Here is a 69531-nt window from a genome sequence, read left to right as displayed (position 1 = left end):
GGAAATTTATTTCCAGAATCAGCTCTACCATAGACTTTCTTAGTGACCTTGGACACTCCTTATCCTTGCTGTCATTCCTTTTCATCATCTTGGGGTTTGGACTAGCACAAGTGCTGCTTCAGGGTAGTTTTGTGGAGCTCGACTCATTATTCTTGGTAGAGGGTCAGATTCTCAGGTAGAATGTGCTGTGAAAGTGTGAAGTATTGTGCAATAGCATGCTGCAACAGAAGTGTTAAACACAAAGTAGTGTTATAAAATACTAATTATGGTACAATTGCATTAGAAGATAAGCCTTTAAAAATTGTTTACATGCTGTACAAGCTATCTTTATTAATATCACTATTTTGCCTTGGCCTGACCATAATGATTAGGTACCAAGGCCCTGATGGCTAGTAAAAAATATCCAGCATCACTGCCTGGCTTCAAAGCTGTATTACCCAGAATACCAAGTGAATATGTACAGGTTGCCTTTAACTGGGATGACTCAAAGTCCAAACAGAATTTCACAATAGTTTGATGTATTTAAGGTCTTGCTTATGGCCAGTTCTTTACCTTTTCCATTTACTGCTACAACCTTAGATTTATCAGCTCCATAGGAGTCTTGGCTACAGGAGCCTTGCCCCATGTATTTCCTTTTTCTATGAGACTCTAGTTGATAAATGTGTCTGTGTGATTGCCACCTGAGAGACTTTTGTGAGGACATTCACCTGGCTTTCCAAGTAAAGTTAATCAGTGCAAAATACCAATAAAGAATATTTAAACAGGATCAAGAATAAGCCAGATGGAGCATTTCAGACTTATCCATGGGGATTACTATCGAATGTGAGTATTTCTAATGGGGCTCTACATGGGATGCGTGGCTGTAGCATATGCAATGCTACAGATCTGTAATACTCCTGGTCTGCAGAGGACAAGGACTGGCAATATGATAATGACGAGGACTGGGCTATCCTACACGTTGATCTGAACTATTTAGTTACCTGCACCAAAACATATTTTAATATAGCCCAAAGTACTTTTATACATCTGGGAAAAAAGTACTCAAACTGTGTCTTTATCAGAGACGTATCCAAGAGAGAATGTAAGGACCACGGCAGACAAGCAGCTGGGAGAATCCAGCACTACACATGACACGCATAGATGGGTTGTAACCAGAAGTATAGAAAGATAATGCTGTAGGTGGAGCTAGTGAGATGGACATTGAAACACCACAGAGTCCTTTGATCATCTTCAGAATATAGGGGAGAATGCAGGCAAAAGGAACAGAAACAAGCTAATTTCTGGCAAAGGATCAGAAATTGTAGTTATTACTCAGAGTATATGTTAGAATTTTTAAAAGATATTAAATTACAGTAAATTGCCATTTTTCTGGGGAAAATATGAAAGGTGGGATAAGGCTCTTCAATTTGCAAAGAAAAACTATGAAAATATCAGTGCCTGGAATTTTAAACTGGGCAAGCTTAATAGGATAAAATGCAGGATTTTTTTTTTTGGTGGGCTGGTAACTAACCATGGGAACATGTCACCACCAGGGATGGTGGTGGATTTTCTGTCCTTTAGCAGTCACAGCTTGGATGCCATCTGGAGGATAGGCAGTAGTCCAACACAACATCAATATCAGTGATATACAGGATGATCTAATGATCCCTTTTGGCCTGATACTCAAGGCACTGAAGTTCACAGAAGTTCTGTCATTGACCTCAGCAAAGGTAGGATTTCATCTTCTGTTCCCAAGGTTTTAATAATGGAAGAGGTATTGGTTACCTCTGCTCAGATGAATGGAGGCAAAGTGATGTGCAATACCATGAAGGAAAGCTGCCAACAGAAAGCAGCAATAATGCAAGTTGAAACCAACTACTCTTTTTTTTTTTTTCAAGTGAGTATTTTCTGCATTTCAGCTGCATAATCTCTTGAAGCATATCTGTGTGGTCAGTTCTAATTATAGAACACTTCTGGGACATAACCCTGCATATAGTGGGAACCAGGACTGCATCGCAGGCTTTGAAAAGCAGCAGATGACAGGGGAGATCCTAGTGATCCAGATTTTGCAAAAAGAATGAATGCAATTTTGGTAATTGAAGGCGAAGGAAGTTGTCAAAGATGGGTCAAATTGGAGGTCAACTGCGTTCTCAGCGAAGGAAAGCAGGATTAACAGCAGTGGATAATTCTGGACTCTGGAGATGACTGCATCTCTGTCAATAAGCCAAGAGAAAAGATAGATTCTTCCACTTCAGCAGGGTTGACTATTGCTTCAACTTCAGAAACTGGCCTGTTTGTATAGCTGTATTTAGATAACTTGCCAGAAGTGAGGCTGCTGGCTCTGAACTACTTTCGTTCAATAAGACATGTTCAAATGTTACAAATCTGCAAATATTCTTTTTGTCTCTGCAGGGGGGAGTGAGGGGGGTGGGAAGCACCATAACAGCAGCATACTCTGCACATAAATGGTTGATCAGTTATTTGACCTCTTCCATGTTAAGAAGAGCTAAAACATTTTCTACAAAAAAAAATGTTCTGGCTTCAAAGGTCAAGTACAGGATATACTCTGATAATACTGAAGGCACTGGAAGCATACTTTTGATTTTCCTGTTTTCATTTAGATTTGCATTTTGAGGCAGCGGTTAATGATATGCAAGAGGTCCCTCTAAGGCACGAACACAATCCAGTAAAATATGGATGTATATCCAAGGTGAATGTACACCTACAGGCAAAACCACAAACACATAATTGATTTCAACAAAAGGATTTCAACATTAACTATTTTTGATAGTGAGCATGTGCAGTGAAGCCATCAAAATAGTCAAACAATAATGATTAATTCTGTGCTTTAGCTCTTTGAAAGTGGAGAGAAAACAAAAGCATAAATAAGTGGGTTCCAAGTTATCCACTTTCCCTAGTATATGCCTTTCTTATTCAGAAAACCCTTAAAATCCAAACTGAGTTTGTAAAAAAAGATTACGTAATGTCCTGTAACAAAGATTATGTGAATACCCTACTGATATACTTGCATTCACTATCATATTTGATTTGCATAAAGTTGCACTGGTTTTTTTCATGATAATTAGACCTAGGATATATGAATTTTGCACTGCTCTTTCTGACATGACCTATGATCTAAAGGATTCACTTAGTCTCAGTGCTTCTTCACCTCCTTATACAAAACCAAAAATGGTTTTTCTTCCTGTTGAAGTAAATGGACTTCTAATTGCCAAATATTACAGTTTTGTCATTTGAAGACCAAACTCATCATTGCAGGTGTACATTGCTCAGGCTGACTGCAGTATTACTACCTTAAAAATAATTGCATTTGTAAAGCTTAAAACAGTGTTTCTCTGACTATGTATTGATCAGTTTGGTTTTCAAAAGTCAGACATCTCTTTGAGATATCTATACACCATACTCAAATAATGCCAGTTGTGCCATACCAACAGTCACTTCAATGAAAATATGTCTTTTCAAAGTTTCCTACATCTTGCTTTTCCCTCTTCTGTTCTCCTTTAAGTGCTGCTGTAATATTACATCTACTCACCTTGATAAGAAAAGGTGCCAGTACTACAATATTTTTGTCATTTGACAGCTTCATCACATTAAATTCTCAGTGATCCTGCACCTACTTTTGTTATATTCATAGTTGGCTTTTTTTTCTCTTTAATATTCTTGTATATTTTGTGTTTTGAGGATATTAATTTATTTTCTTTCTTTTTTCCCCTACTCCCCAGCTACATTTATTGCTTTCTATTGCATATATATATATATATATTAAACTTCCATTTGGTTCCTATGGATCCTGGAATACTCGGAAGCCATAACTCTTTCTGAGTATCATAATTTTCAAAAATCCAGGGAAGTAATTTAGAGCTCATTGGCAAAGCAAACATCACAAATAGTGAGGGACTTTCAAATTCTGAACCTTGAAGACCCTGACTAGTAAAATTCTGGTCCACGTGTAGTCTAAAGCAGTGTTATTATCAATGCGAAACAGCTGAGCTTACTCAAAATACAGGAGCGCATCTCCCATCCTCTTTCTCTGTGTCACACATAAAACATGCAGATGCACAACACATTCACTTGAGTATTACATCCCAAACCTCACTGATGCTGTCAGGAGATGCACTGCATGAGTAAATATCAGATGACTGAAACTATACATACAGATCTCTAGACAATTTTCCAGTATTTTGGCCATTTAAATAATCACTTAAAATACTGTTCTTTCAAATTCAGGAGCAGTTCCCACGATCTAAACTGACTAACCATCATTGCAACCATTAATTAGAATCAGTAGAAATTATTGGTGTGATATTATGAGTAATACTCTGAAATCTGTTTTCTGTAGACTGCACCAGCTGTTTGTGGGCCGTGAGTAGCTCAGAGAAGAGAGCAATACTATCAGTGGAATCCAGCTCTGGGTCAATACACCTGAATTTAGGCACCTACTGTTGCCCACATACAGGCATCTAGAGCCTTTTGGACATCCCTTGGGCATCCTGCTGGGCCACTAGCTCTTGCTGAAGAAGGGTTTGGGTCTCCTTCAGGTCCCGCTGTTGCATGTGGCAGCTCTGTGTGGATAAGTGAGATACATAAGGGCGTCTTAATGACACAAGGTGCCTGTATGTGGCATCCCACTCCTGCCCTCTCTCAGTGGCTGTGGGAGTTTGGATGCTTGGCCTATATGTAGACCTAGACATGTAGTTCAGCCTGGAGAAGAGAAGGCTCAGGGGAGACCTCATCACTCTCTACAACTCCCTGAAAGGAGGTTGTAGCCAGGTGGGGGTTGGTCTCTTTTCCCAGGCAACTATCAGCAAGACAAGATGGCATGGCCTCAAGTTGTGCCAGGGGAGGTTTAGGTTAGATATTAGAAAGAATTTCTTTACAGAGAGGGTGATCAGACATTGGAATGGGCTGCCCAGGGAAGTGGTGGATTCTCCATCCCTGGAGATTTTTAAAAAGAGACTGGATGTGGCACTTAGTGCCATGGCCTAGTAACCATACCGATAGTGGATCAAGGGTTGGATTGATGATCTCGGAGCTCCCTTCCAACCCAGCTGATTCTATGATTCTATGATCTATGTGCAGGTGTTGGCATCCTTCCTCTTTTCCCTCTAGGAGAGAGACTCATTTCAAGAGGTTGTTTAGACATTCCCAGGGTTAGTCGTAGCTAACTTCTCCAGAAATACTGTGGGAGGCCTGACAGCTGTCCACAAATACAGTCAGACAGTGGAACTGAAACAAGACAGAGGAGAGAGAAGACACAGACCTCTGCCTTGAGATTGGCAAGCTCTCCAGGTAGTGTTGGGTTTGTGCACACGCCCTTGCCAGCACCACTGAATGTCCCCCAGAGAGAAGCTGCTGCTGGGGCAGGAGTCAATAGGCAGCACTGCTGACATTGCTTGCCAAGAGATGGACTCACAGACACATTGCAGCACGGCTGGGGATGTGCTTATGTACTCAGTGGTTTTTACATCTGAGAGTCATCTTTGCAAAGCCATGAGCATGGCCAGACAGCATCCCCAAAACCACACAATGACCTCTGGCTGTGGCACTGACTGCTGTCTGTCTTTGAGGATGCATGGGAGGAAAAAGGGGATGACACAGCAACTGACATCTGTTTTCTTCATTTGTATAGAAAAACATATACTACATCTTTTCTAGTACGGTACTTCCTTTCCTCCAGTAAAGTTTCCTAGCTCCATACCCCAAATTAATATTCTGTTCTTTGGATACAAAGGCTAATACTGAAAAGTATTAGCAACTCCAGAAGGTACTAACAGCCTTGAGGAGCTCACTGGTAGCATCCAACAGCTGACAGAGAAGCGATATGTGGATACCCATAGACAGATTTATGGGTGTATTGTATATCAGTGTCATTGCTGATTTCATTAAACCCACATGCATGCTTGTCTTCCTGGAATGATTCTGGGGTGTGTGAGCGAGTATTTGGCCATAGATGGCACCAAACAACCACGAGCGGAGCAATCCCTTCTTGCTGATGGAGCCGGCTGAGGCTGCTGGCTTGCGGCTCCACCCCGGGGCAGCCCCAGAAAATAGACTGCCTGCCATGTGACACCCGAAATGTAAGAACTTCTTCCAAGACGCGAATCTGCATATCCCCCTCAAATCAAATAGCCTTTCTGAGCGTCACAACTACTTTTTCTTGTTTAATTCCCTCCCTCTGCCCCGGGGTTATTTCCTTTTAAATGCGGCAGCACATGAAAAGCCCTACAACTGTCGTGGATAAACTATGTTGGCACTTTGAAAGAGCATGGGAAGGGACCAGTGCTGGTCTGAAGACTGAGCAGTCTAAATAGGCTGTTGCATAGGATTGTATGTCATGAAGCCTAATTTTTGCATTTTCAAGCCATTAGGTAAAGTAATGCTATTCATAAACCAATGAAGCTCTATTTTAAAATCTTATTACTGTGTTTTATTCCCACAAGAGTTACCTGAATGGTTTCTTCTCTGAAGCTTAGAAAGTGTTTAATTTCCAGCCTAGAATTATTTGTAGACATTTTTTTTTTCATTCCTGTACCAACTTTGTGGTTTAGGTTAAATACCTCTTCTCTCTACTCAGTATCCCCTGCTCAACAGAGTTTCCCATCATCAGACTGGCTCTGAGCCACATGATCACAGGCTTAGGAGAAAGAAATTTGATCTTCTGTCCTTCACCTCCACATCTTGAAAATATGCCCAGAGATTTTCCTTGTCTCCCAACAAAACACCCATCTGCCACTGGGGCTAGAGCATCATAGATTGGGTAAAGGGCTTGCAAAGACATCAGCTTGATGAGGGCCATCTGGAGGGCAAGAGTCAGGTGAGGTTAGGAGAGGAATGAGTAAGAAGTAAACAGCCAAGGAAAGAAGTGAGAGGATGGGATCTCTTAGGAAGAGGTGATGGGGTTGACCACTGGTGCAGATGGCTTACGGTAATGGTCTCTTCACTAGCTTTGAAGGCTTCTGTCATTGCCTGTTGTGAGCATACCAGGGAGACTAGAAAACAGGCATTTTTGGTCACATGTGAGGCCAAGGCCTTTCTCAATTCACTTTGTGCTATTACCTGTTGTCTTGGAATCTTGCCATTAAGGTCATCAGTCTCCCCCAGCTTGCTAGCCAGCTGCTCCCCTGACCAAATGGTGTCTTGCAGCCATGTGCACATCAGTGCACTCTCATTCCCCAAGCCTGAACATTAAACTGGATCCCAGTGATGATCCTCTATTATTTCTCAGAGTACACTCTCCAATAATTTGCTTACCTTCAAGCACAGAGTGCTGTTATTCTCCATCCCTCCTTCTCTCCTCTCCTCTCCTCGGTTATGGCCGTCTTGAAACTTCCCTCACCGTGCCTCCCTTGCACAGTTGAGCTAATAGTTTTTTCTATTTGGAAGGCTTATTAAAAACTTCGCAGGGGTCCAATTAGGCTTCTCTCCTCTCTGAAATAGGTAACTTATTTTGAAATGAGGAATGTTAGACTAAGTTAAAACAAGAACCTGATGAACTGACAACACTGGAGGTTCATTTGCAGTACTTACCCAGAACTGGGCAATTTGTCCCCAAGCATAGCTACTATATTTTCGTCCAGCCTTACTACTGTCTTTGCAAACTTAATTGCAACATTTAAGTGACATTTTGTGTATCCTTAGTTAAGAAGAGGGGCTAGGAAGTTTGCATATTGCTGGGTCAGAACGTCTGCTTTCATAATCCTCAACTCAGATGTGCAGTAATACATCTGAGAGGACTCCTTTCCTGTGATTACATATCCATTTCATTTTAGTCAATTAATATTGACTGATACTGAGGGATTGCTTCTGGAATGAAAAAGGGCAAAGTACTACGTGAATATGACAACATGAATAGTCAAATTTATTTTGCAAACACAAATTTGGATTTTTAAGACTTTATTCCGGTCTCTCATTAAACATAGATAATGAATTTCAGAGATCGAGGATTTCTTGTATATCCTGTAGAACATGTTAGCTATTAAATCAATTATAATTCATTTTGGAGTTTTGACTTGGGAAAGGTGGAACACAATGTGCAGAACTAGAATATTAAAAAGGCTCAATTGGTTCAGACCAAAGATTCATACAGGATCTCCATCCTAGGAAAAGGCAAAAGGACAGGGGAACATAAAGAGATACTTTACATCTGTACCTTTCAGGAATCTGGCACTTGTTTTGGTTCATGTTCTGCTTGTGCTCAACTCGTTTTAATGTTGTAGTGAAATGCACTTTGAGAAGTTACATCCTGTTAAATAAGTGAGGGTTAATAGGTCTTATTACTTAGACATTTCATGTCCTTGACATCTCTTTCTTTCCACCATGAGATGGTGGCAAAGCTAATGTAGTCTCAAGGCTTCTGACTAACACATTTATTTGAAGACATGCATAAATTGTATGTATAATTGACAAACTCATATCTAGGCTCAAACTTCACAGCTCCTTCTCTCATTTAGCACAAAGTAAAATATCTTAATCATCCCTTTTCTAACATATTTGCTACTAGTCATACATGATCATTGTGATATGTCCAAAGAACAGCTGTATTCCATGCTCACAAGTTTTCTGAATTTGTATTGGTACATTTTCTCCATTAAAGTATGTTTCTCCATTATTGTCCAACAGAATGAAATGTTGATTAGTATCAGCTCACTACAGTAAAGTGGAAAAGAAAGGTGAGATAGCTAAACTGATCACTATCCTTATCTGAGCCTGCTGGAATTAAACAACTTTTTTCTATCCTTCTTTCAATTTGTTTAATAATGTAATAGCAATTTTGAGTTATACCTTTCCCTGAACATCATCTATCCTTCCATTCCCTTTAGCTATTCAGTCCTTTTTTCTTCAGATTTGCTTTTCTGTATTAAGAATGACTCTCTGAATTAAGAAAAAAAGAGAATATTTTCAGCTTCAATTTGGAATTTATTTTCTATACTCTCACAGAAATTAAGTCAAAATCAGAGTAGCAGATAAATTCACCCATAGATCCCAGGACACTTGGTATCATGCTGATGCCTTTTAGATACACTAAATATTACCTGTTTTCCAAAACCTAGGAGCAGGTTTTGTATGACCTCAGGCAGTAAAACCATCTCCACATGCACAGGCAGATAGAAAGTTCCCAGGGTCCTCAGCATGCCTGAGCTCATGGAAAATGAAAAGACTCTCCTGTTGGGCCCCAGAGGGATTTGGAGCATGTATTGATGGTGGCATGAAGGGTGTTATTTTTTCCTGACCCTGAACCCTTGAAGCATGAGATTTGATTATAATCATTGTCCTGTTGCAGAGCTGCAAAGTTTATGAGTATTAAGAGCACAGCAGAAAGTTTCCTTCTCTCTGTAGAAGACCACCAGTGGGTACACAGGGTGAGCCCTGGATTTCAAATGCACGCACACACAGAGACACATACAGAGCTTTCCCTATCACACCCAGAGGCAGAAGAGAGACAGCTAGTTCACCTGAAAGCATGTGAGCAGCATCTCTTTCTTTCTGGATAAAGTGTTCAGTCATTCACTACTCTCTCTGTTCAGCTAAGCTCAGAGGACAATCTCTGGACCACATCTTGTTCCTATTTTCCAGGGTGAAACCACTGCAGCTTCTCTATATGAGATATGGTTTTAGAATCACCTCCCTTTCATTTTGGGAAAGGTTTTTCTAATCTCTGAATTACTTGTGGATCTCTTCTCAAGGCCGGCACAGTGTAGGCACTCTCCCATCTGCATTGCACAGGGAGCAGGTTTGCCCCCTCACTTACAGGCCACCTTCCTCCTTACAGCTGCAGAAGCAGTGGTACACCATGATTTGTCTTCTCTTTTTTTTTCATTTCATTCTCCCCGCAGTTGCTAATTTTCAGCATATCCTCTTACACTGAAAATGTGTAGAAATATGCTTTTTCCCCCAATAACTGGGTCTTTTGTAGACATTAGAACAAACCCTATTGTATCAGGACCATGAACATAGCAGCTGATTCCTAGTACATGTCACCAATGCAATTTTCTGAGATCCAAAATCTTGCCAGCAAAGAATTTGTGACTCATTCTGTGAACAACCAACATAAATGCTGAGTAGCTTTGGACCAGAATCTGAATGCTGGGAGATCCATCAAAACCTGCCTGATTCACTGGAGATCAACATTCACATCTACCTTGAGACCAGTCTGTAAATGACTGGATTTAGAATTTGCCTTCTTTCACCAGATAAAAGCTTTCAGATAAAAATACATAAATAAATAATATAAACTAAGTATATTAATATATCTTTATATATTAATATATCTTTACATATTAATATTTTTATAGCTATATGTCACTATTGCCCAAACTGTAGCCAAGTCAAAGATAGTGAAATTTGATTTGAGAAGATCTACCTGCCATGAAACCATGGCATCGATTACTTGCCATAGAATCTTTAAGGTTGGAAGAGACCTTCAAGGTCATCCAGTCCAACCATCCACCTGGCACTACCACTGTAACCCCTAAACCATATCACATAGTGCCAGATCCAGATACCTTTGAACACATTTTTAGCCTCACCTCTTGGCTGCTACATTCTTATAGTAACCATTTCCGTGTTTTGCCTATTACCTTCCATATATTTTCCCCCCTTTTTAATACTGAAAATGAATATATTGAAATATTTTATACATTTAAATATTATTGCCAGTAATTACAAAATCTCTTCATTTATTTCCCCTAAAATTCTAGGTGTAAAATTTGTAGGACTACATATTTGAAAATGCTGAAGTTTAGTACGCACCACTTTGAATTTTCCCATGTTAATTTTATGAAAATAAAAAAAGAAAACTTCTGTGCTAGCTGAAAATTTGTTGCTGTAGTTTGTATTTTTCTTTTTCCCAGTACAGGCTGAGCACAGAGCTGGTCCTTTCATACCCTTAAAGTCTACAGAGAAAATATGAGCTTCATTTGAGAGCTTCATCCAAAGGCTTTTAGGAAGCAGCTTTGGGGAGTCCTCTCTGTCTCTGCGGTGGTGGGTGCTTGGGGCCACACACTGTACTGCACATTCCTCAGTGCCTGCCACACTCACCAGTGCCCACAGCACACTCTTGGCTATTTCATCCTTAGCTTCCTCTTGAGAAACAACCATAAATTGAATACATTTCAGCTACATGGGTTGAAAGTTTTAGGTTTGTATCCTGATCACATGTTACTCAACAGATTGTTTTGCTAAGCATTTAGGGAGCTGCAAAGAAAGAAACCTTTCTGGTCTTAGTACTTTAACAACTATTTAATGATGCACTGTGGCTTTACTGCCACCTTGCTCTATGGTTTTTCTTTCCTCAGCACTTAATTCTGATCTTCAGGGTGTATTTCAGCCCTACAAAATTTAGCAAAATTCAGATTGCAAAGCAGTTACTGTGTGTTTTGGCAGAATTGCATTACCTGTCCTGTTTTTTCTCCACAATTATTACTTATGATACCTGTATCAGGCCTTCCCCTAGAGATCCTAATTGATATTGATGATATAGATGACTGTGGCTTGGGAATTCTTTCGTCTGTTGCTGTAGGGCTGTAGCTGCTCTCAGACTGCACCAAATACTAATTATCTTTTTTAGTGTATTGAATTTTAAATTACATAAATGGCAGTGGATTGTTTAAATCACTTTCCCTTCAGTGTCGAAATAGGCTTCCTCCAGCTAGCTTAAATTGATCACTTGAGTGGATTTTGAGGAGATATCACAGTGTGGCCACAGTAACCCTGAGAAGACTGTTGGGGGGTTCAGAATTGCTCTGTGTAGTCCAGCACTTACCACATGAGCTACAACCATCTTTGGTTGTTTCTTGTCAGATGGTATGATGACAACCAGTAGTTTTTTTTTCTCTGGACTATCTTTACTAATGAAAAAATCCACAACCAAAACCTTGCTTCTTCATAGAATTAGAGAACAACCTGGGTTGGAAGGGATCTTTAGAGGTCATCTAGTCTAAAACCTCTGCAATGACCAGGGACATCTTCAACTAGATGAGATTTCTCAGAACCCCATCCAACTTGACCTTGAATGTTTCCAGGGATGAAGTGTTGTTGTGGTGTGAAGAAAATTAACACTAACCCAGCTGAAACCAGCACATGTGTCTACCACCTCTTTGAGCAACCTGTTCCAGAAGCTTGAGAACACCTGAAGAACAGAATTCATGGCATGATATGAAAGTTCCCAGAATTGGTTTGGTTTGGTTCTCTATAGATGTGAATTTAAGCACCAACTGCCTTACCTGAAATATTAAAATAAATCCTAAAGACTTTCTGTGGTCAGTTGTTTTTGTAAAACACTTCTGATGCTTTAACCAAATTGTCCACAAGAGTTAACCATGTAGACAAATTCTTGTCCAGCTGAGAGAAGCTCAGATATACTTAAATATTATATTATATTATTTTGGACTTAAATTACTTGACAACACCTTTCTGAGTTAACAGATGTGTAAGCTTAACTCACTATGTTAGAACATTCATAAATAATCTCTCACTGCTACATTCTCAGGGAAGTTACATAACACTAAGCAGAAAGACTAAACATGAACCCAGTTTTCATCATTAATAGCTATGTCCCCAGTACAGATGAGAAATGTTAAAATATGTTGATTAAATGCTGGTATATATTTGTCAAGCATGTCAATCAACTGAAGAGCAATATAATCATAAACATATAATTAAAGGTGAATTGTTCATCCCAAAGGAACCAAGCCAGACCTTCAAGAAACTGCAAAACCTGAGAAGTCTCACCAGTTTTGAAGCCGTACACAGGCTGAGTGCAGTTACTGATGGTCCATGAGAAACTATGACTCGGAAATTACTCCTCAGTGGCAGTTGGTTCAGAATTAATGATTTGGTTTTAGTAAGTTTAAAAAAAGATGTTAATCTCTAACATGTCTAAGGTAGTAGAGCAGGAAAATAGAATAAGCATTAAAGTACAGAACATGCTCAAATTAAACATTATCACTAAAAAGCTTTTTTAATCAAGTGTCCAGTGTAAATAAGTCTGCAGTAGGACAAGCTGAATGGGCATTTCGGAGACTTTCTGTACAGCTGAGAAGCTGAAAAGATGATTCCTGATTTGTGACATTACAGAGCTTCAGTTTTTGTTGTCTTAGGTGCTCCAATACCCCAGTGTGTTGTGGACTCCACTGAAGTTTAGAGATGAGATTTAATTAGACATCTGGAATCTACATTTTTTTTTTACTTCTGTGCTACATTCAGTTACTAAGTTACCATTTTTCAGATCTCTTATTTCTTCTCCTTCATACAATAAAAAATGATAAAAATGTAGAAAAAAACAATGATAAAAACATAACACATATAGTTGTACTTAAACAGCCTGCAAACCCCAACTTCTTTGCTTTAGTGATTGTGACAAATGTGAGATGATAAAATGCCTGTCAGGCATTTTATGCCCCAAATTGAAATTTTCAAGACACTGCTTTATTTTTCTGCTGTTAAAACTAGCTGAAAGAAAACAGGATCTCTGTTTCTTAAGACTTTGTTTCCTTCCACTATTTCTTTTCTTTACTAAGCTGCATATTCTAATCCTGTTGTCATCACAATCTGTCGTGGGAATATGATATGATGCCGTTCTCACTGACGGCAAAACTCGTTTTGACTTAGGAACACAGGGAACCACATTGTATGATCCCTTTCCTCAGTTTATACAACATAGAGTCAGCCCTAAGGTATCAAATGGGTAAAGAATAAAACGTTGACTTCTCAGATAAGGAAAATAATTAGAAAGCAGAATGTTCTAGCAGAATGTGTAAGAGAAATAATCTCAAGTTGTTTTTTTTTAAGTGTTAGTACCCCTTACTAAAAGCTAATTTATTCACTAAGCTCAATGTGCTCAAATATCTTACGTAAGGTTCTTCAGGCTTGAGATACAAATTCAGAGATTATGAAAAAGAATTCATCCTAGGCTCTATGCTTTCTGCATAACATTGTGCAAGCTGTCCCGTAGAAGCATGTGATCTGAAACGGCATGATCCCCCAGTCAGAGGGCTACCAGCACTGCTCAGAATAGCATGGTTCATGGCAATGCAAAGGGATGCTCTGGGAATTGAATGAATTCTCAAGACTAGCCTATGTCATTTGCTTTTTAGCCAGGGTTTCATATTGTTTCATCATGAAGAAATCTTGGCCTGATTCAATCCCAACTGCTATGTTCCTCTACTGCCCTCTTGTTAAAGCAACAGCACAGGCAGTGAAATTTGGCTCATGAGTGTTGGTATCTAATCTTAATCAATTCAAAAATTGAAAAGAAAAAAATCAAAACATCAATAACTCTACAGATTTTTTTTAATAGACACAAAGGATCTTTATCAGAAAGGAAAGCTTATATGACAAACGATATACAGGTTATTGGGTGCAACACAGTGATCTGCAGATTTCCCACTATTCTTTTTGTGCACCTGGAACAAGGAGTGTACTCAATCTATTTCTATTTTTCATTATGGAAATATGCAGATTAACAAGAATGTTACACAAAATCTCCATGGATTTGGAGAGAACATAAAGATCATCCTCTTAATGACTGCTCACCTTGAATCTCTCCACAGGTGCTGCCCAACAGAAAGTTGGGCAGTCTCTATATTTACGAGTAATCATACCTGCAAACTATATTTTTCTCACCTCATTTTGTGCATTGTGTCAATTGAAGGTGCAGCAAGATCTGCTCAGCGGATTGCTGAGGTTATCAAAATACACTCTCAAGGTTTACAGCAAGGAAGAAAAAAGTGAAAGGCACGGATAATGAGGGAAGAGATCCAGACAGCACACATTCTGCTTCTTTTCTCTGTTGATCTCTAGAGAAAAAGCAGATCATTCTCTTACTGATAGAATGCCAACAGGTGTAGTTAAAATTGGAACTCCAGGAGGAAAAAAGATATTGTTGGAAATGCTTCTGCACAAGGAAGTCTTGAAAGTAAAGGAAAAAAAAGACATATATGTTTGAGTTACAAACTACATTTTCACTACCTAATCTGTGAATGAGGATCTTTAGAATAGTGCAACTTTCCTGCTCCCAGGATAATGATGCCAATAGATGTTGCTAATAATCAGGATAATCATGCCAATAAATTACGGTTGTGCATCTGACAGGAACCTCCTCATGTGGACTGCGGGCAGAGGTTTCAGTGTTAAGGCAATCACACTCAATGGCTGTGCCCTCCTCCTGCCAGCTCAACACCTCTGCTCCCTGTCTGGCTACTTTCTGTCCTAGCCCCTCACCAGGTATTTTTCCATGCATCCCCCTCCTTACACCCATTTCCCCAGCTGATGTACTTGATGTGTTGAGAGGGCTTGGGCTCCTACTGTTTTCTTGTGACCTGTTCAACTCTCTAGATTCAGGAGATGCTTTCCACTATCTTATGACCAGTGAATCCTGAAATACTTTTCTGTACAACAGATTGTCCTCAGGGGACATTTTCCCTCCCCCATCAGGATGGCCTGTTGCTTCTTGATTAGGGCATTTTCTGGGGTAGTTGAAAACCGAAGTTTTAGTTCTTTCAACCTGAGATAACAGTCAAACAGGTATATCCTGGTGCAGAACACAGCTGAGATCTCCCATATGGTTTATGAGGATCAATAACCCCATTTCAGCTGAGAAATATGGCAGATAATATGGACATATCCCACAGCAGATCATGGTCTACCCTGCCTTATCCCTGCATTTAGCACTCCAAATGCAGTGATTTGTTTTTCTGCTTAGTTCAAGATACACAACTCTGTGGATATGAATAGGAAGTTCCTGTGCACATTACGTCCACAACATTTCTAATTGTAATATAATTCTGAGTTTCAGGAAGGCTGGTCAGATGTGAAAATGTAAAGGGAACTGATCCTGATGATAACGATAAGGACAACTAACTAACAAAGGGGTGTTCAGTGTTTTGCTCGTGTTCTCTTAGACAACAGCCTGATAATAAAATGAAACAAAAGAAACATGATGAATGAGAGTGGAGCTCTGAAGAGGAAATAAAACACAGTTGCAAACAAAGATAGTGAAATAATAGGGATCCTTTAAACTATTTGTCTCTTTCCCGCAGAACCTAAAAGACACAAAATTCACATAGGCCAAAAAGGCTGATTGCTAAACATGTGTGCATTTTCAAACAAGGTGTATCTTAGAGTCAGGAAAAGGGTAAGGACTGGATAATTGGATGACCGAATGGAACATCAATTGGGTCAATTCAATATGATCCTTCAGTGCTCATAAAACTTCAAAGATTTATTTAAATTGTAAGTCCTATCATGTATTTCAAATTAAAAATAATCTTGGATGTAAGCATTTCCCTGTTCTCAGATTTTGCAAAAGGAAATTTGTCACCTAGCAGTAGAACACAAAATGACAAGTAGCAAAGCTCAACAGGTGAATCTGCATTTTTTGACATCAGTTTAGATGAAATAGAAATAATAAAAAGTATCAACACAAGTAACAAGGCCAAGGCTGTGTGTCTTCCAGTGCAAATAGATGCAAATGCTTTTGTTTCCTTTTACAAAAATACTGACAATTTAGAAACCTCTTGAGCTTTCTCTTTCTCTCTCTCCATTGTAATAAAAGGCATAAGAAGCAACAACAAAAATCCCATTTTACCATATTTGCACTGCTGAGTTTAAACAGGGCTTAATTAAAAAATGAAAATTACTGCATTTCTGATGCATCGCTGAGCCACTGAACAATGCACTCATTCCCGCAGTCCAAAGATGCCTTTCCTAAAACCCCTAGAGAAGCATCTCACAGGCCTGCAGGACCTCAGCTGTGCTGCCACTTCACCACTTTACCACATTGTTGCTCCCAAATCCTCTTCTTGTGAATAAGTTAACGTATGTGATGCTGTTCCTCTCTGAGTATGCCGTGAGCACAGCCCTTCTTCCCCAAGAGACCCAGGAGCATTAAACCTGTGAGATCGTACGGCTTTTCAACAGCACGAGGATGGACAATTCCTATACTGTTCTTGTGCATCCCCACCTGCCCACCTCAAACAGCAATCAGTAGTTTAAAGCACAACACAAATGAAGGGAATTCTGAAGAGCTGAGCGTGACACAGCCTCTCAGATGGAAAGAAAGGTCTGCTGAAGCACAGTGAGCAAGTGGCTGATCTGGCACAGAGATGCAGTCAATGCTGGTGTGCCAGCATTGGCCCTTATTGATCAAAATATAAACTCAAATATAACTATGCAGACGTCTGCTTACATGTGACTTTTACATATTTGTGTAAGATGTAAATTAAGTGGATACAAACTTGAAAAAAAAAAGTAACTCTAGCCTCTCCAGCCTGGCAGGGGGGCTATAAAAATCTGACCTTTTTGTCAGTGGAGAATAACTGCAGATATAAGTTCTAATTATTTGGGCAGTTGGGTTTTATTCACCTTTTTTTTTTTCCTTTTTTTAGCTATGGGAGGATTATCTAGAGGCTTCTCAGCACAGATCCCCCCCTTCCTTATCCTAAAGAAATCATTTCCCATATTCACACGAAAGGTTCCACTCATAAGACACAGAGTAACAGAGTAAAGTCACCTTCCTAAGTGAGAAGTGTGATCAACATATGCTAGAAAACCTTTCAGAACCATGTGTAAAAATAGCTGAAGTTGTGTTGTTTGTATTAGCACTCTGAACTATTCCCAAGCTGAGACCAGATCTTTGTTCAGGCATAAGGGGAAGTGTTAATGTTTACTGAGTCAGAACACTGTTTCTTAAAGAGCTTAATTAACTTCATTGTTCTTGGCCCATGGTGTCTCAAGACAAGTCACAGAACATACCGAGCCACCAGAAAAAGGCAGATAAGTACAGCCCCATTTTCTGTGTTTTTCAAGTAACCAACTGTGACAAGGGGAAGCATCGGTCTGAAAATGACCCTATTCTATTAACAGTTTTTCTCACCAAACTCTCACTATAAAAGAAGAATGTGGAAGTGGAAATAATTGAATTGCACATTGAAAGAGATATATTTCATATGAATTAAAGATGTTTATCTTCATTAAAATAACCAGACAGAGAACTGCTGTGCTTCATTCAGTTAAGAAAGACTTGGTATTCATGTTTATTTTCCATGTAGTAATCAGAACCCCTGGGATATGATAACTTAGCTGGAGCTGTTCATCTTGAAATTTTCACTTGGAATCCAGCCCAGTTTGCAATAATTAAAAGTTGTTATCTGATGGGGAGAAAATAGTACCTTCTTTTTTCCTCCAATTTTTAAATGACTTTGGTTAGACTGTAAGAAAAGCAACTCTCAGATAGGCAGGGTGTCTGTCCAGTTTAGTCTGTGACACTGGATGCTGAGAAGACTGGGATGTATCTGCCTTATCTATGTCTGATAGTTTTTAAAAGTTCTCTATGACAACCTGTGGCAACGAGTTTCTAAATTTAATTAATGAGTTTCTTATACCTTAAACAATGCTTAGTACGTTGGTGAAGTGTAACTTCAATCTCTACAAGCCATGCTTACTCCCTCACATATAAAACCTTCACCTTACTTTTTTTATAATCCATGTAATTTACTTTTTACTAACTTCACCATTTGTGAGCAGCACCCCTTGAACTCAGGATGTTGGTGCCTTTTCCATTTTTGTAGGGATACTGGATTTGAATACCTTAGAGTCATGGATACAAAACTATTCCTCCACAGTCATATGTGGAAATACCTCCTTCAAACTGCTCAGGATTAAGTCTAGAATGGCTTTTCTCATTGTAGATCATCTGACTAGTTGGGCCAAGAACTGAAACAATCTAAACCAGTTGTCTCTGAATAATAGCGTGCTCTGAACTCTTCCTAATCCCCCTGCAGACAGCTGAAGTCTCCCCTTGCACTTATCTGACCCTTGCAGCCTTTAATCTGAGGGTGTTTTGCAGCCGTTGTCACCACCCTTGTGAGTCACTAGAAGTACAGCCTCGATCATCAGGTGGATTTATCAGGCTTGACTTTACCCATTAAACAGGTAAGCATTTTATCAGAGGTTGCCAGGCAGACTTGCACACTTGTCATCATCAGAGAAGGACAGGCACGTGCACAGTGTTGCTGGTTCCCCCTGCTTTGCGCCCTGCCTTGGGATGGGGTGTGCTGTCCTCTAGATAGGCCAGGCTGACCTCTGAGTGCAGGACAACTGTTTTTTAACTCTTGGCTAAGAAATTTCAACCCAAATTGATTTTACAGCACATATTCGTTCTGTTACCATTGGGAAACTCCGCTTTCTTTTAACAAACACTACTGCTCCTCTAATGGTGTAGTCTTCTCTGTTATTCAGATATATTTGAACTCCACTGTATTACAGTATCACACTGATTATCTTCTAGCCTACTTAGTAGGCATCTACAAGATGTTTGGATTTTGTCATCTTGTCTCAGGCACGCAGAGTGTTTTCAGCTTTGCCCTTTCAATAATGAGTCACTCCAACTGGCATGCTCTCCTACATCTGTCACCTTGTCCTCAATCCTCCATTTTAAAGCACTCCTACAGTCTTTTTTTTTTTTTACCCTGAATGCTAGCAGACCCCTTCCCCTCTACACTGAAAGCTGGAGTTTTCACACATTCTACATTTGTCTATATTATATTTACTGGAATTCTGGTTTATGGAAACACAGACTCTTAAACACAATACTTGAGAAGTCTGGGAAATAGAAGTCTTAACTGATAAATAAGAATGCGAGTAATGTCCTCATGGGACACTTAATCATAGCAGTCCAGTTCAACAAGAGAGCAGAGAGCTGTGGTGAGTCTGTCCATCTCGCTGGACTTCATTGATACAGAACAGTTTGGTTAGAAGGAACTACAAAACAGGTTTGTGCATAATTTATTAAAAATGGAGATGTATGTTTTAAAATAAACAAACAAAATTCAAGTATTTCTCAGCCTGTACACAGTTATATTACAGAAATAAAGAAACATGTACATTTGCACACACAAAGACAAACATTTTGAAATAAATGATTTATTGAAAATTATATCCTTGGTTCCAGTGCTCACTGAGGTGTGCTGTTAAGCCAAGCTAATTTCTTGTGTCTGCCTCAGAAAGGCATTACCCCAACTGTCACTGTAGTTTGCATGCATAGCACAGAGGAGGACACAAACCCCATGTCCTCCTCCTCCAGGGAGTGCTCCCAGAAAGCTTGTGCTGCCACTGCTTTCTGGCCCTGAGTTCCATTACAGATTTGTCCCGCTACTTGGCCTGTGATAGGGAATCCCATACCCATGTAAAGCCCATAAAAATGACAAAGCCTAGTGCTGCTCAGGCCTCTGGTCCTTCTCCACTGTCAGCCTTACACACGTACCTGAGGCTGATGCCATTCATAAATCCAAGCTTTTGCAGAGTATTCACAATGCTTCCTCTCATTCCACTACACCAAGGGCATCTTGAACGCAAGGGAGGATTAAACCTGGTCAAACCAGTACTTTCCAGAGACATTACCTCTCATTTCACCCCTTACCCACCACTGCCTCCCCACCCCCTCCAAAAATGGAATTCTCCAGAAGATTAAACATGTTAGCATTTATGACTAAGAGCAAGCAACTGAAAACTCCATGTGGAACTTCCTATATGTGTTGTGCACGCATAAACCCTTGGGTATTTTACACAGAAATGTTGATTATAATTATAGTACTAGAACATCTCTACTGCCAAAGCATCTGCCTTGCACCTGCTCTCCTACCATGAAAAGAGAGCAATGAAAGAGAACAGAAGCTGCAGCAGGAAAGGGAAGAAAAATAGTAACCTCTTTAGAAAAATACCATCAGTTTTTCTTCAAACAGTTTTTTTTTCTTGGCTTCAGTGTGGGAAAAAACAAGCATGGCTCTTCCACTATTTCCTTGCTCATGATACAAGCAAACTCATGAAGGGCATCTCAGATCTACAGTTCTTTGAAGGACTACAGTGAAAGGATGAATCCTCAGAAGACAATATTTTCTCTTTATCTGGTTGAGCAGACACAGTGTCAAGACAGGCTTTCTTTCCCTTCCTCCAAATGGAACGTGTTTATTGGCACTGCGACATCAGCTGAGGGTGGATATCACTCCCTTGCAGTTCAAAGTAAAGTCACTGCAGGTTTCAGAGGAAGCCAGGGCAGGATTTAAAACTGTATTTCCTTTAGAGGCCACTGAATCCCTTCTACATTTCCAGCATGCTGCCAGTCAACATGAGGGGTTTTTTCTGATAAAAGCAAAATTGCATCAGTAAATGAAGCCCTCAGCTATCCTGCAGTTAGTACATAGCCCTGGTTTTCATATATAATGAAAATTATATATGAATACATATATTAATATATACACTAATATATGTACACATTCAAAGAAAAATATCTGAACAAGGTGCTTAAGAATGTATATATATAAAAGTTGCTTTAACAGAACATTCACTTAATATTTGTGAAAATTATGCCTAGCACTCCATATTCATGTTCTCTGAATCCTTTCTATGTAAGTCGGTAAATAAATACACAAACAAACCAGCATTAAACATACATGCTTCAATGTATTTAAAATATTCATTTTAGACAGAAAGGCACTTGGTGCACACGTCAAACAATTTTTTATTTTGGAGTATTTGCCAAATGCTAATGTCACAGACAATATGAAAGATCTCTTGTGGTGCTGAGATAATGAACTCCCAAGGTAATAATTTCCATTATTAGCTTTCCATTTTAGCTGGAAAACACCCTTAAAATTCTTTATGTTTTACATTTCTTCTTAATAGCAGCACCACTTTTAAAAAAATACATATTTTTCAAAATTTGTATTTAGGAAAATACATCTGACAAGGTTTAGATTTGCTATTTGTCACTTTCCAACTAGGTCATATATATTTGGGTAAGAATTACTTTAATATGTATTTCATGTACATATATATATATAAATTCCATATATATAGTCATGGTATACAGATATAAGTATATATATATTCTGGGATGGTAAGAATATCTATATTCTTCTATATAATACATGTTTTATATAAAATATATTTTCACAATATAAATATAAATATAGCTAGAGGTAAACGTAAATTCTGTGAAGGTAAGAAAATACAAACAGCAAGAATTTACAATGTCTATTATAGCCACAAAGTATTTCAATAACAACAACAAAAAACTATATAGTATGGACAGTTGTTTTGGAGAAAGAACCAGCTGAAGAAGATGGGAGGTAAATGTAATGGAAAAATTCAGGCTATTTTTTTTTTTCACTCATGCTGCAGTAATGCCTGGAGGCAAGAGAGATACTTGGCTGACTAACAAAATGCTAATTATTCAGAGACTTCTGTTTCACAGAGTAAAGCCACATCAGTAACTTGGAAAGTGGGATATGTGGAATTCTTAAAGCGTACTAATGAAAAAATCTGTCAGGAGAAAATTTAAAAGATAAGACAGGAAAAAATTTTAATAATGTGATATCACACTTATTTGCCATCCTGTCTTTCATATTGTGAATTTCATATTGTGAGTGCAGGAATGCAATGTGTGATCATGAGAATGTGGCTGTAGGTTAAAGAGGAAAGAAATAAATAAAATTTTAAGCAGAAGAAGGTGACTCCAATATCGAGGATGCAGCTTTAAAAACATTGTGATAGAGTTCAAGTTCTTTAAAAATGACAAGTTCATTCCTATCAGACAAAATTTGCTATCATCTACTTTGAAATTTTTACCTGTGTACCATACCCGAGCATCCAAACATTGTACCTCATAGTTTTCCACTCAATATAAAATATATTGAATATTTTGATATATATATATTTTGATAGTGATATCTTGAATATGAAGTTTGGGCCTATAAAGACATGCACAAAAGCTCTTGAGGGAAATTAAAAAGGGGAGGATCTTAGGCAAAATCTCCAGATAAAATATCCCAGAGGTGCATCTGTCTCACACTCCCAGACAACCGTGTGTCAAAACAACATTATTAGGACTGCAATAGAGAGCACCAGAAAGTTAGAAAAGTGCCAGAACTTTGGTTGTCTACGCAACTTAAATTCAGTTTGCACCTGTATACACATTATGGCAGTCAATGGCTCCACCATCTTCTGTTTTTCCCAAGTCCCTTCCCTCTCCCGGTGCCCAGAATAGTTGATGAGAATGTATTGAATGGCTTTTCAAGATATCAGTTGTTCTCTGCACAGCCTGCACCCTCTGACGGTTTCTTGCATAGCAAAAACTTGCAGACAGTATTTCAAAATGCTGCTCTGAGGGGTTGGACCTAAGTGATCTTTAAGGTCCCTTCTATCCCAAACCATTCTATGATTCTAAGATTCTGCAGTGCCAGTAACCATGGTGGCTGAAGGCATTAACTAACAGGCTTCATGGAGCCTCTAGGGACTACTGCTACCATTTTATACCTGGGTAACTAATATCAAAAAGGCTCTTTAAACCCGGCTGGCCAGTTTGAGATAATGAGGATCTCATTTTTCCATAGCTTTGAATTATATAGTACTGCATTTAAGGCATGATCCTCATTAATTTCAAGTGCAGTCAGGAGCCTCATATCTAGAAGGTGATGGGACTTTGCCAGCAGGTTTCTCAGGCTTTGCCAGAGTAGGGTCTCCAGAGGTCCATATAGGCTTTGGGAAGGTATACACTGGGGCTACAACTCCTATACCTGTTTTTTTCCAACTCCATTCCTCTTTCCCTTTCCCTCAAATCTACTAATATTTTTGTCATGTATCTTCCCAATTTGGCTTTTCATCTCACTTCTTATTAATCAGTCCCAAATTCTAACCTCCTCTCTTCAGACTACCTCTGGGACCAAGACATCCAGGCCCAATATCCTTCACTAGGAAGAACCTGTCTCAAGCCTTCTGACTGTTTTCCCAGTCTTTCCTTCATTTGTAGGCACTTGGAGCTCTTCCTGTTCTCAGTCCTTCACCTGTTTTCTTACCCTGTTTAACGTTATTTCTCTCTCTCAGTCTCTCCTTCCATCCATCTTTCCCTCTTCACAGAACCTATTGCTGTCTGACATCACCAATTTACTCTTTTCCAGTCCAAATTGTCCTTCCCATGCTCAGTGCTTTCTTTTGCCAGCTCCTCTGTCAGTCACTCTTGTTTTGCTTCTGCAAACTTACTCCTTGGTGACTTGTCCTACTCCTTCCCTCTTCCTGTTCTCCACTGCCTACTGGGGACTTGGTCCAGTCTGCTTTCTACACTCTGAAGCTGCCCTTCCCCCTATCTACCGGAGACTACTCCTCCTCGTGCTCAGTGCTACCACTAAGGAACCCTGAGATGTGAGCATGCCATGAAGAAGTGCTGAAATTCTGACATGATGGAATTGGCAGCCTTGTAACATCAGTCACAAGAAGCCAGGGGAGAACTGCAGGCTTAGGGGGTCTCTGTCAGCGCTTATCTCTGGGCACCAGTGTGAGAGCTCTGACATCCCTGCAGTGCAGTACAAGACACCGTGTGTACTCCTCAGGGCTGGTACTGCTTATCTTTAGGACTTACATCACCTTTCTCAGGTGCTTGTTTGTCGGAGGTACAGCTCTGTTTCTTGCCATTCATTCCTTCCTGACAGAGGTTAAATACTGCATTATATGCATCACCAGATTAGTGGCATGTATCCTTTTGGAAAGTTGATGCTGTGCTGATAGCTTGGAGAGACAAGGGAAATTGAAAAACAACCACTCTGCTTCCATTACTATCTTTGTAGCCAGGAAAGCAATAAATCTGAAAAAACAGTTAATTGAATGGAACATTGTGAGAGGACAAATGACATTGCTAGGGACTGTATTACCAGAGGAGTGAGATCAGGACATTCCAGTGATTATCTTAATTTCTTCATCTCTTCTGTCAATAGCTCTTGACTTCATTTCATTTGGCTGCCTCTCACTTACTTCCAGAGGCAAGAGGACAAATCCTGCCAGTGCCACACTGCAGCACCGTGTGCTCCAACTGCAGCAAACACTGTGACATTATGCTGCATTATGCTGAGGCAGCCAGACACTTCTGCTGAGTGCTGACATCAGTGATGTATCAGTGTTTCACTGACTCCCATTCTATTAAAAGAGCTTAACAAGGTTGGTGTTCAGCACTGATGTCTCTGTTTATCTGCATGGAATTTAAAGTGCCCATAACTCAATAGCAAGTGGTACTCTAATTTTTTTGAAAGATCCCTGTAACTGGTCGCTGATTCCATTACACATTCTCAGTCCCTTGATGTGTTGCTTTCCAATGTGGATCTCTTACCATTTGCCAGCCTGGGCCTGGGAGTGCAGTGCAATGGGGGAGGGAAATGAGGAAGCCCAAGCTGCTGTGTGCAGTCACACCTTGCCACATGGACACGTGGAGGTCTCAAGTAGCTGTGTGTGTGCCACAAACACAAACCCGTTGCTCAACTCCCAGCAGATACCAATGATCACCCGACCACAAAGTTTATAATAGCGTCAGGACTGGGGTAAATCTAGGAAAGCTGGAGGTTTTCAGTCTTGTTGACAGAGCAGAGTGTAAGAGCTGTGCTCTTTCAAGTGCGGCCATTCACTCCTGAATCCTCTAGCGCTGTTACCAGGAGCTAGGCTGCCAATAGCAAAGAGTGCATGAAAAGATATGCGTTTCTGGAACTGCATCCCTCCTTTTCACAAAGTTTTCCTTCTAGTATTTCAATTTAACAGAGGAAGGGGAAGAATAATTTTCTCTATAAAATGAAAGAAGGATGTTTAATGCTATTACAGCCTAGTCAAAATCCGGAGAAACAAGGCAAAGTGAAATGGATGTGTCCATGAGAGAGCATTCCATCTTCAGGCCTCCAAACATACCCCTCTGTAGGAACTACATGGCACTTGGGCTTAAGTGGAATAACACTCTTTGAATATGTGCTACATTTTTGTGTACAAATAGGATGGAAAAAATACACAACAGCAATAGGATGAACACAGTCTTTATTAGCCAAGCAATAGTTTTATAGCCATTAGTATAATTGGTAATGTGAATAGACCAATTTGCTGATTCTGTTCCTTTATTTTTATTTTTATTTTTTTTAATAAGAAAAGTTAATTTGTATTTATTTTATTTCTTCAGATCTAGTTTGGGTCTCATATTATTTACTAACAAAAAAAATCATTTTGTGGAAATGTTGAATGAAACCGAGTTTCAGGTTTCATTCATTAGATCCATTGAAAATACTGTATCAAGACCAAATAATGGTAAGGATAAAAGTTGGCGAAGATATCTGTGTTGATCTTTGTTCTTTATAGACTGATGTTCTACTTTCAAATTATAGCAGAAAAAATGCCATACATGTCATAGCACAACTAAGAAATGCTTGAGGCTTCATAACACACCATTGCAAAGTTTTCAGTAAAGTGTTCATAACTGCACACAGATGAACATCTACCAAAGCTATGCACATAAAGTTCCCGTGCAAAATTTGCTTTTAGTGGCAAAAAAATGATCCATTTATGAGCTAACAGACCAAACATGTAAATAAATGTCATATGCATACGCGGCCAATATCAATATGCAAATATCAGGCTTAGACTTATTTTCCAAAAATTGGTCCTGAAGTGTTGCCAAAAGTGAAAGCATCAAGATGAAGCTAGGCTATAACACAGTCAAGATCAAATTTTTTCAGTTAATCAGTTTTCTCAGTTCAGTCTCAGTAAGCAGAGGAGCAGTTCCACGTTTGACCTTGCTTTTCTCCACTAAAACAAAGTCCTAAAAAGATCAAGCCAATCCTCTCCCTATATCAACTCATGCAATAATTTTCATACAATAATTTCATGCAATAATTTCCCTGCTTTATTAGTGAGAGCTTGCTCTGCTTTCAGAGAGGTGAATATAAAGCCATCTGAGTGTCCTCTGTCCAGATATTCCCATGTCCAAGTGTGATTAGCACTGTCTTGTCAAATTTAGCTCTAAGCCATTTGTGAACACCTTCCTTGTTTATAGTAGCACACTGAAATCTCCAAAGACCTCTGTGTTTGCTCTTCTGTGTATTCTATTAACAGTGCACTACGTTTCAAGATGTCATACTGCAGAAAGCTACAAAAGCATTTTTAACTAACCTAAACATAATCAAGTGAATTACTTTCATTCTGGATAAATACTGCTTGGTATGATTCTGACAAAACAAAATTGGGTTTTAGTTCTACTGCTGTAAATCCAGAGTGACTGTACAAGAATTTTTTGTACTGCATTTGAAATTCTTAAATTGCATCCCTATAAAAATTCAACTGTGGCTAAACAGGATTGAACCCCATAAATGACCAGCTATCACCTGCTCGGAAAGTGGTATAAGGAAATTTTCAAAAATATATGATCTTGAGAGAAATTTTCAAGAAGCTGATAACTGGTGGAATGCCCAGATATTTTTACTATTCCACAAGAGAGTAAATAAAACTATATAACATAATATTTCAGTTTTCATTCTGGTATAAAGGAATGACTCCCAGCTGACTCCCAGCCTTGCTTTACTAAAGGTAGTCTAGTTACCTAGGTGCAACCAACAACAACCTTCAACTCAGGACCTGGAGTTTTCTTAAAAAGCTGAAATTCAAAAAAGCAGGAACTAAGGCACAGAACGGGAAATATTGCTTTAGTTAGAAGAGTCAAGAACATGCATGAGGGGACTACCTCTATCAGACTTCATGTTGAATTCAGCACTATGCATTCCAGTACTATATGCAAAGAACCAGTTTTAAGTGTGTCCCAGCACTCCCATTTGTCTAAGTATTTGCTCAGCAGCTGTACATAGCCAATCTCCTCACAGAGATTTTAGCATGATGAAAATGTGGTTTGGATAGTAACTTACACTGTTACTGTTGATTTGTGCACAAACTGTAAGAGACAAAGCATCTTCTATCCCTGATTTACCAGTTTCTAGCCTGTATGTCAAAGTCAGGGGGAAGATAGCAAAATGTTAAGATTTGGGGTTGGGTTTTTTTATGGTGTCAATGAGAACAAGTTATTAATGCAATGACAGACTTTTCTATTTCTCTCAATAAACAGGACTGCATTACTGAACTGTAAAGCCAAGAAGACAGTGTGAAAATATGCAGGGGAACAACAGCTGTTAGTCATTATTTTCTCCTTATCCTTTCAACACCTCTGTTTCAATTTGCCCTCTAATGGGTAAATCACACTTTCTCCTTAGGACATTTTCTCATGTCAGGCAGGTACTAAAAAGAGTCCTGAGACAATTAAGAGTCATTGGCCAAAGACACCCTGTCTTTTGTTGCTTATACTGTAGATATTGAAGCTAATTTTTATGCTTTATCAAACAGATAAAACTGATGTGTTCTCTTAGACCTTTGTGGTAGAGGATGTTTCTGCTTTCCTTCTCTAGACATTGAACCTTGCTTCTTTTTTTTTCCTTATACAGCCTCTCTTAAATTTCTCAAAAGAGAAATATAAAATATAAAAATTATGGCATCACTTTGTTTAGGCCAAAGAAGAATCTACCATCAGACAGCATTTAAACATTTGTTTTATGGTTTACCTCATCTGACAAGGCTTTGCAGTAGCTATACAGAAAAAGAGGAAAAATAGAAACAATTTTGCTTATGATCACATTCAGTGTAATGCAAAAGCTACTATACTCTGCACTATTCTCCATTTCTTAACTGTAAGAGGAATATTTACTGGTGTTTGAGCCATTGGTTCACTCTGAATTTAATTAATCTGACTCTATGCCACAGAGAAAACAAGGCAGGGAAAAATGCAAACAGCTACAAACATCACATGTCCTACTAAACTGGACTTTTTAACAGAAAATACATTTTCCTTTAATAACTCTGAAAGTCATAATTATCAATTTTTCCAAGCAGTCATGTGGTAGAAACCTCCAAAGTGACAGAATATGTCCACTGATGAAGCTGGAGTATATCACAGCATGCACAAGCTTGAATGCATGCACTCTTCCAACTATTTCTCTTTCAAAGTAAGTGGCTGCTTTTCTTCAGAAAGGCAATTCAGTTTACATCTAGTTTTGACTTAAAGATTTGAAAGATTACCCTGATTACATTTCCCACACAGCTTCTAATATGTAACATTTTACAACTGGTACTGCTGCTACTATTAAGTGAAATGGATTGTGCAGAAGATGTTGTGGAGAAGGCACAAGTCACCTGGCAGCTGTGCTTGGGCAGTGCTAAGGTACACACACTCCTTATGGCTACACTCAAAAAGGCAAAATATTGTTCCAAAGACTGCCTCAGTCTTTGTGGTGCCTCAGTCTTTAATGGTACAATAAATTACCTGGATTTTAAGCTCTCCATCATCTAGGGCAGCTCCAATCCACCAACCCTCCTAGCTTCCTCAGGGCTCATATTATTACTGTTTACCAGCTCTTACATAACTCTGTTGTTTCTGTTGCCCGTCACATGCATCACTGATTGCAGTCTCAGAAAGAAAAGGGGAAACAAAAATAATAAATAAAAATAGAAACAAAAATAAGCTCCCTTGGTACCAGGGAACATGGAAATCTTAGGAGCTTGGCATAAAACCTGGCACATATAGTGACAGCGTCTGATGCTGGCAGCAGAATGAAATATTGGGACCACGTGAAAAAGAATAAAGGAAAAAACATTCCCTCTGTAAAAATACCCTATGTATATGTATATGTGTATATATGTATGTATGTAAGGAGCCACCATGCTAACTAAGAAAACAATGTAGTTTTAGGGGGAACGCGTCAGGGACCGTACCTGCGGGTGACGCGTTACTAAGGAAGGACCCCTCCAAAAGACATCATATTCCCCGCCACCCCGGGATGAGATCCCTTTGTCCGTGCCCGCTCCCGCGGTGAGCGGCTGGCGCTGCCCTCACCCGGGCGAGCCACAGTGCCCTCCCTGCCCGCACGCCGCGCCTCGCTGCTTCAGGGCATAAACAAACACGGCCCGAACAACAAAGGGCCGCGCTGGCGGCGGCCGGGCCGCTCCGCCGGGGCGCAGAGCGGCCGAGCACGCCCCCGGTGCCGCCCCCCGCTCCGTTCCCACAGGGGCTGCCCCCTCCCGCCCCCTGGCAGCTGCCATGTGTCTGTTCAAGTGCGATTAACACCGACCCGCCAAATCCCCCACCCCCCGCTTCCCCTTCCCGGGCCATTTGGGGCATGCACGCGCCCGCGCCCCGTGTTTACACGGCGGCGCCTTCGCGCGGAGCCTTTTTGTGGATGGCGCTGGCAGATGAGCCGGGGGAGGTGGGGGCTCCGCGCCGCGCAGCGCCCCTCGCCACCGGCTATAAAAGCCTCCGGGCCCGCAGCCGGCAGGGCCAGGCGAGCCGCCGCGGACTGGCGGAGGATGGAGGGTGGCAGCGTGGGGTGCGCCTGCCCCCGCCTGCTCTCGGTGGCGCTGCCCCCGCAGGGGTACTCGCGCTTCTCCTCCTCCCCCCGGTGCGGGGGGCGGCCCGACCCTGCCCTGACGGCCCTGCCCTTGCCCTGCAGCCCGGCGCCCTTCTGGAGACCATGGTTGCCCGCGCCGGGCGAAGCGGCCCCGCGGAGCGGCCTCGGCCCCGTAACGGTGAGTGTGGCGGGGGTGCGGCGGAGCCTCTGCCGCCGGCATCGCCGCAGGAACGACGGGGGAATCCCGGCGGGGTGGGGATGCTCGGGGTGGGCCTTGTGCCGTGCCGAAGGGCTGACCTCTGCTCTCTCCTCCTCAGCCTCACAGCCTCGGCGGGCTGGCGGACGCCTCCCGAAAAGTGGCGCAGTACACGCACCCCGTCAGGTAAGTGGCTGTTCGGGCCGCCGCCGGTCCCCGCGGGGGAGCTCTGGGCACACGGGGCCCGCTGGCGCTGCGCAGCCAGGAGGAGAGTCCTTTGCTCGGCAGCGCAGTGCCGCACCGCTCGATCTCCCGCTCCTTTTGTTTCCACCCATATATTTATGTAGGTATTAAAGCCCCTTGGGAGTGAATTGGCCATCTATGTGCTTTTGCACTGACTGGTCGTTGGGCAAGTGATTGCCAGCATTTGCGAATTTAACATCTTTGAGGTGTTGATGTGCTTCTGTGGTGTGGGACTTGACGTGCTACGCAGTTATGTGGGCGTTTTTTGTGGTGGTGGAGTTGGCTGAAGCCAGCTACTCATTCCTGGGCCCAAGATTAAAAAAGGAACGGGGGTGTAGTTCCTAGGCCGTGCAGACATTCAGCGCCCTCACAGACCAAAGAAGCAGGTACAGGCACGGGAGAGAGTGGCAGGCAGAGAGGGTATGAACTGGCTAAGCAACCATTGCCAAGGAAAATACTTGTGTAACTACTGCTTTAATGATGAAGGTAATGATAGTATCTGCACTGTCAGTTTTGAAAAGGAAACGATGAAAATAACTACAGTTGAATCTGCAGGAGAGTCTACATTCAGAAATACTAATAGGTGTCAAGAGAGGCTTAAAGTAATTGCATAGGTAATTCTTCCAGACAAGATGCAGCTTTCTCCCAAATCTAGGTGCTGATCCTTCAAACACTGATGCACAGATTAAGCAATTGCACAGGCTTACTTCACTGTGACTGCTCCAATACTTAGGTATGAGTGAATTCTGCTGCAGGGAACACTGGGAATGAACACTTTACAAAGCTGATGTCAGTTACTTTGTGCTGAAAAGAAAAGCAGTGTTCTGTTAAACAGTAGCCTAGAAAGTATTTCTTGTGATTGCTAGAAAGCTGTCTAGTTCTGTATCTTTAAGCATTTCTATTATAAACAATCTGTAGTCAGCATTTCATTATGTTGCAGTGTGCTAGTCTCTTGGCTCATGGGCCTTCCATGGTCTGTTTCTTCTAGCTATTTCCAAACTGCAAGTAAAAGAGGATGTTAGTTGAAAAGGAACAGGAACTGTGGAGTATATTAATTGCAATATATTATCACTAGCTGATAGCCCTTGTCAACTATGATATCACCAATTTTTGCTAGTTTCTAGAGACTCCTTTAAAATCTAGATCCACAGGGCATTCTTCAATAAGGAGTTTCTTGGAAATATCTTTCCTTTCAGTTTGGGACTTGTTTCACACGATTGTAAACAACTATCTAGGCTGGAGACCTTCATTAAGGAAACTCTTAATTTAATCCAAATATATTTTGGATTCTGTTTGACACCCATTATATTCCCTAGGAATAGTTCCAGTTGGGGCAGTACTATTTGAATCAGATCTCTGGTAATACTGTTAATGAGGTACTGGAGTGTGAAATTTCACATACGTTGGATCTTGGGCTTTAGGGTAGTTTTGCTGCAAAACTAGCACTTCAAGTGCATCTTTATGTCTTCAGATGAAAATACAGAATCCAGGTAATGTTTTTTGGGTTTTTTTTCCTAATCATATGTAGAAAGTGATTTAGTAATTGACCACGTGAGGAAAGGCTCTGTAGGATGCTTGTCTTAACAGAATTTCACTTTGGTTTCTTGCCTGCCAGCCACCACATAAAGTATGTAATAACAGTAAGCAAATCTATTGTATACTTGTTTCAGACTATTTTGGCCCAAATCAAGATGCTATGATTACTTGTATCAGGAAGCTGAAGCACTTCTGAAAAACTTTCCAGTTCAAGCTACAATTTCCTTTTATGAAGACTCAGATAGTGAAGACGATGAAGATGATCTGGAACAAGAATCAAGAACAGAATCAGATTGCTGATTGCAGGGAAGACCAATGCCACTTCTAAGACTTAATTTAAACTTAATATAAATATGTATTATAGTATTTTTAAATATAATTTATTTCTGTGTAAGTTATTCTTAATAAAACTGAGATGTCTTATAATTTAACTTTTTCCTTTGTTCTATTCCTGTCCTGGTCTAGGCAGGAAATGTATTGATTAGTATTTTTATCTGACATTCTATGTTTTGTAGACCATAACCTGAACACCAATTTTAGGAGCAGAGAACAGATGCTTTGCTTTAAAGGGCTCTATGGTTATTTGACTTTGTCAAAGTCTGAGGACACAAGGAAAGCTCTTCATGGTGATTTAGTAGGCTCCATATGGAAGTGTATCAAGGAATCATTGGATTAAGTATTCTAATGTGCTTGCTGTTACAACAGAGTTCCAAACATAGAGAAGAGAAATAATATAGCTGTTTTCTAAATGGAGAGAAGAGTCCAAATTCTACTCTAGGTTTTGATTTTTGAAGAAGGTGTTTGGCTTAAGTTACTCATACCCTCATGTACATGTACTGTATTGTTATACATGATAGTTTCCCACTGCATTTGTTCGTAAAGTCGACAACAAGAAATGAGAAAAAGGCCTAATGTGAGTTCTTATTGTGAGTTTGGTTTTAATAATTGAAGCAAAGCTTGGTACCAGTCATCACGAAGGCCAAAGGCCCTAAAAGAACAACACCAACAAAAATCCAAAATTTTAACTTGAACGCCAGTGCCTCTGTCATGTAGAGCTTTTGTACATACCTGGATCTACTCTTGCCCGAGTGCTGCGTGTGTCGCTGCAGGCGGGGCTGGCTCAGTGTGCCAACAACATCGCTGGAGTGGCTGCCCCATCCCATCTGCTCCCAAGGGACCCGGTGCAGGAACGAATCGGGCCCTCATACACAGCCGGGCTCAGCATTTAACCTCCAGGGCGTGGGCAGCAGCAGCAGCTGTGTCAGTCACGACAACCTTCCAGCTCGAGCACTTGGCGCTGGGAGACCTGGACGTAAAGCCAACCTTAGAGCGAAGGGAGGCAATCTCCGGCGGTGTACTCGGTACGCGCCGCTCCCTCCCCGCAGAAATGTCCAGCCCCGGGAGGTTTCCACCGATCCGACCCCGAGCCGGCGCTGCCGGCCCCGATCGCGGCCCGGCCATCCCTGACCCCCGCCCGGCCCCGCCCGGCGCGGCGGAGCCTGCGCGCTGTGCCGGAGCTCCGCCCGCCCGCGGGAGCCCGGCCGCGGCCTGGGCCGGCAGGATGCTGAACGTGCCGTCGCCGGCTTTCCCCGCGCCCAGCTCCCAGCAGCGAGCGGCAGCGGGCGGCCGCAGCAAGGTAGGGGCAGCCTGGCCGCCCACAGTCTCTTTGGGGGTGGTGAAGGGCCCCGGCGCTTTCCCTGCGTTGGTGCCGCCTGCGTGGCCTGGCCCCGCCCGGCGGGGCTGTGCTGGCTGCCGGACGGTTCCCGGCTGCCTCCGGACACTCCCCTGGAGCGGTCTCGTACTCCAGCAGCCGCCGAGGGACCGCGGCAGGGCCCCGGGTGAGAGGCCAGCTCAGCCATGTCGCTGGAAGACACTTGGTACTTCTCGTTTGAAGGCGGTGGTGGTAACGCTTCCTGCGCTGCCGGCCCGGGCTGTTCGCCCTGGGCAGAGATGGAGACTTTCAGCCTGGAATTCCTGCGTGCCGCTTATGCTTTATATGTTGTGTCTTCATCCTTGGGGGGGTTTTGAGAACACTTATTGTCTGCAGACCTCACTTGGACAACAGACTTAGACTGAAGTACCGTTAAGCAGTGTGGGTCTATGTATGCTATAGTTTGGGTTTTTTTTGCTTCTGTTTTTCCTGTACTTTTGTAAGTCCAGGGTTCTTTAAACGTTTTTCTGCTGTTAAAGTTTGGATCAAAGGGGTTCACAGTCTGTGGTGGTGTTGAAAAGGCACGTGTTAAACATCCTGAAGATCTTGCTCTGCTTTTCAGGGCAGGCCATGGCCTCTAGTAAGCTACTAGACTTCAGTCCCAGCTTTCTCTGGGTGAGTTTTCCAGTGGCTTTAGGGCTTGGGGAAAGTCTTTATGAATGCTGTGAAAGTGAACTTTCCAACCTTGTAGTACCTTATCATGATTTTCAAATTTCCCTTCTTTGTTGCTTGTAGGTTTACAGGCCATATCTCAAAGTGATGCTGATAAAAAATTTTTACTGCCCCAGGCGGACTTGGTGTCTTCAGTTTGCTTTGGGAAGAGTCTGAATGTTTGGTGATATTCAATAATTTCTCTATCTGGGTTACTACCCAGAACACTTCCTTAAGCACCCTTACTACTGAGTAGGGCTCCCAAATATCAATGAATAATATGAGTTAGGTTATTTCCTTTTTGTCTGAGTACTCCTAAGGAGCTTAGAAGAGTGTATTTAATGGCTTTTTCTTCCTTTAGAGTCTGGTGATGTTTGTACATTTGGTATTTTTCAGGTACCTTTAAAACCAGGAAGGAGTCTTATGGACTGGATTCGATTAACTAAAAGTGGGAAGGACTTGACTGGTCTGAAAGGGAGACTGATTGAAGTGACTGAAGATGAACTTGCTAAGCACAACAAAAGAGAGGACTGCTGGATATGTATAAGAGGTTGGTTGTTGTGATATTGCTTCTGCGTTTGTTTCCTAGCTTCCCTTTTCTGTACTTAAAGAAGAAGCAACAAAACCAAAACAACAACAACAAAAGCCATACCCAAAACCAAACTATGCACCTTCAGTGTTTAGACCAGGTGTAATCTTGATATAATTGGACACAACTCTGTTTGACTTGGAGATTTTGTATCACAAAGATATTCTTTGCTTTCAAACCTTTCATAAGAAGTGTTTCAAGTGGGCATATTTTATACCTATTTTATATCTGCAAATGAAAGTGATAAACCACAAGATTGTAGGCAATGCATCAAATAACAAGGGCTTAGCAAGAATAAGGCATTGAAAATGCTGGCATGTAGTTACACTCCTCAGTCTTGGACAGTTTATTATCTTTTGCAGTTGATTGGTTTTAGTGATTGCTTTAAAGCATCCAAATATATATAAATATTAAAAATGTTGCCTAAACCAGTAGAGTGGTCTTTGGAAAACAATTGTGCAAGGCCCACACACTGCTTCATAAAACTTAGCAATGCAAATGACAGTTGCCATGTAAGGCAGTTGTAGTCTAACTAGCGTAACAAATATCTGTGTGACTATGCTATTCTATTTATGGTATTATTTTAGTTAAATATTAGCTCAAAAGTGGAAAGTGTTATAAGTTAAAAGTGGATAAAAGGTGGCCTGGAGCAATAGCTGTGGCTAGAAGAGTGTTTTCAGGGCTGCAAATGGAGTTCCTGATTGTCCTACAGAAAGGAGTAAAATCTTTGCTCTCCAGTTTAATCATCTAGAGGCTAAAATACATTAATACTGCCTTAAATTTGTTAGGAAATAACAGCACAGTTAAGGGGATCAGCATAGCTAATGTGAGATTTCTGTAGGAAGAGTGGTTCTTTTAGTGGTAACTTTGATCTAGTAAGGAACAGCATTGATATTTGGTATAATGTCATGTCTTAACTTCAGAAAAAGGCAGTTAAGAATTTCTCTTGGAGGGTGACTGTTTTTGTTGGGTGTTAAAGGTGATGAGCGTGAAAGTAAGGGTAAAATGTCATTCAGTACTGTCCTTTGGACAAAATAATAGGATTGTTAATGGTCTGTGCTGCTCTTGCACGTGCTAGGAAAACTATAGTGGGAGGAGAGCTAAAGAAAGCTTGTTTATTAAGGAGATCTGTTAATTTTTCTCTCTGAAAGAGGGACACGTACTACCGCAGACAGAATTACTGCTTAAAATGCTTTTGGTTTGTTTTTAGTCTCATATTCTTCCTTGAATGCATCTCTAAGGTTGGTTTTCACAAGAACTCTGTCAAGCTGCTTCTGTATCTTTCTTTAAATTTTTCCATCTCTACTTTTCCTTTGTTCTCAGATGACTAAAATAAAAACATCATAACTGAGAATCCTGGTAGATTATCTGTAGACCTCATATGTGGACAAGTAGTAAAATAACATAATTGTGTAAAAGCTAAATGAGGTCTCTGCAGTCATAGTTAGACTGTGTCTCTAAAGAGCAGAAATTCATGAGAATGTGAAGTAAAACAAGAACAGAGTTAACTTTGATCAAAAATCGAATGTGATAATATCTAAGAAAGCTGTCATATGTGCCCCAAATTTATATATGAAGAGGGATGGCAGGGGAGTTAAAAAAAGCATGAAGAGTATAAAAATGAAATTTCTTTTGCTTCTGTAAGTTTGATGATCAATTTGACTAATATTCGGGAGGTCTTACCTCTGTTGATAGTTATGTTTTATTGTGTGCAGTAATCGGTGCTGCACACAAGATGGCACAATGAATACAACCATCAGAAGAGCAGGTCAATAAAATATGCAAAGATCCTTCCTTTTTTGATTGGGATGGTTGTTCTTTTCAACTAGGATTGTCCCAAGTATGTCTCCCCCGGCTCAGTGCTGAGTGCCTGTCTCTCCTTCTGATGTAATTAACGTGCACTTCTTAATATCTTAAAAGCTCCCTCTGAAAGTACTGGCATAATTCTACTTTTGGTAGCTTCCTGTTTTGATAATGTTAAATATGTTAAACTATTCTGCTAGGTAGGCCTGTAATAATCATGTTAACATGTAGTTAAATCTGTTTGTAGCTGAATTTTTCAGGCTGTAATTATCCTGGTTGCATAGCAACAGTAATTAGAGTTCATCATTTCAGACCTGTGAAGAAACATTGTTTTATCTCTCTGGAAGTGTAGAAAGAATGCTGACCCCTTTTACTGGGACAGATTTTGTACCAGAGGTGCAAGCCTTTAATGAGCATAAGCTATGTTAATTTCTTATATTGCTGAATCTGAAGAATGGAAGTTTTCTTGCTGATGGTGACAGTTTTTCCTTATGGAAGACAGTTTATTCCTTTAGGCATTTTATTCCATAGATGATGGGTGGTAGGGAAACAACGATGACAAGAATTCAGGCATAACTTAATTGGAAGGGAGAGTGAAAATAATTCCATACACTAGCTGGCTCAATTTTATGTCTTTGTTAAAACCAGCCTCAGGTTCTTTTACCCCCTAGCTAGGATACGTCATGTTCAGCTTCTAGGTTGAAGTCTTGACCCAGCAGATATCTTCAGACATTCACTGGGAAAAGTGGTATGGCACTGTAGGATTGACATCTCTGTATAATAAGATACCTCTTGTGCCCTACACAATTGTGTAGCTTATGTTTCTGTTTTTGCAAAGTCGCACTATTTGTTCCAAAAATGTCTAGTGTTTGCCTTTGCTCTTTAATGTGTGCTAACCTTTTCACTGGTTTTGGAGATAAGAGGCGTCACAGAAATGTTGCTCATGTTTTTATATTCCACTTTTTTCAGGATTTGTATATAATGTCACACCATACATGGAATATCATCCTGGTGGTGAGGATGAACTAATGAAAGCAGCAGGAACTGATGGTACAGATCTCTTTGATCAGGTGAGAACAACTGGCAGCGAATGACACTTACTGTATTGTGAAGAATGCATGTTTTCTGATTATTTTTAGGGCATTCCAGTGGAAATGGTGATTTTAACTTTTTCAGTCCTAAGGAAAGGCAGTGGGTTACTGCTCAGAATGACACATGTGCTGAAAGAGTTTAAGTTTTGTACCAAAAGACACTAATGAAAATACCACTTTATGTTGTTGGAATGACGCTTCAATTAGACCATTTTTTTTAGCAGAAGTAGCAATAAAGCTAGCAAGAACTTGAGATACCACCTTCTTAATAAATTGCTACAATGACTAATTGCTGTAATTTGAGAGATCTTTTTTCCTCAGAGCTTTCACTGTTTGAAAAATGCTTGTAGAATTGTCTATTCACCTGGCAACTGCATTATCAGAAAAAATGCTGGAGCTGCTATTAAGTGGTTGTGAACAAATCACAAGATGACAGTTGGTATCTTCTTTACTGTTTCTTTAAATATTTTGAAAACACTCAGAAAATAAAAGGTCTGCAGCATGGGTGTGCTTTCTGCAAGGAATTGCTTGCAAACTTGGTGTTCTAAAAGCTGATTCACTGAGTTGGTATTTTTTAGAAACAGACATTCTTTGAGTCTCCTTGACTCACTAGGTTTATCTAATAAACTGAGAAAGAGCAGAAAGAAAGCCTCATCTGTTCCTGAAAGGAAATCTGTTACCTCCTTACATGTTGTGCGTCAGAGTATGTCATGCCTTTATTTGCAAAATATTTTTAACAATGTAAAGATGTGATAATGTTTTAGCTTTGAGTTTAACCTTGGTTAGTCCTTTCACAAATGAAGTGTTAGATTTGGGCATAATTCTTTGATTTCCATATATATGGAGTTTTTCTCCTAAGAGTTCATCCAGTATCAAGTTGTGACCTGGAATTATGTGGTTGGGTCATTGTATGATGTACTCGGAAACAGGAGTCTTGACATCAGGAATATTTGGGAAAGCTCCTCTAGTTGTTACTAACTGCATATACATGCTCGCTGCATTTTTTTTTTTAGTTTGTTTTGTCGTGGGAATGGAAAGCAGTGTTCAGACCCTTAAAATATGCTTTTCACTTTTATTGTTTCTGGCTGATGTCTTTCCTGTTCCCAGTGGCACTTCTGGTTTCCTCTCTGCTTTAGCATTCTGTGTCTGTTGGATATCGATCTTTTTTTAAGAGTTTGGTAGGTTGCTAGTGTTTCTCAAATTTTTGTGAAAATTAATTGTCATTCATAATCCTTTATTTCTTTCTGTTATTTGTGTATGAGGAAATTGTAACTTGTGGATGGGATTCTTTATCTCACCTCCTTAGGTTGTTCAGTTTGAAGTTAATTTAAGTCTAGATACCATTCAAATTTGTCATGCAACACTTTGTTTCCTTTTTTCTTCTTGTGATGTTATCCTGGATGCCCTTTCAGAATTGGCTTTTCTGCCATCCATTTCCTCTGCAAGTTCTCCAGTTCTGGTCTGTAAAGCTACTGCTTTTTCTTCACTTTATTTGACTTTCTAAAATAGGTAATATCCAAATAATTCAGTGATAGTAAGACAGAAACAAACAGAAATACACCAACTTAGTAAGAAGAGTTTTTGTGTCTAAACTACTATTCTTTATGTTTGTTTCTGTCATCCCTTTTCCCTTCACTTGTCTAAACAAGACTAATAACCCTTGTGGTAAAGACAAGGCTTTTATTCTGTAATTACATAGCATACATCATAAAAATGCTCTTCTGAAGTATATTCTGTAGCTCAAGGTAATGATGTTCCAATACTGCAAAGCATAAATAAATAAATTAAACTATTGTGACATTTTCATGGTCCTACTTTTTTACACTTGCTATCTGTAATAGAAGTAAAAATAAGTACTGAATGATGCAATAATGAGTTTTAATGTGTTTAAAAAATAATCTGCTAAATTAATTATATTAGTCACTGTACAAAAATGAACTTTTCTATTTCAGTGGATAGAACAACATAGTCAGATTTACCAATTTCATGAAAAAATATTTTGTTAACATAGGTGCATCGTTGGGTCAATTACGAGTCGATGCTGAAGGAATGTCTTGTTGGGAGAATGGCTGTCAAGCCTATTGCTGCTCCAAAAGGTGAGACTTTTTAAGAATGAAATATTTTCTGTGATGCTTTATTCCAAATTTATCTGGAAATTATGAGAAATTCTAAATCATCATATTTTTAAGGAGAGTCTCTATTCTTGCATGGAGTGAAGGCTGTTGCCTATATTCATCTGGTTTTTTTGTGGCAGACAACTGAGGATGAAATGTTTTTATGAATGAAGACTTTTTTAAGTAATGTACTTCTAAGTTTCTTCTTTTAGTCATTAGAAAACAGATGTCAAGATCTCTCTTTCTTCTTCTGATCCCTGGGGACAAACTGTCATAGGCAGTTCTCATCTTGAAATAACAGTCAGTATTTTCAATCTCATGATATCAGCACTAGATGTATGTCTGGCAAGTTGCATATATATTGACATATTTGAATACACTTTATGGACAGTCATCCTTTCCAGAACACTTCATTGGGTCCTTTAGTTTGAATTTAATTAGAGAAACTTCTGCTGATACAACAAAGTCTTCTGAGCCAGGACAGCAAGAAATGTAGTATATTGTCTTAAAATGCTGGTGATAGTTTCCAGAGACTTTAATTTGCAGTATTTCTTTTGGTTTGTAGTCCACAGCCAAAAACTTCCTACTATCTGGGAAGCAGACACTGTTACTCAATACTGACCCTTAGCAAAGTTGCTGTGAAAACATAGAAGAATTAGTGGTTGCAACTATTTTTCTCCAATTCTGTGGCATCCTTTAGTTCACAAATTCAGCCATCTTGTAGCTCTTCAACTTCTGACAAAGTGCACTGCATACTTGCTTAGTGCTTAGGTCACATCCCCTTAGCAGTTAGGTTGAGTTTGATCTGTATATGAAGGGCAGTAGTATTTTCCATCTCCGTGATACTAAGTAGCTAATTCCAGTGTTAAACTTTTGAGCTAAATGCTACAAAGTATGAAGAAGCCTGGACAGCATAAATGCCTCATGGAGTTGAGGCATTACACATACATTGCTACTACTTTGTCAGCTGAGTTAGAAATTTAAAAGTAAACCTGAATTTTTCTGATTTAATTAATCTAACTTTTCTGCAACTGGAAGGAATTCTTGTGATAGCCAGTCAGTAAAACATAAACATGTCTTTTCCCCTGCCAGCTATGACAGTCCATTTTCTGCTGTTCCTTTTTTCTGCTTTGCTTTTTAATATGACATTTCTGTCCATTTTGCTGTAGTAAAATTTACAGGATAAAGGTTGCCAACTGTATAAAACCAGTTCTATTGCCTGTATGTCTTTTAGCCATTTGAAAAAACGTAATTTCATTAATTAAGAAACTGATTACAGAAGCACAGAATCACTTAAGTTGGAAAAGACCTCCAAGGTCGAGTCCAATCTTTGACTCATCACCACCTTGTCAACTAGACCATGGCACTGAGTGCCACATCCAGTTGTTTCTTGAACACTTCCAGGGATGGTAACTGCACCACTTCCCTTGGCAATTCATTTGAATGCTTAACAGCCCTTTCCATGACAGAATTCTTCCTGATGTCCAACCAGAACCTCCCCTGGTGCAGCTTGAGGCCATTTCCTCTTGCCCTGTCACGAGTTGCCTGGGAGAAGAGGCCAACTCCCACCTGGCTACAGCCTCCTTTCACTTAGTTGTAGAGAGTGATAATGTCACTCTTTAGCCTCCTTTTCTCCAGGCTAAACAGCCCCAGCTTCCTCAGCTGCTCCTCATATGACTTACTCTCTAAATCCATCACCAGTTTCATTACCTTTCCTGGACACTCTCCTGGACTTTCTGAAATTCTTCACAGTAAAATTCTTAAAGTTTATTTTATTCCTCTTCCTCTGTTGAATTATCAAAAAATGTGATTGACTAACTTCACTATTAGCCAGCAATAATTCTGGTCTCACATCCTTCCAGAAGACCATATTCTGCAAAGTTTGCATTTGAAAATAGAAGAATAAGTTACTAAGTTAAGGTGCATGTTTTTGAATATAGGATTAAATTAAGTATAGAGGGAACACAAAACTTCAAATTAAGGATTGCATTGCTTTCTTTTTGTGACAGAGGGTGAATGTTTGCTAATAGGGCAAACACTGGTATTTGATGCTTGATGCAGTCTCAATACAGAGCTAGGAAGGTAGATGTAGTTTTGTCGAGGCGTTGCTGGAAGATTTGTCCTTCAGCTTAGGTTTTGTTTCCTGTGTTCTGGTGGGTTTTTTTTTTGGAAGATGTTGCGATGATTTGCTCATTGAACTGCTTGAGAAAGCTGAAGCTTGTCTTTGCACAACTGAGGTTTTTTAAGAAGAGTTTTTTGAAAATACTGGTGATAGTGATTTTGCTGACTTGTATTTTGGGAATGCTGCTTTATGCTATGGTAGTGACTGACAGGAAATTCTGAAGTGTTGCTTCTGTAGTGTTACAGTGGATCTGTACACTGAAACATGTAGTGTTTGTACATGCTGAGAAGGCCAGCACAATACCCAGGTATGTAAGAGATGATTTCAGAATCTCTCTCAGCAAACCTGTGCAGAATTAAACTGCTTGCCTTCTCTTCAGGGTACTCAGCTGTAAACATTAGCACAGTTTGTTGTCTGGTATTTTTTAATATTGCTAATGTTTTGCATAGACATGTCAGTATAAGTCCCTGTATTACTTCAGTGATTACTTAGCTTGGGAGTCAGAATACATGTTGTATTATTGTTAATTCAGTGAAATTAGACTGAGAGCTGTGGTGTCATCCAAGGAAGAGAGGTAGGGCTCTGCCTTCAATATACCTCACGCAGTCCTTAAAATTGTAATGCCAGTTTCAGTGCACTGTGTTATAATGTAGTGAAATGAGAGTAGACTTCTGAATGCAAAAAATTACCTTTCATTAGAAACAAGTCTTTATGAATGACTTGTTATCCTGGCAGAAAGCTTAAAGTAATGTACAGCAGAATTTGCAGACAAATATTGCCTCAACCAAGAATTTGTGGAGAGTTTTCTTTTTACTTTATAATGGCACAGTATGAAAGCCACTAATGAAGGCAATTCTTGATCATCTCTCAATTAATTTTGCAATACTGCATGCCTGATGCTTTGTCCTAGGAACCTTCCTTAACTTCTCTCTAGCATTTTTCCTCTAACACTGGCTGGTGTGATGCAGGGCACTGGGAAGGATTTGAAAAAACATATGAGAAACATTCCACTTTGGTTTTTGTAAAAGGGAGCAGGAAGAACAGATTTGTTTCTCTCCCTTCCCCAAACCTGGCTGTCATAGGAAAGGATATAAAATGGACCTTCATACTGGGACATTATGAGATGTGCAATGTAGAGAAGGTCAGAAAGGGGCCTGGGTGTATCTAGAGGGCTAGTTTCCCCACAGATTTGCTGTGAACCAAAGGATATGGGGCTGCGGTGCCTTTCTGATAGAGTTGAGCACCTTGTATATAAATTGACACTGTGATTCATCCATTTGGTACTTTTTTTTCTGCTAGTGGTTTTTTTTTGAGTGTTTTTTTTTAGTAGTTGTCGCATACTGTAGATTTAATGAAGAATTCAGATACTACCTTGACAAATAAAATCATTTGGCAGAAAAAGCTTATAGAAAGATATTCTTTTTCCTGTGTTTCTGCCAAAGATTGGGTTTAGATTTCCAAGGGTTGGGATGGTCAGATTCTTGTTCTACTATGTGATGTCATGAGGCAAGTGTCATTGGAATTCTTAACAGATTCAGTAAACTTCTAGCTGTGAAGTTTATAGTTGTACAACATAATCTGTGATGTTTGTTTTGAACAAACAAAAATCCTTGATGTTTGTCTTTCAGTGCTGTGCAGCTTCTGGCATTTGTAACCTACTGGTTTTTCAGTTAGACATAATCTTTTGGAATGGTAATCAGTGCTGCATTTATTTGTCACTTCCTGATATCTGAAGTGTCCTGGTCAATCCGTTAATGTTTTGGAAGGTTTATTTGGAGATTCTTTGTTTGGCTCATTTCTTTGGCATGATGTGTGCAAGTACTGTGCTGTAACTTCTTAACTGTCATGCTTGTTGCTTTTTCTTAATGCTTTTAGAGATTTCTTCTAATCTGTCTGAGGGGAAGAAGCAGCTCAATGGTAAGTATTCACCTGGAGCAAAATAGGGAACGAATCTTAAACTTATTTGAATATTATTGAATGACCAGTGTTTATCCAGAGTTCTCTCTGTATTTGAATCAAATGCTGAGGCTTCAGTGAACCGTGGAAATTTCAAAAGGCAAAATCCTAATCAGGTATTGTGAATGCTGTGTCTGGAAGTATTGTAAGACTGCGGTAGAGTAGTGTAGATAAGGGAGGTAAGAGATGAACAAGTAAGTCCAGCTTGTCTGCAAAGTGCTTGGAAGATTTTCTGCAAAGGTCTTTTCTATCCTGTCTCCTGTCAGGTCTTCCATTTTTTTTGTTGCATCAATTTCTTTTTATTCTTTCAAGGTGCAAAATTGTGCGTTTTCTTTTGAGCTTCATGGAGCTTTTGTCAGTCCATTGCTTCAGTCTGTGTCCCTTTGAATAGTAGCCATAACCGTGCATGGTTTGGCTGCTTTCCATGAGTTATTGCTCATGTACTTCCTGAATGTAGGACAGTGTGTTCCCTGTAGGTGGCTAATGACAGTATGAAACAGTATCAGCATTCCCTGTTCCCTAGGGAATGCCAACAGTAACTAGCCCCTAGTGGGGCTGATCACACCTTTTGTGACTGTCAGTTCTACTAATTTTCTATCCAGGTTGTAATCCTCCTGTCAAACCCAGCTGTTTCCAGTGTGGCTATGAGGATAATATGGGAACCTTTATCACTACACTTGCTGTGCCTTGGGATTGTGCAAAGCAATTCCTAGAACAAGCTGAAGTTTGCTCCCTTGAGATGCAGAGTTGTATTTCTGCTGTTCATCTGGTTACCTTAAACTCTTTCATTTCATACCTGCCATCAGCCTTTGACTTCACCACCAGCTTTCCTTTATGATCACCATGACCAGTACAGCACTCTGCTTAATTGATCACCTGAATCATTGTCTTTTTATTGAATTGTTAATTCTTGTTTTCATGTAGCATCTTACAGTATTTCAGAATAATTCATAAATAACTTTGTTTGCCAGAATGTTCTATTTTATTGTGGCTGCTTATATATTTCTGTTGACCTGCAAAAGCAAACTGGAGTGTGTATGACCATGAATTCCTGTTATCTGTGGGGGCCAACCTAAGCGTATGATGTATGTCCTCAAGAAAGGCTTAGCCTTTGAGAAGGCTTTTATCATTATGTGATTGGTTTTCTTTTGCAATGCTCTGACTGCTCTGCCATTTAGCTTCCTTGGCAGCTGCAGATGGTGTGTACTTAGGAGTAATTAAGGATCAAAGAATAAGTAATTTGACTGAGTTCTAATTGCTTTGGGTTAATTCTCCCATCTGGATGATAAAATATTTTCAACAGATTGGATTGGACCGGAGTGGCTCTCTGTTTTTATCTAATTCCTGCATGGTGAAGCCACTCAATCACCGTGTTTAAGGTTGTAGTCATACTACAAAACTTACTGGCAATTAGAAGATAGTAATCTGGGTAACTGAGAATTCAGGTGCTAATTATTTTATGCATAGCCATTTCAAATTTGCAAGGTTTGCCTTTGAATGGGCTTGGAACCAGCACTTACCAGCTGTTCAGTCTGCAGCTTCCTCCATCGTTATTCTATTTAACTTCTTTGTGTTAAATAGATGAAGGGTTGCAGTTGCTTTTATCTGTCTCTGTGCTCAAGTGTTTGCCAAATATTTTCAGTTTCTATCATGCCAGAGATTAGTACAGTTGAGGTTTTGAAAGACTGACCGACTGTTGCTTCCTAGCAAAGGCCTTTTCAGGCTGTTTTGTGAAGTTTAATACTTAGAGTAGCTGAATTCTGTGAAAATTCCTAGGAAAGTGCTAAGTTGAAAGATTAAGGTTGATATCTTTGCTTAACTGACTGACATGAAGTTTTACTTGTGAATTAGGTTAGATCAGACATGCCAAATTGAATTTATTCATCTGAATTGTATAAACAAATAGTTCTGTTAAAGGGAATTCGTTCAGATAACCTTGTGCTTCACTATCGCAAAGTGTAAAAGCACAGGATAGTTACAGGTGAAACTGAGATCAAGCCACATGTACCAGAAGGGCTGCAGACACAGGTACTGTGGTGTATGGAACTCTTAATTTCTGAAGTAGAATTTCATTTTCTAGGACCCTGCTCTCCAAGAGAAAATGCTGAATAAAAACTAAATTTTAAAAAGTACATGGTTATTTTTGGCTGCCTGTGGAAATAAAGCCATTAAATATTGTTCAGGGATATTTAGAACATTCAATTAAAAAAAAATAAAACCAAACACCAGATATACTTGATAAGTATTTCTATTAAGCAAGCATCCCAGCAGGTATTTTATTGACTGTCTGCTCTTTGTAGGTATGCTTCCTGAGAAGAAATTACTAGCTTCTTCTGCTAAAGACTTAACTCCGAGGTAAGCCTTTGTCTTTCATTGGCTGTTGAGCATTCTATTTAAAAATTCTGTGCAATTCTTAGTACATGCAGGCAACTTCTTCGATGGTTAGCTCTCGATGTTTCAGCTAAATGAGTATATGTCATCACCATCCTCTCAGAAGTAGGAAAGTTGAGGTTTGTTTAAACAACTTGCCAAAGGTCATATAGGCAAATGATTATTCTTGGCCTGCTCAGTTGATTTCTAACACTTGCACCTCCTTGCATTGTATAAAAGTGTATGACTTATATTTGCAGACTCCTTAGGTTTGCTTCTTGAGGAAACTTCTAGAAAGTCATTCCAGCTGGGCTGATTACTTTTTTTGACTTCAGTTAATTTGTCCATAGATGTACATATAGCCATGCCTTGAAAATGTGCTTCATTTCAAGCTGGAATGTAGTAAAATGTGAGAGCTGTATTCAAGTTTCTACAATATGCAAAGCGAAGCAGGCCCTAAAATCTCATTGTGATATACCTACTGTTGTCACTGAGGTGTCATTTTACTCCGTGATGCCTTGAGTCAGCAAGGTTCAGTTTCTCACTTGACACGAAAATCTCCTGTGAGTGTGTGATCTCTGGGCTAGTTACATGCAGTCAGAAAATGTTGTGGCTTATAAACAACTGGAATGTGGTTTATCTTCTGAAGTGCTCGCCAGACCTTACTGCCTTCCTTCCCACGTGTGTCTGGCGTATTCTGGATGTGACTGGAAGATGTGCAACCTAGAATGTGTTGGCTGTCAGGAATGTTTGCTGGAGGGATCATCCTCCCTCTCTGCCTGCTTTTCTGGTCCAGTAGTCTAAACAGTAGAAGTTACTTCCTGGCAGGTGTAAAGCCATACAAATAATTAGCATCTGAAGGCTTTCCTTTTTTTTACTTTACCTGGATTTATTACAAGATTTGGACAGCATGGGAACATAGGAATGAATGTAAAATCTAGATTCAGGGAGATGAAGGGAGATGGTTTTGTGGTATGTGCATCAGATCTTTAACTCTTGGAAGTCACTCTGCTTATTTAATGCTTTTGTCTGGAGTCAAGATTTTAATCATCTCCTGAGAAAGGTTCATATACTGCAAAGAGGGTGCATATGCTTTTTAAGTAAAACTAATGACATATAATTTTAACTTCAATTTGCTAACTATCAGGATGCATAATTACACTGTTACTTTAGTAATGTTTTCAAAATTACTGGCTTTGGACTTACCTCTTCAAAAATAGTAAGTAATGTATTTGGCGTGTAAATTCATGAAAGACGCTCTTCTTGAAGACTTGGATTTAAATATGTTTTGATATGCCCAAAGAAATTCTATATTTTTTTTGTTATTGTATTTTTTGTTTTACAGTTATGATTGGTTCCAAACAGATAGTTTGATCACCGTTGTCATATATACTAAGCAGAAGGTAAGTAAAAAGGAGAATTACAAAATCCAGTAGTGATCTAGCTTGAATTCTGGAAGAAGTTCATAAAAATTGTTGTGGTTTTTTTTCCCCCTTGACTGTGAAAGGATATGAATGCAGAGTTGGTGATAGTTGACTGTCAAGATAAACGATTAAGGGGAGAGATCATCATGGATGACTACTCATATCTTGTAGAAGTTGGTAGGTATTGTAATTTTGCAGTTGAAAATACTGAAGTTTCATTCTACTTTATTCAAACCCTTTCATTAGACCATACGCATTTTATGTGTACTACTTAATATTTTATTCCTTTTTCATTTAAGATGATTAAAGTACCTTCATGTAAATTAATTACATTGTGTATCAACTCACATCTTCATTTGTTAAGTATGTACTAAATGTTTTACATGTAGACTAAAGTGAAGTAAGAAATCAATTTTAAAGTTGTGTAAAATTTTTCTTCAAGTGTGTTTTTTATGGTTATTAAAATGGTCTTATTCAAAAGGACAAGTGCAATAATTTACATAAATGAAGATTAGTAGCTTTATATGAGCCGTTGTTAAAAGTAATGGGAAAAATGGTGCCTTTATGTATGAGGCCTGTAGAAGTCATGAGTAAAATTTCAAGGCCAAATAAAGATGCATAGGTTTCTAGGCTCATTAGTTCACTCAATATTCCTAGACTTACAGTGTAGGTGTGTACATAAGTGTGTGTCTATATATGTATATATGATGACTGGAATATAATTTTATTATTGCTTGACACAGAATTTGTTTGTCTTTATTTCAGACTTGGATCATGCAGTTTCAGAAGAAGTGGCTGGTAATTTCTGTCTCTTGCAGCGCTTCTGTATCTCTTCTAGGATAGCCCAGTCAGGAGTTGAACTTCAGTGATCCTTGTGGGTCCCTTCCAAGTCATGATATTCTGTGATTCTAATATCAGAATGTGGAACTTTAGTTTATTTTTCTGACTCTTCAGATACTTTACAGTTTTACTTACCAGCAGGTCCTGACACAGTCAATCAAACCATGCCATAACATTGAATAATTTTTTTTTTAAATGATGGCATTTGGCCCTTTGAAAGTAGTAAGTTGATAGTGCTCTGATCCCTCTGAATATGATTAAATGTTAAAATAGTTAGAAGTTAGTTCTGTTGTGTATTTGTAAACTGTTCTTTGCTGAGACTGGGATTTTCTTGTATTTAATTATTCATTCAAATGGCCTCGAAAAGAAAGTATTAAGTAGTGGTAGTTACCAGTTTCCAGTACATGAGGACTCTGTGTTCATGAGCATTTTTCTTGACCAGATGGGCTGTGAAGCTGTCCTAGTTCCACAATCTATTTAGCAAATAAAGTATATTAATTATGCATATTAAATTAGTGCTTGTTGTTTTAATTGCACTCTAAAACATTATAGAGTGATAGGTAGAAGTATATTTAATTTGATATTCTAATTCAGTGGATTAACTACATATGTCTTGAGAAATTTCTTCTAAATTCTTCTAAAATTTTGTTGAAACCAAGGAATGATTTTTTTTTTTTTTTTTTACGAAGTGTAACTAAAAGTAACAATGTGAAACCTTTTCTCTTCTAGTAAATATTGCTGAAAAAATAGGAAAAGTAGAAATTATCTTAAAGAAAAAAGATAACATTCATTGGAAAATGCTGGGACAGCCCTGGGGGTGTCATAATACATTTATCAAACGCACAGACAGAGGTAAGCAATTTCATGGCCAAGTTACCAGTTGTTTTCTGACTTCTTGGAGCTTGTTAGTCATTTGGTTTCTTTCAGGATTTTCTATTGCTGTCGTTGTACCTTCAGTTCATTCATGATTGGTGTCTAATCTTGTTGAAAGCTACTCGGGAGTTCTCCTTGAAAGGATTCAACTTAGAGGTGGTTTTTTACCTTGCTTTAGTTTGGTGGTTTGTTTTGTCCCACATAGGAGTTGAAGGTCTTTCAGGCTTGTGGAAAGACTGGAAGAACCTAATAATGTAAGGTGAAGACTGCTTGAGTGTTGTCCAACTCATGGCTACCTGTGTGCTTAATGTCCTTTCTGTCCGTGTGAAAAGACCCTGAGGGACAGTGCATAGATTTGTGTATAGTAACATCTTTCAACGTAATGTTGTTCCATCACACTACATCTTTGTAAGTTGATCTATTGCCTTCAAGCCACGTGTAGGTATTAAAGCCAGCTCTGAATAAGCTGATGTGTCTGCAAGAAGCAGTAGATGTTATATTTGAGTTTAGTTTGTGGTAACAGAATAGTATGAACTTGACGCAGCATCAAAATATATTACAATGATCAGTGTGGTTTTGGTTCTTTTCACCTAAATTAAAAATTCCTGCACAATTACATTGTGTAGTATAAGCATGCTCCTGATATTATTGCAAATTGCCCAGCTTCTCAAAAGCCTTCTTGGCCCTCTGTTTAATAATGCTCAGAAATGGACTGTTTGATATTAGTCTGCCTGATTATGTGTGAAAGCAAAGCTGTACCTTTTTAAAAGCTAATTACATGTTGATCACCATGTTGTACACCTCCTACTGCCTCTCAGTTATGCTACGTAGGCCTTCAAAGTCAAGAGATTACTGTGTTACAAAAAGGAAGACTGCATAAAAGCACATCTCTGTAGCAACCCTTAGCTTATATAGAATATAATTTTCCTTATGAGAGTTTCAGAAACTGTTAAGTCATCCCCTTTAGTATTAGATTTTTCAATATAATCCTCTATATTTAAGGGCTTACAGACTGATCTAATATATTGTCCACTGTCCATTGCTCATTTTCTCCTGCCTTATCGCTTTTCGAAAAAAAAAAAGAGAAAATAATCTGAAAGAACAAGAGCCATAGAATAGGGTGGCTTTGCAAATGAGGAAGGTGTGGATGATTGGATGGAATTGACAAAAGTGCATATTGAGCATTTATAACCAATGCTTTCTAGATTATTTATTGTGCATTTTTTTCCTAAGAAGTCAGTCTCCAACATAGTATTTGTCCTGTAATGCAGAGGACTGTTGTAAGGTATAAGATACAGTTATAAGGTATAAGATTTTTTATATAATTTATAATATACTTTATTATGTATCAGTGACTGAGTTCACATCGGCTTAAACTGAATCTTCAGAAAACTTAAGTTAAAGGGCTTGCTGAGCCTAGGTTTCTTCAGTTCCCTGATAAAAAAGGTGATGAATCTGCCAAATAAAGTGATATCTGTGGCTTTTTAATACCTACTCCAGAAACTTTTATTCTGCAATTTTTAATTTTAAAACCTCCAAATTTAAAATTGAGCATGCCAGAAGGTGTATAGATGAAGAATGTTCCGGCCTACATGTCTTTCCTTCATTCCAATCCTGTGCTTTCAGCTCAGCCATAAATCTACATGTTGTAGCTTCTATTTATTCAGTTTAGTGTTAAGTAGACAGTTTCCTTTTCTGCTTAGAATTGTGCTCCCTTACACTAAATTGCAGAATTTTCATATTTGCTTCTGGTTCTGTGGAAGCAAAATAATGTTATGACTGAAGAAACTCATACCTTGTTCAGTGTGAGCACAGAATAAGTAATTAATAGCTAAAAAAAATAATTTTACAAAAAACTTTTTATCTGGTATTTCTATATGGCACTATATATAGGGTACCACAGGTGTGTTGCCTTAAATACTCAGATTCTTTTTCACTTGGATTTATGTATCTTCCTCTGCTCATTCTCAGCATTACCTTTTAGTTTTGATGGATGTGGGTCTTGTTTGAAGGCAGTGTAACTGATAACTTCCACTTCTGAAAATCTGGGAATAGAATTGAAAGTGGTTATATTGTCTCGTTATACATGTTTTTTTGTTTATTTTATTCGAGTTTTGTGTATTTGTAGGTTTTTTGATAGCTTGCACTTTCTAAGAAAAGTAATCATTTTACCTGCAATGTTTGCACACTTCCAGTTTGGTGGTAAGGTTGTTCTGAGTCTGTGAATAGTAAGTGCTTATGGGAGCACTGATATTTAATTCCTCAGGGTTTTCTTGTCTTTGAGTTTTTCTCTAGTATTTCCATTGTATTGACCATTTCAAACATTTCCTTTGTATTCAAAGCACAGGAAGAAGGGCTGAAAAACAGGATTAACACTTGAAAACTTTCCTTGATTTTATGTTGTTATAACTTGTTCACATGACAGCATTCATGAATGAGTTTGTAAAGGAGGGGTGGGTGACCTCCGTGCATAAGCCCCTACACTTCAAAATTATTTAATCTTTATTTTTGAAACAGTTAAGTCTAAATTCTACAAAAAAGCAATGAAGCTTTTCTTTAGGGACAACGACATAATGCAGAGATGGTACTGGAAACTTATGATAACTTTATGTTATGAAGAAACAATTAGCATAAACCTCTCCTTTTTCCCCTTAAGCTGGGAAAGTCCTACTCTCAGGTAAATTGCCTATGTAGTCTCAAATTTCCACTGAGTTTATACTAACATTTTGGCCAGTGTGTCTTAGTTAATTGGAAGGAAAGAACAAAATTGTTGAATTTCCTCAAAGGTGAGAGGAATTTTTTAAGAAAAATTAATGCAGTTTCAGTGAACTACACTGTATCTTAGGATGTATCAGGAGATTCAGAAAAATATTCAATACTGCTTCTACTCCTTAAGAAGGAAGTGCTTGCTTTTCTGGAGGAATAATTATTTATACCCCCACAGTATTGCATAGAAAACACAATTCAATATAATTAGCTTGTCAGTGTAGGATAGTTGGTGTCATTACTCTTTGCTAGCTATCATGAAACCGGTCATTAAAAGCATAAACGAAAACTAGTGGTTACCATGCTGGCATCCTGTGACATTTAAAAGCAATATTTAAAAAAGTAAGATAAGACTTTCTCATTTAAAAACCAAACAAACAGAAAAAATAAAATCAAAAAGAACAACCAAGAAACAAAACCCCAAACCAAACCACAAAAGACCAAATTAGCACACAGCACAGTAATAGAGTCTTTAGGTTTTCTCATAGGTATTGACATGATTTTCTTTTAGGTGCCTTTTCACAGAAATAAGATATGAAGCCAACTCATGAGGGGGCATGCATACAAAAGCAGTAGCCATATGAAAGTGAAAAATGATGTTAGTACAGGTGACTTTGGATGTGTGTGTGGGGGGGGGGTTTCCTCATGGAGAATAAACTATACTAGTTCTCTCTGAAAATGGTTCTGAACTTTTAATCAAATCCTTGTTTTGGAACATAACTAACTTCTGCTTTCTTAAAGAGGGTGCAACTATTGGCAGATACATAGGGTGTTCAGTAAAGAAACAAGGTGCTGTTACCTCTGAGGGCTGAAATAGGATGTAATTTCTTTGTTTCATGGAGTGGTTTTAGTCCACATTAAGTGAAAGATCATAAACCTTTTTTTGTTGGAAGTACCAGAAGGAAACAGAATGCTGATGCAGCACTTAAAATATATCAGCAAGACTCGTGTTGTGACAGGGTGCTATTTTCTGCATAATTAGGGAAGGTTTAGCAAATGTTGATTCAGTGGAAACCTTATTTTGGGAGGGGAGAGAGACCATCTGGGAAGAGAATGGCTGGCCTTTTTGGATAATAGGAACTAGCTTGTGAAATCTAGTAATTAACTGAAGCGTTTGAGAATACTGACAAATTGATGGTTAGCAGTAAGGGTTCATTGTTGTCTTAACTCCAAGACTAGGCTGCTACCAGGAATGGTGGGCAGCCACCTTCCTTCAGCTGTGTGATCTAATCTCCATTGTGTTGACACTAATAGTACTTGAGGCCCTGTAATGAAATAACCTGAACAAAGTAAGGATTAACGTTCAGCTGGCTGATGGACACTGTTGAGTGATACATGCTTGCTGGGAGTGAGGTGGAAATCCTCTACTTGAGAGGGAGGGGCAGCAGAGGGATTTGGCTTTTATACTTTGAAACTCTCCATTCCAAGCGAACAGGCTAATATTGCTGCTTTAGCATTCCTAGCATTATGACTAACAAGTAAGAAATAAGAATTGTCTTTGAAGTTTTATCATTGAAGAAAAGCAAAAAACATAATTCAAGGAGAAATGCTTAAATTAAACTCCCTTTCATGACAAGGAAGAACACAGTAGGCAAAAGGCTAATACTCTCCAAAAGGTATCATTATCTGTGCAGCAGTTTTGTTAGTAAAATTAAATTTGTATACCTGTGAATCAATGTGCTGCATTTCTTGATTCCAGCAGAGGAAGAAGTTCAGTTTGAAGGGTGATGTCTCTGCCCTGTGATAATATTGGGTTTTGTGGCAAAGCTTTGCTAGCAGGGAGCTGCGGGAGTGCTTCTCTGAGATCAGGTGCTGTGATGCTGGCACTTAATGTCTGCAGAAAGCTTGATCAAAGCTAACCTCGTCAGTAGTTACTTTCTCCACTTTGAAAATTATGATTTGGTCCTGGACGCTTCATTGTGCTCCAAAATTGAGAGAAGAATACCTTTTGTTTATGTATTGTAGCAAATCATGTGTCTTTGGCATCTGGCAGTTAACTTGGCTTTGTGGGCTGATGAAAGCAAGTGTTCAGCTTCATCTTGCTACTAGGGGTTGGTATTCTCTTGTTGAAAGGCTTTTCTACATTGCCACTTGTTTTTGCTTGTGGCTTCAGATTTTATTGAAACCACTGTGTTCTAGTTTTGGCAGGGATAGAGTTAGGGTTAAACCACAACACACTGATAATGAACTAATTTTAGTTAATACAGCAGAGACTACAAATTGAACTAGAAGTTTACTTAGACCTAGGCAGGTCTATGTTTTTAAAGGTGAGATTGAGTGAATCAGGACAAAAGTTCTGTATGGCAAAATAGAAAGAAAAACAGGGAGGTAAAGGTTATTTATATGGAAAAGGCTGGAATTAGTCAGGTTGTAAAGGTCAAAAAATTTTCAGGAAACAGTTGATGAATCATTTTTTTAGCTTCTCTCTCTCCACTCCCAAATATCTGTAAGAGTATTAGCTGATCAGTATTATGGGCTATTGTAGTGGGTTTCTGTGGCTGAGTTTTGGTAGCAGGGGGGCTACAGGGGTGCCTTCTGTTAGAAGGTGCTGGAAGCTTCCCCTGGTTGATGGAGCCAATGCTAGCCAGCTCCAGGATGGGCTTCCTGCCGCTGCCCAAGGTCGAGCCAATCAAGAGTGATAGTAACGCCTCTGTGATAACATATTTAAGAACAGAAGGTATTGTGCAGAAAGAATTCCAGCCAGGCAAGAGCAGAGTGAGAACACGTGAACAACAAGGTAGACACCAAGGTCAGTGCAGAAGGAGGGGGAGGAGGTGCTCCAGGTGCTGGAGATGAGGCCCCTGTAGCCCATGGTGCAGACCATGGTGGAGCAGCTGTGCCCCTGCAGCCCATGGAGGACCATTGGGGTGCAGAGACCCACCTGCAGCCCATGGAGAAGCCCTTGCTGGAGCAAGTGGATGCATGAAGGAGGCTGTGACCCTGTGGGAGGCCCAAGATGGATCAGGGTCCTGCCAGAGACCTGCAACCCGTGGAGAAAGGAGCCCACGCTAGCACGAGTTTTTCCCAGGTAGGACTTGTGGCCCCTGTGGGAGACCCACGCTGGTACAGCTCATTCGTGAAGGACTGCACCCCATGGAGGAGTGACCCACAGGACAGCAGTTTGGGAAGAACTGCAGCCCGAGGGATGGACTCATGCTGGAGAGGTCCATCAAGGACTGACTCCCATGGGAGGGACCCCACAGGGGCAGGGGAAGGACTCCTCTCCCTGGGCAGCGGTAGAAACAACAACTGACTGGAACCCCCATTCCCCGTCCCCCTGCACTGCTGGGGGGGAGGAGGGAGAATATGGAAGGAAGGAGAGGTGGGGGGAAGGTGTTTTTAAGATTATTTTACTTCTCACTCTTTTGCTCTTATCCTGTGTAGTAATAAATTTAATTAGTATCCCAGCTTTGAGTCTGTTATGCCCATGATGGTGATCAGTAACTGACCTTTCCCAGCTCTTATCTCAACTCATGAATCCTTGGCTGGTTTTTTTTCTCTCCTCTGTCCAGTTGCAGAGGGGAGTGAGAGAGCGGCTTTAGTGGGTACCTGGTGTCCAGACAGGGTCAACCCACTACAGCTATATTACCAACTTCACACATTCTTTTAAGCAATTCTTAAGTCTGCAGAACTGACAACAATCTTATTTGTGTACTGTACTTTGCAGTCTTACTGTGTATTATTTTTCTAATTTCAAAAAACCTTTAAATAACATTTATATAGCTGGAGAGATGCTTTACTTCAAGATTGATATGAAATGGAATTATTGACTTCAATTTTTTCAGGGCTTTAGGCATTCTTTTGATTCATCTGAAATGTTTGCTCGTTCAAAATAAGGAATTTGTAGGATGTTAAATGAAAGGTGTGAGAAAATCTTAATTAAGAAGATTTATTCCATATCAGAGGCTTTACATTGTGTCTGCAGGCATTTTTAGTGGATAAACTCAATAGTAGATATTTGAATAATTTAAGAAAACAAGCATATGCATAAAAATGCCATGGTCATCCACTGTGGCAATACTGGTACGTAAGGAATTTGCTGCTAATTTAGTCCATGCACAAAGTGCATGTGCAGCTGAGATTTAGTAATCTGAGTGTATATTTCAGGCATAACTGCATGTATTTAGATGCTTGACTGTTCTAGCAGAGTTTATTTATACCCTTGGAAATAAAGTCACTTAGAAAGAAGCATGGCTGAGCTTAGAACATACTGTTTAAATCCTGAACTTTTAAACAATTGGTGGATAACTGTTGTTGGTTTGAAAGCTGTCCTCTGTTTAAAATTATTTAGTTTCTGTTGTGGTTGAATTGACAAGCTGTGATCCTGAACTTATTGAAGAAGGGAATGTTGATAGTGATAGCTGTTCCTTCAGGCAGCAATTGACTGCACTGTCACAGAGCACTCTGTAACTAGTCTCCAGCAAACTCTTTAGCTGTGTTTTTAATCCAGAATATCTGGAAAGAGCAAAATGTTTGGGGTAATAATCCTGGACTAAGGAAACTGCAGTACAGATAAATTACTTGGAAAATGATAATTCATTACATGAAATTACTGAAGTACTCCAAGTGGTCCTTAAATGACTCTTGGGGAACACTGGGGAAGGAGAATGGACAGGCTAGCTTACTGCGAACCCCTCTAACCTTTTTTGGTTGATGGTTGGTTTTGGTGTTGTTTTTTTTAAGTCCAGTGATCAGTGTCTGTTTGTGAATTGTAGCCCTAGTTAAGCATAAAGATCAGCCAGGCTTACTGACTTGGGCTTCTCTCTGGTGCTCTTGGAAGTAAGAGCAAGGAAGCAATGGTAGTGGTTGCTGGAGCTGCAGCAATGCCTAGAATTTCCTTTACATTTTGTCTTGTATTTAAGGGAGACTTCACTGGAAAATTGCATAAGCCTTCTGTCAGGCAAGACTGACTTAAGAAGAGTCATTGTGTTGACTCAAGAAAGAATTTTGAAGGACATCAGGATTTAGGCCATGTACATAAAATAAAATGAACATCTGTGCCTGTAGTGAAGCCATGTTTACTGTAACAAGTTACCTCCTTATTTTCCATGCATAACTTCCAGGAGTATCTGCTCTGTGATGTTGTCAGACACAGTGGTTATGCTTCGCATTTTCCAGTCAGTGGGAACTTTACCAGAGTGCCACATGGATGGGCAGTGGCTGGCCACTTCCTCTGCGAGTTCCCTCGGAATCCACAGATGCATCTCGTCAGGTTCCATGGACTTGTGCACCTTCAGGTTTCTTAGATGGCCTTGAACCTGACCTCCTATAGTAGCTGGTACTTTCTACTCTTGCCTCTGCCTTCCTAATATCTAACCTAAGTTTCCCCTCCTTTAGTTTGCATCCATTATTCCTTGTCCTATCGTTTCATCGGTTCCTGACAAAGAATCCCTCTCCGGCTTCCCTGTAGGCCTCCTCTATATTATAGTTGAGAGTTGAGAAATACTTTCCTCTAGCATTTTTTGTGCAATTAACCTTTGTAAGCATTTTTTATTTCCAGAAGGGAAGCATCCATGCCCTTTGTTCTTTGAAGTACTTCTTCCTCGCTGCTTCATCCCAGCTTAATGTTCTGCAGTCTCTGGCTGTAATCAACAGGACATAGCCCTCTACTTTGTTGTGCTTTCAAATCCTCCCTTAGACCCTGAAGTGCTGTAATGATGCAGATTACAGAGCTCAGGATGGCTGCTTAGTTAAAATGGGTGCAGGGCTGGCCAGCCTTACACTGAGTGCTTTGCCACAGAGGTTGTTTCCAGCATAAATGATGGGTTATTACCCCTGTTGTAAGAGAGGCAGTCTGAAATGCAAACCTTACATAGTACTTTTATTTATTTATTTTAAATGCTTTCTTTTTTCAGTTACCTTTTGCCAGACATTTAGTTGATGCACAGGTTGAAAAGTCTGTATTTGAAACCAATGTCCTCGCCCCCAAAACAGCTGTGTTAACAAAAATTTATGCTGTACATAAGAGCTTGTAGTTGATTTAAGTGAGCATGTGAACATATAACTGGAGTTCATAATTCCTAGATAGCCAAAAGGCACCAATTCATGTCTAAAATATTTACTGATAATGCTGAAGTGTTTCTTGCCTATGTAGGCACAGATGTTCATTTCATTTTATTTCATGTATAAGCGTTTAAGCATTGGAATTGTGTACCTGAAAAGTTGTGCAAAGCTGTATCAGAAATTCTTCTTGTGCTAGTAACAGCCAAAGTGCAACAGTATGGGGTGGTCAGGCCAATAAATATCTGAGATGCTGGGTGGGTTTGGACAGTCTGTTGCTAAGGACTGTGGTGCTCTGCTGGCTTATATTTCATTTGTGTTACACCAGCTGGTTTTGGTCTGCATACATGTACTCGTGCTGTAGTTACATGGTGAATTCAGTGCAGGTACAGTGTAGTACAAGGGGTTCTGTTTTCTGCTAGTTTCTGATGCTTTTCTACTTCTTCCCAGTCATTGCTGATAACTCAGAGGCCCAAAGTAAGGCTATAAATGAGTCCTTAGTCCAAAACTGTAAAAATAATTTTAAGTAATTATACAAGAAGCATCTATAGTGTTTTTATAATTGTATATACTGAAATACATATATTTCTCTATCTCTTACTAAAAGATATATAAGAAAAAAAAGACAACCTGAGACTTAACTAACAAGTAAAATCATGTTTATAGAACTGTTCTACAGAAAATGCAAGTTGGTTTCTAAGACAGAAGTTACCCATGACACCAAGCTCTTCTGCTTTATGTTGCCAAAGGGCACACATCTCCGTATTCCCACTGGACAACATGTTTACCTCAAACAAATTATTACAGGTAAGAAAAATTGAGAATGTAGTAATGGATTCCTTTTCATAGTCTTGAGAGAATGCCAAGTCCACGGCCACTAATTCCCTTGTTGTAGTTAGAAAGTCTCTGCTTCCAGAATCACAATCAGTGCTTAATAATGAACTGACCGGATTAATATTGATGGAAAGCTAACTATTGAGGTGGCTGGCATTTACTGTTGACCTTATTGTCTCTACTTTCAACTCTCTCTTTAGAACATTCTCTCTACTGAAGTAGTGCTGTTCATCTTTGAAGGGGGAAAACTTATCGTATATGTTATGTATCATTAATCAGTTCCTTTTAATTTTTTTAAATGAGGAGGGTATTGTTGCAATTTTTCCTTTTTTTCCCCTTCTTCTGAGGGATTTATAGTAATCATGGTAGCGCTACTTTATACTCCAGTTGCACAATATTAATGATAACACAAGGCTGTGAGACGAATGTATCTTGAAAAGCATGTTTATGTGCTATTCTTCAAAATTTTGTAAAAGGTAGACTTAAGGAAATGGAAGGCCAAAGAAATATCTGGTTTATTCTTTTAAAAGTACTTTTTAAAATATGTATATTAATGGTTATACTAGTCACTATACTTGGATTGCAATATGCACGGTAGAGAGATTTCTCAGAAGAATTTTTAAATATCCATTAATCAAGAACTGTTTTGTCCTCCTCCTCCTCCCTACCTAATGCTTTGCTGGTGTCCAGCTCTTGTGATCTTTCTTTCTATCATTATACAATGGATTTTTGAAATTATACTGCAAGAAAATATAATTGTGCAGTACTAAAACTCTGATATTTAAATTTAGAAAAAATCAAGTTCTTGAAATAAATGAAAATAAAGAAATTGTTTAGATTTTCAGTTTCTTCGGGGATGACTGAAGATCTTTTAATCCGGTGTTCTGAATTGCTAGATAGCACAGAAATAACATGTTGTGCAGTGACCTGAAATTTTTAATTTTCCAATTCTGGTGCAGTGGAAAGTAATATACTTGCATAAAAGCATGAGATGGTGTTATTTTTATGGGATATACAGATTATTTATTTACTCATTTTTATATTGGTATTTGTTTGTACTAGCTGGATGTAGAGTGCTTTTCATATTATTTCAGCTATCTTTTGGTCTACTCTCTAGGGACAGAGGCAGTAAAACCATACACACCTGTATTGCCTTTTTTGCCATTGGATTTCCAAGAAACATCTCACCATGATGGTGTGCATATATATTTAATGATTAAAATTTATTCCTGTGGGCTGTTCACACAGGCACTTGACCATCTACAAATTGGTAAGTATATGGTGGGGTTTTTTGTGTTTGCCTTATCTTTAAAGATTCACTGTCTGAGTATTTTGATGTTCTTATCATTTACCTACTTATATATTGGGACATACTTACTTTTTTTAAACCTTGTTTTCCAGTCCCTAAATGTACAGGCTTCCTCACTGTAACTAGGAGTTGCCCATGACATAAAGCTCTCCTGACTGATCTGTGTGAACTATCACACATTAGAGTTGATCACTTTGATGTCTGATGCTCTGAGAACAAGTTTTTGTGCTTTCACATAAAGAAAGCTAGGTCTGTTTTATGGGACTTAAGATGCACTTCCGTTTTCATTTCAGATATAGAGGCAGATTTTTAATACTGACTTCGGAAATGTTTGTGTACTCATATCTTGTAAAATCCATCAAGACAAAACTTTTTAATTGTATATCTCTTCTTTTAACAAGAGTGATTCTTATGTGAAGTGTATAGTACCTTTCTGAAATGAACCTTACTACTACAAAGATGAAGGCAATATGAAATAGCCTTAAAAAAATCAGAATACTGATTAGCTTGTTTTCATCTAATTAATGTTTATCTTTTTCTTTTTTTCATTTTTTTTTTTGAATAAAGGAGACTATGTTTCTGTCAGCAATCCTGAAGGCAACTTCAAGAAGTCACAAGTTCAAGCTTCAGAAGATCTCATTTTATTGGCGGGAGGCACAGGCTTCACACCAATGGTTAAACTGCTGAATTTTGCTCTGACTGAAGTTAGTTGTCTCAGGTATGTACGATTCTTGTGATTTAACCCAAGATAGAAGGAAGAAGCATAATGGGCAAGCCTCAGTGTTAAAACAACTAACAAAATAAAATGGTATGAAAGCATTTGTCTTCAACTTATGCCAAGAACTGGCATGCTTAAGAGAAGAGTGTCAGAAGCTTAGGCAATTTGCACATATTTGGTTATTGGCTACCCTCAACATAATGGGCTGATCTGCATTTTGGATTTTAGTTGTGGTACAAATGAGCTCACTGGGTAAAAACTTGGAGGATTTTTTTTTTTTAACTAGCTTTCCATTTCAGTCTCTTTTTAGTATTGAAATATTTCAGTGTAGGTATTGTTTTTTGGACTGAGAAGGGCTAAAACTGTTTATTTATAACCTCTTTCTGATATATTTGAATAGCTAGCATATTGTTTTCACCTGCTAAGTGACAGTAACACATTGTTACCGGATGAGCTCCAGTTTTAAAAAAAGTGCCACTTCTATAAGCAGAGCATTAAGTGTATTCAAATGCATAGAAAGGTGTGTATTGCATATGCATTCTATACTCTGCTTGTAAAATCTACAGAAGAAAGCATTACTTTTACTTGGTAAGGGAACAGGTTGTTATGTCCTTTGGAACCCCAGAACGAATACTTCTGCTTTTGAAACAGCGTAGAGATATTAATTGGACACTAATCTTCATACTAAAGCTAAAAAGGATGAGATGCACTGGAGAAGTTTGTTTTTAAAAAAACAAACAAACCCTAAATCGAGACACTATTCTTATATTGTTTATATTTCAGCAATGACGTATAATCCTGTTTTGTGAGCAGAGGGATTGTGTACTGTCTAGCTCTTCCAAAGCGTCCTGTATTGTCTGTAGCAAATAGCAAGTGGCTGGCTGGCCTTGCCAATCCAAAGGGTAAATCTATCATCTGACAAAATGCTTGGGAAGCACATTTTTAACACTTTTCAGCATGATTTCTTATGGGAATTCAATGTTAGTTTAGGATGCAGCAGCATCTGTTTCCTTTACTAGTCAATTCAAAGTAAACAAATTTTTCCTTCTTGCTGTGGAGGCTTGTTAGGTGAATGACTTGATCTGGTACAGGTTCTGGTTATATGCAGACACTTAAACATTTGGTTTTCTGACTGTTCTAGGCAATTTAGTTTCTTGGCCTTATGTGTGCTCTTTAACCATTATTTTCTTTTTTGGGAAAATATTACAAGAGTGTTTTTAATATATGTATGTTTATATGTATGAGATACATGTATATGTAAACAACATAAATATGATTTGCATAGAATTATCTTATTTAGCAAAGTAACTGTTGCCCTAAGCTTGGATTTCACTTGCAGGAATACAAATTGCAGAAAGCTGAGGAATAATCTATACAGTGATTGACTTGTCACCTGTGGGTGCCAAAGCAGCCTCTGTCTGGAGTGATGTGTGAGTGCTGCTGAACTTCTGGGGATGCAGTGTGAGTGCTGGAGAATCTGCAGCCTCCCTAAGCACCATTTGCTGTTATGTAATGGGCTAGGATCAATGGATTTTCATTCTTACTGTCTAGTCAAAGTTTCCCTATTATCTTTTAAGTCTGCTATTTCTTGCCTGTGGTAAACGGGGAAAACAATTTGTTCTCTTCTTACCTGCATTATCCTTTTGTGAAGGATAATGATCCTGAAGTCATAATGACTTGTTTCCTCTCTTACAGGCTAAATTGTATTTGGCCAAACTATTAATTAAAAAAAAATAGCAGTCCTCTATGCTTTCTTTTTAAGGTGGGGTTTTTTTGCTCCTTTTTTACTGATGGTGTATAACTACAATCAGTTATCAGTTAATGGGTAGATTTCTTTAAAAAGGCACTAAACACTAGAGGGAGGGCTAATGCTCTTCTTGAGTATAGGATGCTTGTAGTCTATTATTGATTCTCCTTGATAGTTGCATCTTCCCTTGTCTCCAGCTTTTCATTCCTAAATTACCACTCTGTCCTCATATTCACTTTTAATATAGTATTCCACTTTCATCATCATTCTTGTTTGGAAGGTGATTTTGTAACTTTCTACCTCCTCTTTTTCCTAAAATCCTATAAGGGTCTCTAACTCCTCTCTGCACAGCTTTCCATAGGACCTCACATACCAATTTTTTTTTTACTTTATTAAAATCTACATACCTTGAAGTAGCTTCCAGTGTGCCAGATTCATCCTATTTCCTTCCAAAGGGCTGATGAACTTTTTAATTTGTTATCTCAACTTTTGTCAGCATTGTCTCAACCAGCTTTTCTTTACTGGTGAGGATCATGTCTCTTCATTTTAGCTGGGTTTTCTGTTCTCTTGATAGTGCCGAGTACTGAGCAGCACTGCAGCAGATATATTTGTCTACACTGGGAAGTATCAGTAAGAGTGTCTCAACCAATTTGTACCCAGTGAACAAAATGCATGATTTTCCTATGCACTTTCTATTGACTTTTTCCCCACCTGTGTAACACTCGATGCTGTGGTGCACCATGCCAGCATTTAGAGCACTGCATTCTTTCTTGTAGTGAACTTTGTTTTCTGGGTTTTCAGAGGGCCCCAGTGAAGATACAATGTAGCTGATTTGGGGCTGTTTTGTTTTATACCGGGCAAGTGTTCCCAAAGCTTGTTCACTGTATCTCACTTTGAGTTGTAATGCATCTGGAACTTGTTTCTCTCAGTAACACTACAGGTGATGTGTATTATATACAACATATGTATTTTATATGTTTATGAGTTTTTATATTTTGACGGCAGAAAATGAAATGTTTCTCAAATACAAGATGACCCCTTTTCTTTGGCATCTGATGTGGCTTATAAGAGTTTTCCTGGTATCTTGAAGTGCTTGCAAAGGGGGAAAAAGGTTAGAAATCAGAAAAATGTGGTTTCTTCAAACTGGGAGAACATAGGCTTCTAAACTGCAGTTGAAGAACAGCTGGAGGTCATGAACTCTCTGCAGAAGCCCTAGCATATGTGAAAGATGTGTGAAAGTATGTGTGAAAGATTGCTCTCTGCAAAGTATAGAGCAGGAGGTGATAGGAATTAATAGTTCCTGTGCGGGATCATGTAAACATACTGTGTCTAGCACTAGTCTCTTAGAATCAAGCTTGGCTTGTAAATGGTACACTGGCTAGTGGAGTGCCATGTTGCGGAACTGGAATTGCAAGACTGTGTGATGTGCAAGACCAGCAAGCTTAGCTGACAGATACCCTTGTGGTTCTACATGCATCCCAGTGCTCTGGCTTCCTGCAAGTAGAGCACCAAACTTACTGCTTCTGACAGCGCAGCAGCGTGCTCTCTCTGTGCAGAGCTGTACCTGAGTAGAAAAAGCAAACCCTCTGGGATTAATTCAGGATCCGCTTGCATTTAACAGTACATCATCTGTTTTATGTGTTGGTGCAGCCTCACCTTGAATATTGTATGCAGTTTTGGGCACCTCAATATAAGAAAGATATTAAGCTCTTATAGAGCATCCAGTGGAGGGCAGTGAAGATGGGGAAGGGCCTTGAGGGGAAGCTGTATGAGGAGCGGCTGAGGTCACTTGGTCTGTTCAGTCCGGAGAAGAGGAGACTGAGGGGAGACCTCATTGCAGTCTAGAACTTCCTTGTGAGCGGAAGAGGAAGGGCAGGCACTGATCTCTTCTTTGTGGTGACCAGTGACAGGACCCAAGGGAATGGCCTGAAGTTGTGTCAGGAAAGATTTACATTCGATATTAGGAAAAGGTTCTTCACCCACAAGGTGGTTGGGTACTGGGGAAGTGGTCACAGCACCAAGCCTGACAGAGTTCAAGAAGCATTTAGATGATACTATGAGGCACATGGTGTGAGTCTTGGGGATGGTCCTATGCAGGGCTAAGGGTTGGACCTGGTACAGAGCTGTAGTTAGCTCTTGAAGTTATGCGTTAATTTTCTTCTCTGTGTTAACATTTCATCTTTATAAAATTATTATTGACATAACCTTCCTAATTCCAGTTTCACCTCTACTGGTGAAACTGGTATGTGTAATATTAAAGAGGTGTACAGAGTTCATATACCAGCTATTAATTGTAGTGCTCAAACAATGACAAACCACTAGATAAAACTTGACAAGTTTTATTGTAATTTCAGACCGGTCTTAGTAACTTTAAGAGACTTGATTTTTCTTAGGACAGAAATTCCTAAACTAGAGGGTGCAAATGCAGGCAGGGTTATGGCATTTAGAAGAAAGGCCACTAGTCCAACAGACTTTCAGTTACAGCAAGAAAGAAATTATATTGAGTTAGTGGCAAAAAGATTTGAGGATTGAAGAGTTGCAAAAAAACAAAGAAATAAAAAATGTAAGTAAAAGGTTTCTGTATGATACAATAAGTTCTGATTGTTTGACGTTTCAAATACAGAAACAGTCTGCAGTTAAATTTTCTTTTTTTTTTTTAAGGACAGTGAAGCTGATCTTCTTCAACAAAACAGAAGATGACATACTTTGGAGAAACGAACTAGAGCAATTAGCTCTTAAAGATGAAAGGTATTTAAAAGTCTTATGGAGAACAACTTGTACCATCTTAGTCTATAGGAGAACAAGTCTTGGGACTTAGACTAACTGTACAGCTTTGGCACAAGGACAGATTCTGATTCTGTAAGTTCTTAGCTAAGGATATAATGAGACCTAGGGAGTGGAAGGAGCTGTATTGGTCACGGATGCATAGCAGAGGTTATGTCATTATGTTCTGTAGGTTTCCAGAGGAAGCCAGGGATTTCATTGGACAGTGTTTAGTAAATGGTTATTGGATAGTTACATGTTAGATGAAGTGATTTTTTTTAAGACTGAGAAGCTTTTTGGTGGTGAAGAAAATTTGCCTTAGCCTTAACAATAGAAAACACAGATATGCAAAAGAGGCATAGAAGTGACAGAGGATAGTGTACCCCATTCTGAATTTAGAGAAGTCTTGAAAAGTCTTTTTGGTGTCACTTGTTGGGAAAATATTTATGTAGAAATTCAAAGTTTAAATAGGCTTGTTACTTTCATTTTTCGTTACTAATTGTTGCATTTTTCCCTCAACTACATTTTAGTTGTGAATTAAAATGCACTAGTACCCATGTAATGTCAACTTAGTTTAGCAGGCCATAGTTTTGTCAGGAAACACAAGATTATCAGATTACCTTTTAATTTCAGTTTCCTTGCTGTTATCACTAGATAAATTGTCACTGCTTAGATTTTACATGATGAAAGTATATTTTGCTTATGCTTACCTAATTGTTAGTTGAATTGTTTCTTGGTTGAAACCACTTGTTCCTTCACAACACTGAAGTGAAAAATCAATACTTCATAGCCTTGTGATGTCTGGCACTTTCAAAGCTCCATAGTCTAGACATTGTGTAAATTTACAGTAAAAACCCTTTCTCCCTTTCAGTAAGAGCCTCAGATATACAAGTGCTTGTTTTTTTACTGAATTACTATTCTGTTAATGAGTTTTTGAAACCACTTATAATAGTTTCTCATTAATTAAATTGTGCTGGCATTTTCACAGTAAAATCTGTGCTTTAGTATCTTAATTGGTCCCAGCTGGTTTCGTTGCTGTTGTTGTTGTTTTGGGGTTTTTTTGGTTGGTTTGTTGGTTTTCATCTTTTTTTTGAAAGGTGAAATATGCAGCTGGAATTTTTAACATTGAAATATTTGGTTAAATAATTAAATATGCAATATTAGAGGTGATTTGACTGACTTGATCGATAGGAACAACTTAAACATCTCTCAGATCTGATACTGCAGTGGGGAGCTGAGCAGAATAGGAAAGTAATCATAGTGTCATGTAATGACACCATGTAAAGTCATCAGTGTCTTGATCAATAGTATTTTGTGTAGCAGATTTCTAATCAGAGGCAATATTTATGAAATATTCTTCTACTTACCAGGTTTGAGGTTCAATTCATTCTTTCACAACCAACAAAGGACTGGGTGGGTAAACAGGGGAAGATTTCTTCATCTCTTCTCTCTGAGTTTGTGAAAAGAAGCAGAAAAGACTCCAAAGTGCTTATCTGCATCTGTGGTCCAACACCTTTTACAGAACAAGGAGTACAGTGAGTATTTTGAATAATGAACTAGAAAGCAAAGAATTTTAAAAAATTTGGTCACTTAGGTATAGTGTTTCTGATTTGGTAGACTTTCAAAAATGGCCTTACATTTTCTGCTTTGCAAGAAAACTTTAAAAATGTTTTAAGATGTAAACACAAAAAAAAAGAATTTATAAAAAAAGGAATTTAAAAAAATCACCTGGTATCATACTTGAGGAATGTGTTTATATTTAGTGTGTAGCTAAGTAAGTATCAGAAATATGTAATTTTCATGAGTTCTAGTAAGTTGTCCAAAACTTTGTAAGAGCATCTCTTTCACAGTGACTGGTTTTCCCCAAGGTTTTAATCTGCTTTTAATTTGATGTTCATAGAAAAGTTGCAGTAATAGGAAATTATTGGAGTTAGCTTGACAAATTAAGCTAGGGAAGTAAAGTTCAAAACAATTGTTCTATACAAACAGTTCTCTTGCTTATTTTTTTTAATTAATGCAGTTGTTTATGGCCATACCTAATACTTTTCTTATTCTATATGCATATTTAGAGATAAATATGTCCGCTAACTTTCTCTTGCCCACCTTCAAAATATTGAACCAATATGGTTGCATCACTTGCATTTCTGAAGTCCTAGTGAAGTTAAGGTGGATTTAGTGGAGGGTGGATTTGGCCAATAATAATGCTGCCTCTTGAGAAATCTGAGATAATTCAAATTATGTCTCTATTTATTTTTAGAAATTGTTTTCAGGATCCAAAAAGTTAATGTAGTATATCTCAGCTCCTGGGTATTGTTTCCTAAATATATTTGTGGGGGTAAATGTCATGGTGCATGTTTGAATAAAAACAAGATGGTGCTGACTGATCTATGTCTGTGGTGGGTTTTAGGTTCCAAATATTAATATTGCCAACTTGATTTGTGACTTTCAGATATCTGAAGAATCTTGGATACTCCCAAGAAGAGATACATGCTTTTACTGCATAAACCCATATGAGGATATCAATGTTTGTTTGTATAATTCAGTGTTATTTATTTACCTTCATGAATTTAAATAAGTGAGAAGCAATTTTGTAGGACTTGAAATTTCATTCTTGGTACCAAACTGTTTCTCGGAAGAATTATATCTTTGAAAAAAAATTTATACTGTGTTTTATCTTCTTTTTGTAAATATTTTTGCAATACTTAAGTCATCCAGGGTATTAATTTATTGTAGAGGCAAGCAAAAAATTATACTATACATTACATAAGATATTTCATGTTGTTGGTTTATGAGAATTCTTGAATTTATGAAAAGCGCTGATTTAGGTTTTGACTTGATGAAGCTTATTATTTCTTACTGTAAAATGTCTTAAGAGCAATACTGTCTGAAATTAAATATTGCACTGTAACTCAGGTAACTGGTCATTGAAAAATGTTCTTTTTTGTCTGATGTCTCTATTTGACTTGCAAGTGATCCAGATACATTTTTGGCTTTGTAAACAAAGAATAAAAGTACCTTTGGTAAAATATAAAATTTACATCAAATAATAAAAAAATAATAATTTTACATTACTTTATGCATTTCTGTAATTTTTTTTGTATTTTCAGTTTATAATGTCGTACAGAAGGGTTTCCACAAGCTTGGTACATCATCTGAGACCTCAAAACAGAGACACAGAGTCTTGGTCTCCCACAAAATTTCCCATGTAACCTCACTGGTATTGGGCAACCCTTGTCATCAGACATTCTGAGGGGAAAAAGAGCTTATAGCCCACAGGTACCAGGGTCAGGACCATAGAAATATATAGAAATATATATATTTCTAGGTGGCACTAGTATTACATGAGGTTATTTTATTTAAATCAGTGTGGTTTTTACTCCATTATTAAAAGTGTATTATTGTGAGAAAATAATCTGCTGTCTAATTGCAGTTTGGAGAAAAAAAGCAGTAAAGCAGCTCTTCCCCTTCTAGATGTTGTCAGTAATATCTGTGGGCATTGTTTTGTATGACATCCAGTACTCTTTGTCTTCCTGTTGTGTTGAATGGGTATTTCTTCCTCCTAAGCAGCCAGACTTGTAGCTGTGGCATTAATACTTCAGCATTCTAGAAAAATGTTTTAATGAAACCCTTTAAAAAGGTTAA

At 39.0% G+C, this 69531-nt stretch overlaps 2 protein-coding genes and 1 long non-coding RNA gene across 8 annotated transcripts; 2 read left to right on the top strand and 1 right to left on the bottom strand.

Annotated features, from left to right (window-relative positions):
- Window positions 1-19763: 19763 nt before the first annotated feature.
- On the bottom strand, window positions 19764-33675 carry LOC116785029. 2 transcript variants are annotated; one of them, XR_004356353.1, is made up of 2 exons: window positions 33277-33675; window positions 19764-21132 (listed from the first exon to the last, which is right to left on the bottom strand). It is a non-coding gene; the product is annotated as an uncharacterized LOC116785029 (long non-coding RNA). The 2 variants fall into 2 exon arrangements; XR_004356354.1 differs by lacking the exon at window positions 19764-21132 and adding an exon at window positions 31128-31671.
- On the top strand, window positions 29948-32639 carry RIPPLY2 (ripply transcriptional repressor 2). The gene is made up of 3 exons (XM_032684183.1): window positions 29948-30411; window positions 30551-30615; window positions 32343-32639. The coding sequence occupies exons 1-3, from the start codon at window positions 30079-30081 to the stop codon at window positions 32506-32508; spliced, it is 564 nt and encodes a 187-aa protein (XP_032540074.1). The 5' UTR covers window positions 29948-30078; the 3' UTR covers window positions 32509-32639.
- Window positions 33676-33742: 67 nt separating the features above from the next.
- Window positions 33743-68960, top strand: LOC116784713 (cytochrome b5 reductase 4). Of its 5 annotated transcripts, none has more exons than XM_032683574.1 (16): window positions 33743-33844; window positions 34967-35120; window positions 37932-38032; window positions 40065-40149; window positions 44165-44206; window positions 46546-46600; window positions 47961-48018; window positions 48123-48216; window positions 48805-48837; window positions 49609-49731; window positions 59185-59325; window positions 60470-60622; window positions 61229-61379; window positions 65788-65874; window positions 67260-67424; window positions 68339-68960. In XM_032683574.1, exons 1-16 carry the CDS (start codon window positions 33770-33772, stop codon window positions 68391-68393), a joined length of 1572 nt encoding a protein of 523 aa, XP_032539465.1. In that variant the 5' UTR covers window positions 33743-33769; the 3' UTR covers window positions 68394-68960. The 5 variants fall into 5 exon arrangements, with proteins under 5 accessions (XP_032539465.1, XP_032539467.1, XP_032539469.1 ...); XM_032683578.1 differs by lacking the exon at window positions 33743-33844 and adding an exon at window positions 33935-34046; XM_032683579.1 differs by lacking the exon at window positions 33743-33844 and adding an exon at window positions 34031-34085.
- Window positions 68961-69531: the final 571 nt, after the last annotated feature.

This window comes from Chiroxiphia lanceolata, chromosome 3 (assembly GCF_009829145.1).
Source record: "Chiroxiphia lanceolata isolate bChiLan1 chromosome 3, bChiLan1.pri, whole genome shotgun sequence".
Classification (NCBI taxonomy): domain Eukaryota; kingdom Metazoa; phylum Chordata; class Aves; order Passeriformes; family Pipridae; genus Chiroxiphia; species Chiroxiphia lanceolata.
The sequence above is the reverse complement of the archived record's forward strand: the minus strand, read 5'-3'. Positions and strand labels throughout refer to the sequence as shown.

Coding starts and splice junctions, on each gene's coding strand:
- RIPPLY2 (XM_032684183.1), top strand. CDS start 30,079: ATGAGCCGGGGGAGGTGGGGGCTCCGCGCCGCGCAGCGCCCCTCGCCA. Junction 30,412..30,550: donor GCGGCCTCGGCCCCGTAACG/GTGAGTGTGGCG, acceptor TCTCCTCCTCAG/CCTCACAGCCTCGGCGGGCT. Junction 30,616..32,342: donor CAGTACACGCACCCCGTCAG/GTAAGTGGCTGT, acceptor TACTTGTTTCAG/ACTATTTTGGCCCAAATCAA.
- LOC116784713 (XM_032683574.1), top strand. CDS start 33,770: ATGCTGAACGTGCCGTCGCCGGCTTTCCCCGCGCCCAGCTCCCAGCAG. Junction 46,601..47,960: donor GCTAAAGACTTAACTCCGAG/GTAAGCCTTTGT, acceptor TTTGTTTTACAG/TTATGATTGGTTCCAAACAG. Junction 67,425..68,338: donor TTTACAGAACAAGGAGTACA/GTGAGTATTTTG, acceptor TGTGACTTTCAG/ATATCTGAAGAATCTTGGAT.